Genomic DNA, 71,772 nt, shown 5'->3' with positions numbered 1-71,772 from the left:
TGTGGATGGTTGTGGTGGTGGTGGTGTGGATGGTTGTGGTGGTGGTATGGATGGTTGTGGTGGTGGCGTGTGTGGGTGGTTGTGGTGGTGGCGTGTGTGGATGGTTGTGGTGGTGGCGTGTGTGGGTGGTTGTGGTGGTGGCGTGTGTGGGTGGTTGTGGTGGTGGCGTGTGTAGGTGGTTGTGGTGGTGGCGTGTGTGGGTGGTTGTGGTGGTGGCGTGTGTGGGTGGTTGTGGTGGTGGCGTGTGTGGATGGTTGTGGTGGTGGCGTGTGTGGGTGGTTGTGGTGGTGGCGTGTGTGGGTGGTTGTGGTGGTGGCGTGTGTGGGTGGTTGTGGTGGTGGCGTGTGTGGGTGGTTGTGGTGGTGGCGTGTGTGGGTGGTTGTGGTGGTGGCGTGTGTGGATGGTTGTGGTGGTGGCGTGTGTGGGTGGTTGTGGTGGTGGCGTGTGTGGGTGGTTGTGGTGGTGGCGTGTGTAGGTGGTTGTGGTGGTGGCGTGTGTGGGTGGTTGTGGTGGTGGCGTGTGTGGGTGGTTGTGGTGGTGGCGTGTGTGGGTGGTTGTGGTGGTGGCGTGTGTGGGTGGTTGTGGTGGTGGCGTGTGTGGGTGGTTGTGGTGGTGGCGTGTGTGGGTGGTTGTGGTGGTGGCGTGTGTAGGTGGTTGTGGTGGTGGCGTGTGTGGGTGGTTGTGGTGGTGGCGTGTGTGGGTGGTTGTGGTGGTGGCGTGTGTGGGTGGTTGTGGTGGTGGCGTGTGTGGGTGGTTGTGGTGGTGGCGTGTGTGGGTGGTTGTGGTGGTGGCGTGTGTGGGTGGTTGTGGTGGTGGCGTGTGTGGGTGGTTGTGGTGGTGGCGTGTGTGGGTGGTTGTGGTGGTGGCGTGTGTGGATGGTGGTGGTGGTGTGGATGGTGGTGGTGGTGGTGTGGATGGTTGTGGTGGTGGTGGTGTGGATGGTTGTGGTGGTGGTGGTGTGGATGGTTGTGGTGGTGGTGGTGTGGATGGTTGTGGTGGTGGTGGTGGTGTGGATGGTTGTGGCGATGGAGGTGGTGGTGTGGATGGTTGTGGTGGTGGTGGTGTGGATGGTTGTGGTGGTGGTGGTGTGGATGGTTGTGGTGATGGAGGTGGTGGTGTGGATGGTTGTGGTGGTGGTGGTGTGGATGGTTGTGGTGGTGTGGATGGTGGTGGTGGTGTGGATGGTTGTGGTGATGGAGGTGGTGGTGTGGATGGTTGTGGTGGTGGTGGTGTGGATGGTTGTGGTGGTGGCGTGTGTGGGTGGTTGTGGTGGTGGTGTGGATGGTTGTGGTGGTAGTGGTGTGGATGGTTGTGGTGGTGGTGGTGTGGATGGTTGTGGTGGTGGTGTGGATGGTTGTGGTGGTGTGGATGGTTGTGGTGGTGGTGTGGATGGTGGTGGTGGTGTGGATGGTTGTGGTGGTGGTGGTGTGGATGGTTGTGGTGGTGGTGGTGTGGATGGTTGTGGTGATGGAGGTGGTGGTGTGGATGGTTGTGGTGGTGGTGGTGTGGATGGTTGTGGTGGTGGTGGTGTGGATGGTTGTGGTGGTGGTGGTGGTGTGGATGGTTGTGGTGATGGAGGTGGTGGTGTGGATGGTTGTGGTGGTGGTGGTGTGGATGGTTGTGGTGGTGGTGGTGTGGATGGTTGTGGTGGTGGTGGTGGTGGTGTGGATGGTGGTGGTGGTGTGGATGGTTGTGGTGGTGGTGGTGTGGATGGTTGTGGTGGTGGTGGTGTGGATGGTTGTGGTGGTGGTGGTGTGGATGGTTGTGGTGATGGAGGTGGTGGTGTGGATGGTTGTGGTGGTGGTGGTGTGGATGGTTGTGGTGGTGGTGGTGTGGATGGTTGTGGTGGTGGTGGTGGTGTGGATGGTTGTGGTGATGGAGGTGGTGGTGTGGATGGTTGTGGTGGTGGTGGTGGTGTGGATGGTTGTGGTGGTGGTGGTGTGGATGGTTGTGGTGGTGGTGGTGGTGGTGTGGATGGTGGTGGTGGTGTGGATGGTTGTGGTGGTGGTGGTGTGGATGGTTGTGGTGATGGAGGTGGTGGTGTGGATGGTTGTGGTGGTGGTGGTGTGGATGGTTGTGGTGGTGTGGATGGTTGTGGTGGTGGTGGTGTGGATGGTTGTGGTGATGGAGGTGGTGGTGTGGATGGTGCGGCGGTGAAGCAACAGCAGCAGTCTTTGTGTGAGAATATGGATGGACTGACTCAAGGACAACCCACTCTCCTCTCACTCACAATGACACCACCACACTCCCAACCTTGGAGGAACCTAGCCTATGGGCCATTGGCCGATGGCTAATTCGCAGATTAATGTCATCATGTCGGTCAGTCGGCTGTGTTGGGCCATGGCCGGCGTGAGGCAATATCACAGTGAACGGTGATGCCTACTACCACAAATTCTAAGCGATATTCTTTGCATTTCATCACGGCGAACATCATGACAGAGGTACACAATACTTCTGACTTATTGTATTAAAGAACATAAGGAGCACTGCAGCAGGCCTACTGGCCCTGCTAGGCAAGCCCAAGTCACACCTGAGAACAGCTAACCCAATGTAGGTTATTTAGCGCAAGCAGTCGTGAACAAACCTTTCCTAACTTAATCCGTTAAACGCAAGACTGTCACACTGGTCTTCAGGTATCACCCTAAATCCACCAGTAACTTAATTGCAATTAACGTAATAGGCCAGAGTAATTACCTTCACTAGTAGCAAAGAAGATGAGGCCAACTCTTCACTAGTAGCAAAGAAGATGAGGCCAACTCTTCACTAGTAGCAAAGAAGATGAGGCCAACTCTTCACTAGCAGCAAAGAAGATGAGGCCAACTCTTCACTAGCAGCAAAGAAGATGAGGCCAACTCTTCACTAGCAGCAAAGAAGATGAGGCCAACTCTTCACTAGCAGCAAAGAAGATGAGGCCAACTCTTCACTAGTAGCAAAGAAGATGAGGCCAACTCTTCACTAGTAGCAAAGAAGATAAGGCCAACTCTTCACTAGTAGCAAAGAAGATAAGGCCAACTCTTCACTAGTAGCAAAGAAGATAAGGCCAACTCTTCACTAGTAGCAAAGAAGATAAGGCCAACTCTTCACTAGTAGCAAAGAAGATAAGGCCAACTCTTCACTAGTAGCAAAGAAGATAAGGCCAACTCTTCACTAGTAGCAAAGAAGATGAGGCCAACTCTTCACTAGTAGCAAAGAAGATAAGGCCAACTCTTCACTAGTAGCAAAGAAGATAAGGCCAACTCTTCACTAGTAGGAAAGAAGATAAGGCCAACTCTTCACTAGTAGAAAAGATGAGGCCAACTGGAACCTCCTTCACTAGCCCAGTAACTGATGAGAGATAAGCATACTGAATTACTCAATATGCAAATGATAGAACCTGCAGCAGCACCACAAAAGATGCTCTAGCGTGCTCAACCTCAACGGCGATTTCGCCAATTACGAATTATTGCTGGTTGGCGAAACGTTTACAGAATAATGATACCCACCTGCTGCATAAGTGTCTCGTTTAATTAGCTAGTGTATTGCTACAGACACGGTATTGTGCCTTTTTGTCTTGATGCTCATGTTGCTATCATGTTTGATGATCGTCAACTGCCAAAGTATGCGCTGGCTTACCACATCTAAGTTTCATATACCCAATTAAAATATGTCTTCCTTGCAGTGTCTCAGGATACACGTATACACCGTTAATAAAACTGCAATTGCTATTATTTCGCTCTCAGTTTCTGCATGTATCATTACACTTACTGTTGTTACTGCTACTGCTGTCATCAACGCTACAACTGTCGCCACCCATCACTCGCAGAAAAAATAATATAAAACAATCTGGCTGACGAATACTCCCAAGGGTTTGCGTCTTAATGTGTTTGCTTATTGTAACGTCCGCCGCCTCTGTGTTGCGCAAGTCTATCTCCTCAACCTTGTCTGTTGTTAAAGTTAGTGTGCATGTTTAAGTGTGTATGTACGCAGAGCCGGATTAAGATTTTGTAGTCCCCTGGGCTACAGGTACTGTAAGGCCCCAGTGATATTTTCAAAAGAAGAAAAAACTTATCACAATAGTCAACAGTTCATCATATATGTGATGTAATTATAAACTTACAGCAGTAGCTGTGAACACTTTTCACTTAATCTCTGGAGGCCCTCCAGCCGGCGGAGGACCCCTGGGGTGAAGCCCTTAAACCCATACCTTAATCCGGTCCTGTAATGTACTTGTATATCTCCCACCTCACCCTCGTTGGTGTTGTTTAATGCTACCGCCACTCTCAAACACAAAGAACTGTTAAAAGTGCAGTCAGTAACCCCAAAAGCACTGAAATGAAACTTCGAGGCAAGAGGTGAAACACAAATGCAGGGAAATTCGCCAAAAGCCCAGTATTATTTTTATTCTTGGATGTAGGTGAAGTATTTTTTTGAGGTTATATATTATTAAAAGTAAAATAAAGAAATAGTTATTTCAGAACCAGCCAGACAAGTACTTTGCAAATACTAGATTCAATTATAGTTAAACTCCGTAATTACCGAGAGTCGGGCTCCAGGAGGTGTCATGAACGCTAAAACTGTGGATAATATGAATTTTTACATCGAGAAGTGTTTCATTTTTTTCGTCCGTATCTCTAAATATTGATCTAATCTGTTTAATCTGGACATTCATAATAAAGAATGAGCATATTTTGAATGAAGTCCCAGGGTTATTTTTCAATGCGGAAGCAAGGCGTCAAAAAAAAGAGACCATGGGTAATAAGAAATAACATAATAACGTGGATAATCTAAGCTGTGCAAAATGATCTTCAGAAAAAAAGGAGGATCATGATGAACGTGCACTGTGACGGGGCTGGCTGTGACGGGGCTGGCTGTGACGGGGCTGGCTGTGACGGGGTTGGCTGTGACGGGGCTGGCTGTGAAGGGGTTGGCTGTGAAGGGGCTGGCCGTGACGGGGCTGGCTGTAACGGGTCTGGCTGTGACGGGGTTAGCTGTGACGGGGTTAGCTGACGGGGCTGGCTGTGACGGGGCTAGCTGTGACGGGTCTGGCTGTGACGGGGTTAGCTGTGACGGGGCTGGCCGTGACGGGGCTAGCTGTGACGGGTCTGGCTGTGATGGGGTTAGCTGTGACGGGGCTGGCTGTGACGGGGCTAGCTGTGACGGGTCTGGCTGTGACGGGGCTGGCTGTGACGGGGCTAGCTGTGACGGGGCTGGCTGTGACGGGGCTGGCTGTGACGGGGCTGGCTGTGACGGGGCTGGCTGTGACGGGGCTGACTGGTTCAGGATGCATCATAGAACAATCAGTTAAGAGAGGCACTCAGGACACAGTAGTGGTGCAGCAAGTCCCACTTTGGTTATCCGAACAGATGACCTCATGTGCCAAGGGAGGGGTAACTACAGTAGTTGTTCTCACCACTCCTCAACACTGTAGGGGCAGTTATGTGTTGGAACTCACTAAAGAAAGGTTTGCATATGAAATATAAGAGTTAAGAGAGAGAATATAGAGGATAAGATACATAAAAATGCAAGACAAACAGTGCAGCTATCAGCTGTTCTACGTAAGTAATTATTGGGCCAGAACAGTAGGAGCACAAGTGAAGAAAGTACACAAGGAACAACAATAAAAAGAAATGAATTAGGGTTGAGGGAAAGGAAGGATTAGTATGTCTGGACCTTAGGATAACTATCCCACCAGTAACTAGCAGCAAGTACTGTCACTAGGCTCCTCTCCCTTGTTTATTTTCTAAGACGGGAATCGGAAATTGGTTGTATCAATTTATACCAGTGATACTTTGACATTTTCTATTTCTGGAGTACACCCAACCTCTCAGGAAGGAATGCTAACACTCGCTCACACAGGTTGTCCGGTTAACAGGGTTTAAAACCTATCGACTGCACGGGGATCATTTAAGGATGCCCGTGACCTCTTCATCTCCAGATACGAATAGTATTTAAATTCCTAAAGTAGGGATTAAATTAAGTTGTCAACATGTATATGCTGAATGTAATACACCTCTCGGTGTATAAATCCCGTGACGCATTAATCCTTATTATTTACAATACAAAGAGAAGCACTGAGATGAATACATATGGGTAATATATATTACTGGGCACAAGCGAGTATAATTGACATAAGTAAAACATGGCATAATATAAGAAGGACTGTAGAAATGAATACACACAATAGATATAAACACAAAAGGGGCAGACGACCTTACAGGTATGGAGAAATAATGAGGGTAATTTCAATGCAGAACATGGTGTATGTCTGCCATGGCAACTTTCAACACGCAATTGTGAGGTAATATCTTCATCATCATTTTCTTGAGCTTAGCAACAGATTTTAATGCAAATTCTCCGATATTAAGTGGGCTGTGTGATGCAGACAAATATATTGTGAGTCTAGAGGAAAAGTTTTTGCAGTAAGAAGAGTAACCAAAACCTAAATCAACCTAGCCAAATCTAGATTAAGAGTTAAATTCTAGGTTAGATTAGGGTGGGTTAATTTTTTTGCAGTAACCAAAAAAAAAAAAAACTGATCACCAAAAGGTCCAAAATGCAATTGGTTCTTCTGAAAAACGTACTTAATATTAGAAAATTTACATATTAAGAAATTCCATGCTATAAACATTACCCGAAACTTACCATAATATAAACCGTGTAATTAAAAACAGGAATAGGCTAGATAATCTACTGTGCTACAGTGGTAGCAGTGATAGTAATAGTAGTAGTAGCAATGGTGGTGGTGGAGATAGTAGCTCCAGCAGTCAATCTCTACTCTCACCTTTCACTTTCAATATAACAGCTCATTTTCTATACCTCATGGGATGAGGATAATTACTTTGCTTTTACTTTAACAACGTTTCGTTCTGTATAGAGCTTTATCAACTCATGATAAAGTACATGACTATAAAGCTCAACACAGGGCGAAACATTGTCCAAATAAAAGCTTGTTCTTCAACATGTCTATTTTTGTTGGCAACACGCCATGTAGCTGGAGAAATGGAGAAAGTCTCCTACTACACTATCCTAAACTCAACTACCTAGACAGAAATAGTGGTAATCTGACTACTCCTTAACAGACTGTTTCTGTCATTCCCAAGCACATGTTATACTGGCCTTGGCTAATATATGAAAGATCATGTTTGTCTGGGTTAGGATATAAGTTAAATTTCGCTGGGCAACTTCAATTATTAGATTTTTTCACCTAACAGTAAATATGTTCCTGGATGTTAGTCGTAAGACGCATCCTGGGCAGAGCGAGAAGTATGGGGAAGTCTCTCATAAAGCAGTAAATATTTCACGAAATCGTAATAATCGGGTTCAAGATAGCGACCCAGGGTTGGCCACATACTTTGCATTTGGTTTGATCATCATGTGTCTGCCAGAGGTACTTGTAACCCAAGCGCAAGCCTGGCTACTACAACAGCATCAGTCTGTTCACATTGCAAGATGCTCTATAAACGTACTTATCAATATTCATGTTATCATAGTGGGTGATAGATCTACTGAGGCTTCTAACTACGTTCTGTAACAGTTTCATTATTTACTTCTCTCCTAATATTATTTATTCCTAGTGCAGACACACCAGTTATATTCTACACTTTCTTTTAAGATACCTTATTTGGCTAACTTTATCATGAAGGAATAACCCAGTGTGTGACGGAATCCATGACAATTGCACAGTATTTTGTCCCGGATTTTTGAGTATCTACACGTATATCTGGCTTCTCTAATGAATATGTTGTTAGAATTATGCAAACAAATCATCTCACCCGTTCTGTGATTTGATTACCAGCAAATACATTAAATATCAGCCCCAATAGTCGACGAACATTTAAGTATTTCATACCTAAGAGTTAGTCGAGTGTTGCGGGTGGCATCCTGGGGGATGGTAGTGTACCATAGATAGGGAGTAAGTTTCAAATGTGTTGAGTAAGGATGACAGCTTTTAGACTGCAAATTCGTATGAAAAATACATCATAAAGCGAATGTAAATAAATTACAATGGCGTCACATTTAACAATGATTGTAATAAAAACACCAAGACTGCTGTGTCTGTTGTGAGGCACTTAAATAACATATGACACTCAGTGTTGACCACTGTGGAGTGGCTGGTACTGGCCAGCCCGCATGTATAACACCAGTGATGATAACAGCTGCCTTCACACCCTCATCCTGCGCACTTGTACTCTTCTCACTGCACTTGTACTCACCTATTGTGATTGCATTGGTTTTGTCTTAGTTCCTGGCCTCCGCCTCTTAATCTTCTACGACCGGTTTTAAAAGCTTCGGGCCTCGGATCTTGAGACTGAAGAAGTACTCCACTGTGACTTATGGATACTACTAGTATACTAGTATGTTAATATTTCATGAAATGTTGATTTACGTTAAAATGTAATATCACCATGATGTCAGACATGTATGTGTTTAACCTATTACAAAACGCACGCACATATTTGATTGGGTATTTGGTCCACTGAGCTCACAGTGGCTCGGTAGGCAACGTGTTCACCTCACACACACAGAGGGTCAGGGTCAATACCCGTCACGAATGGAAACGTTGGGCACGTTTCCTTACACCTGCTGTCTCTGGTATCCTAGCAGTAAGTAGGTACCTTGGTGTTAGTCACCTTATACCTACTGTCCCTGGTAACCTAGCAGTAAGTAGGTACCTGGGTGTTAGTCGGCTGGTGTAGGTCGCATCCTGGGGAACAAGACTGAAGGGCCCCAATGTAAATAACACAGACAGTCCTCGATGACGCACTGACTTTCGTGGGTTATCATGGGTGGTTAACACTCCCCCGGGTTAAAAATCAGGACAAATCTTAAGCACAGTAGGGTGTAGCAAATAACTGGAGGATTGTGTGGCAAATTTCGATAAGCCACAGTTCTTCTGTTCCTGACATTATGTACCATTAACTACGCAGCTCGAGCATCATGACCACCGCCACCACCCAACAAAAAGTGTACCATAATAGGATAAATGAGCTTTATATCCAAGCAAAAAACGAGGGAGGAGAGACAAGGGGTGTTACATAAGGGAATGAGGTTTGCGTGGGGTGTAAGGGAGTTAGGGGTGTGAGTGTTGCATAACCGAGTGAGGTTTGAGTGTTGCATAAGGAAGAGAGAGTTTCAGTGTTGCATAACCGAGTGAGGTTTGTGGTTAGTGAGGGATCTGTATTGCATAAGTTAGTTTGAGTTGCACGAGGAGGAGGTTTGGTCTCTTAGTAACACTACCCGCATGTAAGCCACCCACAGCCCTGCCTCGTCTCCTCCCTTGCAATTTAGTTGTTTGAGCCCCTTATCCTCCGTGATTGTTTGATTTGTGTCGTCCTATTCTATGTAGCCTGGCCTTGGTGGAGTCTTCATAAGTTAATTGTCTCTTGGTCTGCAGGATTTCAAAGTCTTACCATAAGTGCTGGTGATAGTGTAGGCTGTGAAATGATATGGTGATACCGACATGATGTAGAAAAAGGCATGTACAATTCAGGATATTTATTAAAGGAAACGTTTCGCCACGAGTGGCTTTAGCTCATTAGGACTGAAGAAGCCACTCGTGGCGAAATGTTTCCCTTTAATAAATGTCCTGAACTGTACATAAGTGTCGTTTTCCAGTGCAGGCTGTGTTCAGGCTACTGGTGTCAAGGGTCTACGAAAACTAGTGATGGCTGTTTGCTTGTGATATGCCTGTAACCGATTTCAAGGGCTTGCCCAGCCTACCAGCCCGGCCTTGTCATGTGCCTGTTCAATCAGGTTGTTGCTGTTGTTAGCAGTCCGCTGGCCCACATAGCCCTTACAGCCTAGTTGATTTGGTGCAGGTCATGATCCAGTTTCCTACATTTGTTCAAGCAATATTTCTGATATCTGCTAGTAACAGGTAGAAGAGTCCTGGACCACGAATGTTGATACAGCGTTTTCGTATTGCGCCTATGATGCCCTTGCTTTTCACTGAATCTATTTACGCTTCCTCCCATATAACTCACTCCTATAAGTTAGGGTAGATTTGGGTCCTAGCCTTTCAATATGTTGTATATATTATCAGCTATCCCTCCTGTAGTTTAAATGCGTCATTACCTATATGCCGGTAGTAAATTATCTCTGTTATAATTACATAAAAGCCTGATAACATATTTACACTATCATATATTTATTATAGGAAAGGAAAATGTTATGTAGATGTTTACATTAGATGGATTCCCAGTCCCCACCTATGTGTACTGGTGTATCCTTTTGTTTTTGATATGTCTGGGAATGTTTTTAAGAGACTGGTTAAAGATTGTTGCAATAGCGATATCAACAGGCTTAAAACTTTTTTACTTTAACTCACCGCAAGTTAATTCCTTGATGGCATGAGTTGATAACAGGATTTTTAAATAAGACGGGAAGTGTTGAAAAAATCGGAAATGCCCTACGGTGAGCTCCATTATTTCCAGAATTGTGTGTTTAGCGAACCACCTCAACGGAGATCATGCCAAATTTCTTGTATTGGAGTACGATACTGTGGTTATATATCCTAGTTATATATTTCTGAATTAACTAAGCCTCGTTCGGTTCAGACAACACCGGCGAGTAATGGCAAGAAAACTGCCTTGGAAACTGTTTATTGATAAGAAATTCAGATTAGATAAACGGTATGAAGTTTGAATTCACGTGTTGTCCTATCCAGTTTGTGATTCACATGTGGAGGGGAAGTACTCAGTACCTCCAGAACATCTTAGTTCCTACAATCAGTTGTACTCAAAATACTGTAGTCATTACACCAGTGTCCTAAGGAGGATTTGTATTTTTTTGTGTGTTCATATTTTCGCGTTGTCATAGAGGAACAATGATGTTCAAGGCGATTTCATCCATAAAAGTGAAGGTTGAGTTGAAACCAGTAGTGGACAATTTGGTCTTCCGCCTACACTACCGATATACTTACACAATATATATGGTCTCCATGCTGCTATGTACGATATATGATATTATAGGTAAGTGCTGTTATACATAGCTAATAAATGTATTCTGCTTTCATAATTTGGTGAAGCACAAAACCTGTGCGAGTCATTCGACACTTCACAAGGAGTGATGAAGGATCAGTTGTCCCCTATTCGCGGCCGGGGTCTCGGACCAGCTAGGCTGCTTTGTATACTATTATATGTATAAGTACTGCTATACATACATAATGCACACTTGAACATATAATGGTTATAATTATTATAATAAATTTTAAAGAGGTGGAGGGGTAAGCCAGTGGAAGGTCTCGGTTGACCAAAAGCTCCAGCTGTGGGTCATAAATATGACTGAGAACCACATCAGGAAACACTTGCCCAGTTTCCTGGCAAACTTTACCTAACCTATAATATACACTGCTCTAAACAATCAATAATGCTGTATGTTAAGTATAACTTTACCTATAATTCCTAGTATTTTTTACAATTATCTTACCAATAACGCTTCTGTTCTTCAGTGTTGAGTTCCAAATGCTCTTTTTTTTTACACAATATTATTCTTATTATTAGAATCTTTACTGAGAAATTCCCATTTTGGCATTATTTTAATCGAATTTTACTCATGATTATTTTGCCAGGTTTCAACCTATCGACTGCATGAGGGTAATTAAGGCTGCATTTCACCTGGACACCAATCATGAATATTTTAATCCCTAAAGTAATAATTAGAGTATAAACTTCTGACCTAGTATATACTGTACATCCAAATACGGCACATCCACGTGCTCCAAGTATGACCAGTATCTGTGGTTTGTGCCTCTGGCCATTCATATATTGTTTATCTGGTGTTTTAAATTTAGCTGAGGGAAATGCGTCAACTTTCTTCAAATACATACTTACAAAAGCCGGGTCCAGACTCCCTCCCCCCCCCTCCAAAAAATAAAGTTATATCAAATTTTATGAGAGTTAATGTAATGCATAAATATGAGCAAAATTAAGTTGGTGTTACTTTAAAAAAAAATTCTAATTAAACAAATTGCATAAGTTTAGATAACATGGAAAGAAGGAGAGAGAGAATCTTCAGGTGACACGAAAATCCTAACCCAGCAGTGTACTTACACTGAAATATTTGTAGTTCTTAGTTCGTACGTATACACAGTGGTGTGTGACGCTCACTGTATATTCTCCGAATTTAATTCATATTTTTGTGTTTAAAGTTTTTTTTAACTGATGGTAAACAGGCGAGATGAAGCCTTAGTAAGTACCGGGATATCTCCATTTTTTTATTCAGTACTACTGTATAATTTGTATTGAGTATTCTGATGATAATACTAGTGCCTTCAGCTCACAACTGGTGGTAGAAACGTTAGGTATATATTTCCTTGTTACCCCTGTTCACCTAGCAGTAAGCAGGTATCCGGGTGTTAGCTGACTTGTGGGTGGCATCCCAGGGTGGATGTCAGTATACCTTAAATAGGTCTGGGCTCTGAAATGAGCTGAGGTACGATAACAATTCATAGCCTGTAAACTTAACTACGTAAATAAAAAAGTGCTAAACTAGTAAGGGTCACAAAAACAACAAACACTGACCAGTGCACAAATGCACTTACGTAGAAATGCTAAAACAGATTAGATACTATATATTTCGGCCTCACACTAAGGCCCTCTTCAATAAACTGACTATTGAAGAAGGTTTTAATGTGAGACGAAATTATGCAGTACTAAAGTCAGTACCTGACCAGCCGGGCTGTGGCTCATACGTCGGTTTGCGTGTGGCCAACAGTAACGACCTGGTTGATCAGGCGCTGATCCACCGCGAGGGCGTTGATCTTCCGGAACACCCTCCAGGTATACTCCTTTCACTTTTTTATTTTATTGCCTCTGTAGATTTACACAAATAATCCGCATATAGGAGACAGGAGCTTACAACGACGTTTCGGTTATACTGGACCATTTACAAAGTCACACTAACAGAAAAGAGTGAGGCAGCCAGTATATATAAACAGGAGGGACAAGTACGGAGACAAGAGAAAGTTGTTTTTACTCTCCTAAAAAAATAACTGAGTAAAGACACAGTTAAGTCTCAGAGCTACTGTTTACACACAGGAGACAAAATCAGCTGTATGACTGGAATAGACTCTGATGCCTACAACGATGTGGTCAGTAACTTCTGCTTTATCATGGGCACATTCACGGTGGATCGCTTGCATGGAGTCAAGATTGGTGCCGAAGCTCCACACCCGGGCGTTGGGCCACAACAACCAGGTGACAACGTTACTTTTCACACGTACTACCAGTGGGTTCCCTTCGTTCTCTTTATTCAGGTAACTGGTCTTTTTTTCTTTTTTGCTCTTATTCAAATATACTATTAAGTGTATGATATGAAATATATGAACCCTTTGATATGTTGTACTACTGTATTTATGTTTGTGCCTTTTAAACAAATAATCCCTGACCTAATTATATATATATATATATATATATATATATATATATATATATATATATATATATAAATGAGAGTATTTATGAGCAGTTTGATCACAATTCACTTATATTCTGAGTATATCTTTCTAGATGTATATGCATTGACGGCAACAGTGTGTGTACACTTAGAGGGATGTAAGTCTCAAGATATATACACTCACGGTTTGCTTTAATCTCGATAGGCTCATATTTTGGATTATGGTATTCTTGGTTGGTGGTGAACAGGTGGCATGCAGCTTTAATGACCCTCGTGTGTCAATAGGCTATAGACTCAATTAACCAGCCATGATGAAAGAGAATATAATTCCAAGGGCTTGAAATATGACCAGACTGCATCTCAGTGTTGTATATTTATAAGATGGGATATAAAGTTTCTTTGTTTGAAGTGGATTTTCTGGGTATATTCAGGGAGTGATGTTCTACGCTCCTCACTGGCTGTGGAAGAGCAGGGAGGGCGGCCTTTTCAAGCAGGTTATACAAGATCTCTCCATTCGTGATTACCTGGGCTCAGACCTCAGGAATTACTTTGGTCGGGAAGAAAGGTAAGTACAGAGCTCCTAGTCATTCAAACTTCTGCCTCCAACGTTAGCCGCTGTCATCTTGAAGAAATGACTGTTCAGCCGGAGAGTGGCTTCCGTCCACAGTAAAAACTGTCAAGTTAAGCAAATTCTTTGATAGGTTAGATTAATTACATTATTTTATATTACGTAAATCTTTAGTTAATAGGCTGGTTTTCCTTGGAGGGAAGGGGGAGTGAATCTTTGGATGCTTTGAAACGATTGCTCATGTGTAATATATTCAAGAGGCGTTTTGCTCCCATACTATTTTCTCCAGTAATGGACAAATACTGATTTATGTTTAAGGTACGCTGCGCTTTCTAAATACATCTACCACCACATGGACAATCATAGGGACTGGGCCTATTCCTTCTTCTTCTGTGAGTTCCTCAACCTTGGCGTGGTGATAGGCACTTTATTCCTCACTGACTGGTTCCTGGGTGACGAGTTCCTAGCATATGGCGTCAAGGTAAGTAACCTGCATACCATCTGCAAGTGTCGCAAATAACACTTAAAATGAAAACTTGTCTGCAATACTCTTGAGAAATAATTGACTGTAATCCTTATGAAAGAGTATTACAGCAATATATCTAACCCCTCATGTGGTATTACAACTATATAACCTACATACATGATTATTACAGAACCACTCTTAACATTATTCAAGCTATGTAATCCCTCATATAAGAGAATTATTGCCATTTAACACCTCATGCAAGAGAATTACGGCTATGTAACACCTCATGCAAGAGAATTACGGCTATGTACTCCGTATTATCTGAGTAAATAGACACTTAATAAAGTGAAGTCTTTATTGGTACAACGTTTCATCCACGAGTGGATTTTATCAGGTACACGATAAAATGATAAAGCCCACTCATGGGTGAAACATTGTATCAATAAAACCCATTACTGCACTGTCTTTATCAATTACCTAATTGCAAAAGGGTTTTACAGTAATTAAACTCCCCTCAATTAAAGACATTACAGCTGTCTATCCCCCTCATGTGAAGGTTTTATGGCAAACTATTTAAGATTATTTTATTTCCTGGTCCAGGTGTTTGGGATGATTGGGATGGACCCAGAGAACAGGACAGACCCGATGTCATACGTCTTCCCCAGGATGGTTAAGTGTACCTTCAAGAGCTTCGGTGCCTCAGGAACCATACAAGTGAGAGATGTTATGTGCCTCATCGCTACTAACATCATCAACGAGAAGGTACAGTAACTGCATATTATGGTTGGTTGAAGGGGTTTAAAGCCTATCGAGTGCACGAGGGTTAAGGTTGCACGCAACCTTTCACCTCCTAAAATGGGGATTAAAGTAAATTCTCACAATATTTATTATATAAGCTTAAAGAAATACACCTCCCAGTGTATATATCCTGTGGTCGTTGCATTTGTGGAATTACCTGAACATTCGCTCTGGAAAACTTTAAGATAGTTTACATATAATTTTGATATTGTATATTTTTTTTTTCAACAAGTCGGCCGCCTCCCACCGAGGCAGGGTGACCCGAAAAGAAAATACTTTCATCATCATTCATCACTTTCACCTCACACATAGTCACTATTCATTAATAACATTCATTTCGTTGGTTCTATATACATTTCGTTTAATTTTCACCAAACGTAATCAAGCAGTGCAACCTTACTAAAATTAAAGCAATATTATGTAACAAAAAAATACTTAACCTACTTAGAATTTGAATAAATATATTTAACCTTTTTTTTGTCTACTAATCGGAATTATTATGCGACTTGGAGATTAAAGTTAGGAAACAGTTTGCACGCAATAGTTCAGTATAAGAATTCGTGAAATGGGGTAATTCGTTCCAGAAAATAACTACAGAATAAACAAAGAAAAAGAGAACCAAAATAGGCTACCTGTTTTTAAATTAGCAACAGAAACAGTAGCTGTAAGAAAATATTACTTCAAGTTACTAGTTTGTGATCAAATATGATGATGAGAAGCATTACTCGCAAGTTCCTGAGAGCAGTAACTGATAAAATAGCGGTAGGTTGAGGCCAGGTAGGTTCTCTGGGACGGGTCCAACCCGGGTCGTCTCCCTGCCCTGGCCCGGCATGTGGAAAGAAAGGTATTAAACACTAAACACTGTACGCGAATGCCATACTGTTGATTCCTTGATTGCAATGATGTTTTGTGTTTCATTATTATGGCTATATTAATTATATTACTGCCACGGATCTTAGCATTATCACCTTTTGCCGTTATCTTGATCACCTCTTATGCTGAAGAAATGCACCTGATGTTACTTGAAGTACAGATTGCATAATCATTACTGCACCTGTTGTTGCTGTCTTTAATGCTACATCATCAACATTAAGTTTCAAAGGGGGAAAAAAAGTCCCCCAAACTATTGCTCCCGTGAGGATGCATCTGGGTATGTGTTGATCTGATACACACCGAGACACTACAAAAAAAGGGGAGTACTGCTTATTTAGGCTATATACTGAGGCCCTCTTTAACAAACGTTTGCTGAAGATGGCCTTATTGTGAGGTTGAAATATACAGTACTCTTCTAGTTTATTGTCTCTTACGTGGATTTTTTATGCCATAAACCTTTGATAATTACGCTTGTATTTTGATTTTGTTTACCTCTCAGATCTTCGTCTTCCTGTGGGTGTGGCTGGTGTTACTGACGACTGTTACCTCTATATACCTGGCTTACCGTCTCCTCCTCATCTTCGTTCCCTACTTAAGACGCCTCCGCCTTCAGGTACAGTTACTCCTCATAGTCACCTTAAGATTCTCTTTCCCAGTGTAAAAACCTAACCAAAGTTATATAGTATATATTGACAGATTGGGAAAACTATGATGCCTTATATTACATGATTTCTTTAGCAAGGTTAGGTTAGTTATGATACAGAATTAAATTATTGTGTATCAGCTTCTCGTTTAATGTATTACCAACACAGCTTTGACCTGACCGAACCTTATGTAAGCTAACCTCACCTGTTAGGCTGGTCCTACTTACACCCACTCATGTCATAGACTTCTCTTGCCTAACCTTACTTAACATCATGTGACCTAATCTGTTCTAATCTAACATGAAAACCAAACCATTGCAGATGCTGGTGAAGACAGAGATGAAGCATGATGTTGCTACAGTGATGAAGCAAGCCTCTCTCAGTGACTGGTTCCTCATATACAACCTGGGCATGAATATGGAGATGAGTGTTTTCAGCGAGTTCATACATTACTTTGCTAGAGAACTCTCGAACTCTACCGACACTCTGCCTGTTGATGAGAAGGAGAGTATGAACTTGTGAGATGATCAAAGGCTTAGGAAATATAAGATGAAAATAAGATTTGCAGTAGGATTACTGTAGTGTAGGTTAAAAAGACAAAACTGCGGCAGGCCTAGTGTAGTAAAGGCTGAACAGGAAAAACACAATGATAAGCCTACTGAAATAGAAGTTGAAAAGAAATGTAAAACCTAGCTGGGGTCGGCCAGTGGATACTTAACCACTAAACGAGCTATCATATGGTTATGACCAATTAGGACTATTAATTCCTGACGATTCGTCAGGAATTAACTCAGTGGGTTATTCGTCAGTGACGAATAACCCACCATCATTAGAGCTTTAATCCTTATTTTAGGGTTAAAAGTATTATTATTGGTGGTGTAAATGTGCAATGTAGCCTTAGTGACCCTCGTATAGTCAATAAGCTTTCAACCTAACCATTAACCCAAAGTTTAATTAACCAATCTCAGCGCCTGGGAAATGAGTAGTAATCAGGTTTGATCCAGGTAAAAGGAGGTTAGTCCCAATTGCTTGGATCAAGGATCCTTTACCGACATTAAGGCTTTTTCTTTCTTTGAAGGACCAATGGAGTTGGAAAACTGAAATAACATGAACACTAACACTAATATGGTAACCTGAAAAGGATGACCACAAAAAAATTCAGTCGAGGTGAAACTAGATTAAAATGATACTGGATGAACTCCGGTTACGGCCAAATTTATATTAATAAGCAATGACTGTAACACCCCAGGTACCATTATTATTATAATCAGAAAGAGGCGCTAAACCACAAGGGTTATACAGCCACCCTGTCTATGTTCTAGACAATCTTCATGCCTAGTTTGAACAAATTCAAATCACGGTCTTGAAGAGACTAGTAGATTCGAAGCTCATCAAAGTACATATTATATTGTAGATGTCGCTAAATAATCATAATTTCTGAAAGGAAAATGGTAGCTTTTAGATATCAGTAACGTTCGAATAACACGGTTTACTGTTCGAGACCCCTCAAGGGAGGTTCCTTGACGCTGGTGAGGGGCTCTTGATCTAGGGAATTGGATTTGTGCTCCGGTTCCCTGAATTGAGCCTGAATACCTTCTATCCCCCCCCACATGCGCTGTATAATCCTACGGGTTTAGCGCTCCCCCATGATTATACTAATATTGTTAGAGAATGTATGTAGTGATGAAATGGGTTTTCTTTATACAAGTGTGTTCAGTTATGTTCACATAGTTATTATGGGAAGTTACTTATACTAAGGATGTGCTACGTTTATATACACTATCACACGTATATTTATTTGTAATCACTGAAAAGCTTCCATATTTTGAAATATTTATCATTTGTCAGTGCAGTTTATCAGTGTAATGGCTTTGAGTAAGGCATTTCGCAAATGTGGAAAAGTATATTGTACACTACACACGGGCCATCGACATGGATTGGTTGGGACGTGTCAGTTAGACTAAGTCCCAGAGGTACACATACGCTTCTAAGTTTGAAGCCGCTCAGATGTTGCATTCTTAAGGTATCGGCACCGCATATAGCTTCATAACTAGGCAAAGGTTGGTCAAGTGGATGGGTGGGAATGGTTGGTTTTGAGGAGGACCTGCCTTGTATGGGCCAGTACTCCTATGTTCTTATAATACAACATATTGTTACATAATACATTACATAAATATAATACACATTTCTGTATAATATATAAGTATAACTCCACGGCTCACCATGCGAGTGGTAATGTCGCCAGAAACAAATCTAATGGGTTCATATATTTATGGTTAATAAACTTTTTGTACAAATGATGGGGTTTATGAATACCTTCAAATAAATTATATAAATATTACAGTGAAGAAAATAAATAATTGGAGGAATAATGTCTTGTTTCCTGACAAATAAAATACCACTGCTACCAGGATATATCCACTGAAATGTGTATTTCTCTCAGCGTATGTATGTTGAGAGTCTGATTTAATTCTTATTTTAGGGATTAAATTATTCTTGTCTGAGGTGAAGAGATTACGTATAGACCTATGTATATACATTATGGATTAAGTTATTCTTGACTGATAATGGGTAAGTTATATACAGACTTAATGACCCTAGCGGAGTCGATAGGCTTTAAATTCAATTAACCAGTAGAATAAATGTGTAACAGCTTTGTAATAAAGTAAAAAATGCTGAAAATACTAACTCCTAATGAAATTGCATTAAAAAATTAATAATAACTGCAGTTTTTCCACGCTGTACCAAATCTTTTTTCTTAAAAGATATATACCCTTCAATTTTTTAAATACGTATACAGAGCTGTGAGGCCTATTTATTAGTAAATTCATGTTCGTCATCTTCAAGCAGCAGGTATAATATTATCAGTACATCGCCATTTCATCAGTCCATGATAAGATATGCATGAAAAGCTTGTGGTTGAGAATGAGAAATATAACCAACGAATATTGCAAGAAAATTATTAACATCTTTATAAAGTCAGTTATATTTTATTAAAATATGTATACAGAAACGGCACTACTAAATTCGAGGGTCCACTGTATATTTAAATGCCTATCGTTGAAGATTATTTTCAGACATATCATTCTTCTAGGATAAGGAACTAAACCTTGGGGTTAATGGTACGAGAGTCAACAATTTACAAATATATGGGGAAATCCTAGAAGTCTGGGCAACTCTGACCCCATCCACCTCTGTGGGGGCTGGATCGAGTGGTTGCGTCTCTGGAGATATGCAGAGGAAGTCCTCACCTGAGATTCTTGGCCCACTGATCCCCTCAAGGGAGGTTCCTTGATGCTGGTGAGGGGCTCTTGATCTAGGGAATTGGATCTATGCTCCGGTTCCCTGAATTGAACCTGAATACCTTCCATCCCCCCACATGCGCTTTATAATCCTACGGGTTTAGCGCTCCACATGATTATAATAATAATAATTGGCCCAATGATCTTTGATCAATGGACCAAACCCGTGGAAATGGATGTTTTGCCGAGAAAACTGATGAAGAAAATAAAACCGCCAGTGCTCAAATAGAGAAATATCGTGATGATTTCATCAGTGATATTAGTGACTTGTGAGAATTTCTTGTCACTTAAATCCCTCGATCAAGTTATTGATTATTTAAACGAGGCTATAGAATCAGCATTGGCAAATGTACAAAAAAGAAAACCAGAGTGAAAAACGATACGCAAAAGAAGGTAAGTGCATTGCGCAGAAGGAACCCTACCAACAGAAACAAAGCTACTAAAACTGGTATCGAATGCGGCCGGAGAAGCCGCCTGCAACTCCAGCCAGAAAGGTGGCATGGAAGACTCATGGCAGGTATACATAAGGAAGTCACTTCACATCAGGTATGAAAAGCGATCAAAATAACCTCTTGGAAGATCACCGCAGCAGCAATCCAGATTCCCGAAGAAGTGTAGAACTGATGGATGAGCTCACGAATCGTTACGGACCTTCCCCCCCCCCCAGATGACACGAGAAAATAACATCAGATGTGCAATACATATGCAAATTAATGACTGGGAATTATGGTTTGAAATTAAAGTTGTCTGTCAACAACTCTTGGGGATGAAGGTATCACCAACTGGATAATTAAAGCGTTATTAAAACCGAAGGGCAACCTCTGTCCTATATATTTAACTGATAATATTTGTCAGTGGACATTCATATCTGTCAAGGTAGAAAGACCCATCTCACCTACATCATGCACATGTAAACCATGGAAAAAGCAGTTTACTTGGTTTAATATCTATTATGCATCCAATACCCATCCTGTGGGCGGTAGTCAAAAGATTAGAGAGGCATATAATGGGTCCAGGGACTGGCCACCATGAAAAAAAAAAGCATCGGTGACGGTTCCCAGTTTTCTGTTACCTCATCAAACCATTTTCTCGCTTATAGCCTCAAGTTTTAAAGGAATGGACCGGTAAGCCAGCGGAAGGCCTCGGTCAGATGATCAAAAGCTCCAGCTGTGGGTCATTATATGACTAAGACCCGCGTCAGGAAACACTTGTCCTGTTTCCTGACAAATCATATGTAACCTAACCAATTCATTTTTATACAATGTTGCCTTCAAAGGGGGGACCAGGGAAGCGGTCTTGATCTAAGGCATTGGAGCCATTTTTATCTTGGAACAAACCTGATTACTTGTCATTAACAAGGCGTTTATGACCCCAACGGGTTTAGCGCTCCCCGTAAATAAAATAACAAAAATATGTATTACTACCAACTCACACTTGACAAACAAGATAATAAGCAATAAAGAAATTATAATTTCATGGTAATTAACATATCAGCAGGTAAACTGCTTATCAGTTAGGAAGATGAAGGAGGTAGCCTTGAGTTACGACAGATCTGAAACATGACTACACAGACGCCTACTAGAGGCTTCACGACCTCCAGGATACAGTTAAAACGAGTCATGGCTGACGTAAGCAAGTTTACCTTGATCATACGTGATAATGAAAGGCTCTTGATCTGAGGAATTGGGCATCTTCTCCAATTAAATAAACTTCATTGCCTCTTTATTCCCTCTGTACGACCTGTATGGGTTTAGAAATTATTTTAGTGATACTCACTTTGTAGCGTGTAAAATTATGTCGTGAAAAGTTAATTTACTTGTAACACAATGAGAAGAAATTACTCCGCGGTCGTTTTGTTGTTGCTGTTGTTGGTGTTGTTAAGGGACACCAAAGGTTATGCCTTATTGAACCCTATTTTCCGGACGTCCGGGAAAAAATGTTGCCCAATTTTGAGTGGAGATTATTAAGAAAATAAAGTTTCCTCGAGAAAGATAAATGGGAATAAGTTCGCAATTAGGTCTTATGGACACCCTTGCAGAGCCAAACCTTCCCCCCCCCCACACCATACACACACATTAGAAATGAAAACAATCTGGAGAATGAGGTAGAAGGCGGGATCCATACTCTCTCTCGGCGGATGCTGCAGACTAACATCTCAGTGGGACGAAAGAGGAACAATGATTGGCCAACATAGGTAACAGCTTAACCAAAAAAAGTCGATGAAACAAAACTGCTGCGAGTCCTGAAGCGAAGTCGATGGAGGCAAGTGTAAATAACAAAAAGGCACAATACCGTGACTGGAACGATACACAAATAACCCGCACATAAAAGAGAGAAGCTTACGACGACGTTTCGGTCCGACTTGGACCATTGACAGTCACCGAAACGTCGTCGTAAGCTTCTCTCTTTTATGTGCGGGTTATTTGTGTAGGCAAGTGTAGATTCACCTAACAGAGCCGGGAAAAATGACCCTTATATCCTCTACAATTCAAAGAGATAGATCGGAGGTTTTATCGGAAAAAAAAGATGATCTGGTAAAAACAATTAAATGTTAGATTAGGAATGATTAGATATAGTCACTTTAGATAGATCATGGGAGAGAGAGACCAGGGGGATCTTCGGTGTTCTTTCACACAGCTAGTCATACCTCACCACTGCTCTAATTAAGAAAGAAACTTGACGGTGTTACAATATTGAAATTACGAGTTACTGTGTATGTTTAAAGAATAAACAAGAAGAACAGTTTGATCACGGATAGTACTCGTGAAGAGTCTTCTGTTGGTAATATTATTAATGTAATATAAAGCATCTCGAACTCTATAGTTATTTGCTGGTTGACATAAATGTAGCATAATCTAACTACCACTTCTATATTAATTTGTTGATGATAAGACCGTGATACAAGGAACTACAAGGAGTGCCTTACATACCTGTTTACAAGAGTAACGTGATACAAGGAACTACAAGGAGTGCCTAACATACCTGTTTACAAGAGTAACGTGATACAAGGAACTACAAGGAGTGCCCAACATACCTGTTTACAAGAGTAACGTGATACAGGAAATAACTCTTCTGTATACCTGTTAGAGACACAGGCTTAATAACCACCACCATGGCATTCAGAGCACTGACTAAAATAAAAGTTAAGGTAGATGTGAAGCCTGTGATGGAAAATTTGGTATTTCGTCTACATTACCGCTACACCTACATTATTTACATGGTGTGTATGATCCTCTCTACCCTCTACGGTATTATAGGTAGGTGTAATAATGGGTCAAGAGGCTAATTGTGTCGGCTTGGTAGTTTTAAAGTTGCATTTCCTCGTGTGTGTGCTTTTAACTGTCTTCCTAACTGTCTTCTTAACCTCTTTTTAACAGTCCCTTTAATAGTCTCTTTAACAGTCCCTTTAACAGTCCCTTTAATAGTCTCTTTAACAGTCCCTTTAACAGTCTTTTTAACAGCCTCTGTATGTTAGAAGTGATCAAGGTCCGGAAGGTTTTTTGACATGTCTTAATGTTTGCTTGTGTGTGTGTGTGTGTGTGTGTGTGTGTGTGTGTGCTACGTCTTCTGGGTTCAGATTATCATTGGCTTTAAATCCCTCACATGAAGATAAACACCAAGATAAAAGCAAGCGCAATAAATCTCAGTCTTACACCACATCCGCCTTCATTTCAGAATTAATTAAAAACAGATAAGATATTTAAGCTTTATCGTTGGCATCCAAAACAACATTTCCTGCCATAGAAAACACAAGAAGCATAAAGTAGGGTCATGACGCGCTGGTAAGACTCGGCTGAAGACACCAGGAGCGTCTGGCAAGCGATAATATGGCCAACAGGTGTCTTAAGGAAACACGTCCCAATGTTTCCACCAGTGCCGGGGATCAAACCACGGACCTCAGTATGTGAGCTGAGCGTGTTACCATGATGCCTCTGGTAAGTTCGTGACGTCTGTATTTATACAGGAGTTGTCTTCCTGTGTAATTATCCTCTACCCAGGGCTATGACCCAGGGCTTTGAACCAGGGCTATGAACCAGGGCTATGAACCAGGGTTATGACCCAGGGCCATGACGTAGGGCTATGAACCAAGGCTATGGACCCAGGCCTATGACCCAGGGCTATGTCCCAGGGCTATGACTCAGGGCTATGAGCCCAGGGCTATGAACCAGGGCTATGAGCCCAGGGCTATGAACCAGGGCTATGAGCCCAGGGCTATGAACCAGGGTTATGAACCCAGGGCTATGATCCCAGGGCTATGAACCAGGACTATGACCCGGGGCTATGACCCCAGGGCTATGACCCCAGGGCTATGAACCAGGACTAAGACCCAGGATTGCAAACATGTCTCTCTGAAGCAACACCCATGGCCAGAAAATATAAACAACACTTTTAAAGGTTCATCGTGATATCCAAAAACGAAAATTCTCATTCAATGAGCCATGTTAAGATTTCTGTATTATATTACTGTAACTGTGATATCCGTGCTCTTCAGGAAAGACAGTATGAAAGTGAGCGATAGTGGATGTGTTTTCTTCTGTAGATCGTACTGTGTTGGTGGGGAAATAACTGTTGTGCCGTTTATGGTATACATATATACTCAATCCATGATAGCCAGGCAGAGCTTCGTAACTACTGGTAGCTTCATAACGCAGATTCTAAATGTATAATATGGTAAACAACACCCAAAATAATTTATATATATATATATATGAATGATATACACCTAACGGTATTATATACGACTTCATGACTACGTCACTGTTATTACCTCAGGAAAAAAGATTGATTGCATGGGTGGAGTGTCGTCGGCATCCTACATGAAGGTGGTCAACAATTATTGTTTTATTATGGGCACCTTCACGGTGGATAGGCTTCACGACGTCAAGATAGGTGCAGAAGCTCCCCACCCTGGGATAGGTCCTGTACTGCCAGGTGAAACTATCACCTACCACACCTACTACCAATGGGTTCCTTTTGTCCTTTTCATCCAGGTAAATATTTATACAACAGAAAACCAAAATTATTATCAAGGTCTTCTAGGTAGTATCACCATATCACATGCACCATCTAATGTTAGGTATGACTAAGACAATAATGGCTTCCTATCATATACTTTCACTATCTTAGGAAATTATCAGAAGGGCTTTAATTATTTACGAATTTTCTTGTCCACTAAATGGAACTACAACAGTAATGCTATTTTTTTTAGCCAAATTGGCCTAAAATTACAACCTTGTGAAAAAAAACATGCATTGATAAATTTTTTCTTACTAATTAAAATGAAATGCAGTTTTTTTTTTATCTCTGGGCGAGAACTGACATTTAGCCAACTAGGATTACATCAGTCTAAATTACATTAGTCTTGTTTAATAGCAATCAGATGAGCTTATTACACAACCCGCACATAGGAGAGAGAGAAGCTTACCACGACGTTTGGGTCCGGCTTGGACCATTTACAAAGTTACACTGACTGTAAATGGTCCAAGTCGGACCGAAACGTCGTGATAAGCTTGTCTCTATGTGCGGGTTATTTGTGATTGTTCCAGCCAGGGTATTGTGCCTTTTTGTTCTAAATAAATATATTAATTCAGCAAAATGAGATTGATTACTGTTGAGTTACTGCCGTTTTATTCAGCAGAAACAATTATTGCTTGATAATCTGTGGTAGTAAACTCTGCATAAAAAGCTTGACTGTTTATCTAGGGGGCGATGTTTTACGTGCCTCACTGGCTGTGGAAGATGTGGGAAGGTGGACTTTTTAAACAAGCCATACAAGACCTGGCCATCCGTGACTACCTGGGCTCAAATCTCAAAAATTACTTCAGTCGAGAAGACATGTAAGGTATCTTTATTTTGCAACAAATTGTGTTACAAACACTATTCAATGTTGCTTTGGTGTGTGCATATGTTAATATACATTATGAATTTACAGTTAACCTTCCAGTTGGAAACGGAAATTGGACAAGATTGCAGTCTGTCAGGTATAGAACATTAGATAGGAGGAACACTGCGGCAGGTAGGTGAGGCATGTGCAACAGCTAGGTATATTTATTCCGAAACGTTTCTCCTACACAGTAGGCTTCCTCAGTCGAGTACAGAAAAGTTGGTAGAAGCAGTAGAGCTGTGAAGACGATGTAATCAGTCCATCATCCTTGAAGACGTAGTTTTGAGGTGGTCAGTCCCTCAGCCTGGAGAAGAGTATTTGTTCAATAGTCTTCAAGTGTGACTATTGATCATCAGTCCATCACCCGAGTGATCATCACCCGGTGATGGACTGATTACATCGTCTTCACATCTCTACTGCTTCCACCAACTTTTTATGTACTCGACTGAAGAAGCCTACTGTGTAGGCGGAACATTTCGGAATAAAGATACCTAACTGTTGTACATGTATAGTACCAACCTGTCGGTATTTTACACCATTTTAATTTTCAACACTGCAGTAGGCCTAGTAGCCCATACTAGGCAAGTTGCAAGTTGAATGAATTGACTCACGAAATCCTAGTAACACGATTGCAAACAAATCAGGGCAAGGGTGGGGGTTGAACCCATGGCGAGTCTTACAGGTCACAGGTCAGCGAGTTGTTGGATTCACTCACCATGGGAGATCCTCACCAGTTCCCTGATTAGTTGTAAATCGTTGCTAACCACGACATCTTGGCTTCTCTTCTTTATTATGAACCATAATAATCACCAGTAATCTGTTGTACTTACATTCACCTTTATGTCTTAGAACGCTGGAGTTTCTTGTGTTGAAGGTACCGCACCTTATCGAGATACATCCTTCACTACATGGGAAGACACGAGTCATGGGCACACAAGTTCTTCTTCTGTGAGTTCCTCAACCTGTTAGTGGTGGTAGCTACCTTGTTCTTCACTAACTGGTTCCTAGGCGGCGAGTTCTTCACCTATGGAGTCAACGTAAGCTTCCAATTTATTGTTAGTCTTGGAACAAATGTGTGTGCGCGAAGATCCATTGGTTAGAACCGATAAAATGCTACCATCGAAGTGACCGTCTAAAATATAAATCCTTCAGGCAGCCGCTGTCTTAACACACGTTAGTTTCTAACCTATGATTTTAAGCAAATGTGTCGATAACGTTATTCAGTGTAAATCGAGTTAGATTTGATTAAATTTAATTGCCGTCCTTAAGCAGAATTTAACCAATTATAACGCCGTAACGCCAAAAAATGCTGCAATACGTTGTGACGATAAAAAAAAACTTGATACTCGAACAGAAAACAAAGATCCATCGAGTGGACAGTCATCGACACCATGCCCAGCCCTTCTAGGGTAGAGTAGGTGCCTGAGCCCGAGCTTGCAGCTCACAAGACTGTTATTCCCATTAGCCCCCTTGGGGTGGGGATGGCAGCCCAGAGAGGCCTAGCATGTGGCTAGGCCTGGGGACAGTTATTCCCAAAGATGAGGGGGTACTTGTGCCTTCTCCCATGGGAGACTTAGGTCTCAGACACTCCTAGAGAGGGAGCCAAGGCCGGGCCGGGAGAATACCGGCGAATCTTTAATAATAAAATAAGTGGACAGTCAAATTGTAACATTTTTATTTCACTTTCCAGTCAGACATCCGACGACGTTCGTAGCCAAAGTGATATATTGACGTTAAATAGGATGGTATGTACGTAGACACTGTCCTGTCGGTATGATGCACTCAGTGTTATGTTGCAGAGAAACTTTATGGTCATTGTCATACGTGTTAAGAAGACCTGTGCAAATGTAATCATTTATTAAACATTACCCAAAAAAAATCTTGACGGTCAGGACAAAACCTGGACGCCAGTTGTACGCGCTTCTTAGGTTAAGTTAGGTTAAGTTAGGCAAGATGTGTCAGGTAACAGGACAAGTGTTTCCTGACGGGGGTCTTATATGATGACCCGCAGATGGAGCTTTTGGTCATCTGACCGAGGCCTTCCACTAGCTTACCCTTCCACACCTTTAAAAGTTATGATCATGATTATAACCATTTTTAATATACGCGCTGCTGTGTGACTAGTTAATGGCCTAAGTCACGAGTTACATTCTGCTGTGTGTGGGTTATCTGAATGTAAGTAAATAATTATAACTTACAGATAAAGAAAGATACTTCTCACATTGCATGCATACTGAAATTTAAGTTTTAATTCTGTTAGGGCTTAAATTTTGTAAATGACTTAAAATCAGCAAAAAGGTTGATCGCAAGCTTAATAATCTCGCTGAGAGAGTAACTTGACTAACTTGGTTTTAATCTTTCCGTTGAGTATATAAACCCGGGTTAACTCTAAATTGCCTATTTCTTACTGAAGTAAACTATTGATTTATGACTGCCACAAAATATCGTACATCCTCGTAATAAACTATTATATTGATGGTCAGATGCTTGAAGTAGTCGGGTTGGACCCGGAGAACCGGACGGACCCTATGTCTTACATCTTCCCTAAGATGGCAAAGTGTGTTTTCAGGAGCTTCGGTGCCTCGGGAACTATCCAAGTACGGGACGTTATGTGCCTCATAGCTACTAACATCATCAACGAGAAGGTGAGTCATAGGTCTGCACGTTTAGTGTTTAATATTATCCTGATGTGTGCTGAAAGACATCCTTACGAGCCCCGCTCCTTGAAAGTTTAGCTAAGTTTTCCCTAAAAATATTCATATTTAATAATTCCAGAAGTTAGGTAAGATTTGTCAGGAAACAGGACAAGTGTTTCCTGATTCGGGTCTTATTCATATGATGACCCGCAGCTGGAGTTTTTGGTCATCTGACCGAGGCCTTCCACTGGCTTACCGTTCCACCTCCTTTAAAAACTAAGGTTATAATTATAACCATTTAATTTCATATTTTATTTATTTATAGTTAATAGTCATTCCTTTGTTCTCATATTTGGTTAGTAGTGTCCTGTAGAGAAACGTACTGACTAATAGTTATTGTACATGCATGGTTGTTACAAATGGAGAAGTTATGAGTCTTGCTGGGTAAGATTTATTCCAAACTCCGGGGAGTTTGGAATAAATCTCCTTACGTATGTAACCTGTCAAAGTCTTCTCTTTCGCAACAGTGTTGGATCACGGTCACGACTGGTTATCTTTAGTATAAAACACCATCTTAATAGGCTTTTTGTAAATTAGAACCAAGAGACAATAATCCGACAAAATAATAATTTAATATCATTAATATTAACGTGTCTTAAAAGAAATAACACAGAACGATACTTTTTTTTCCCCCACGGGTTTTTTTGAGTACAATAATACTAAAGGCCATAAGTTTATAATACAATTTATGAACATTTAGTTAGTGACATTTCCATTGTCACAAGTCATAATTAACCATATATACCCAAGGGTTTCAATCATTGACGGTAATGTCTCACTATAGGTCGACTATATACGTACAAGGCTAAATTGTGTATCCGTCCTCGAATAATCGCTGGCTTCGAGTACAATAATCCACCAAGAAGCTGACCTAGAGATAGAGACATTTATCAGAACTTAACAATCTTAACGAAACAGGAATACACACAGCCGAGATCTTCAATAGAATCTCTATGGGAGTCCTAATACTCCCTTCTTACCGAATATAAGTTCGGCTCAGTTCAAATCAAGACTACGGTAAGACGTAGAGGTCATAGTTAAATCCACTGATTGACTTCATAACGTCAAAAAGACTCGCAGCCTTAGTAGATATCAAAATCTCTAAGTCTAGAACTAGTTCTGCCCTTCACTGATTCTCAGTGTAGCGAGAAAGAGGTTCCATCTCACCAACGGAACCGTCTGTTACCAAAAACTTGAGTTTGATCAAACTAGGAGATGTTACCAAGGCTCGAGGTAGGCTGGTACTCGGGCAACAACGCCTCTAAGCCAGACTTCAACTCGGTTCATGAGACACCAACCCGAGAAACTGATTGACTAACTGTATTACGGTAGTTAGCACAGCAGTTCCCGATTTAATTCAATAAAACACATCCTACCTATATACATAGCTAAATAATATAAGGTCAGGTAGTATTATAAAGCAAGATATCTTCATTTTAGCTATTAGTGAAGATACAGACAATATAATATTAAGTGAAAATAAAAATATATACATATAATAACAAATACACCTTGGGTTACATACAAGGGACGCAACAATAGTATACAGTACCGACAAGATGAAAAATTAAACATGTGTGACATCTGGGTATCTTCATTAGACGTCTTGCTATCCAAATGGCGGAACGTCAACTAATAACCAGATGTTGCAAGTGTCTAATTCTTCAATACAGTTATTAAGTATAAGCAAGATCTTATTAAGAAAAGCGTCTGTTTTTTGTTGTTGTTGCAAACTTTGTGAATTAGTTGCAGTTTAATGTGCAATTATCTAACGTAAGGTAGATTATTGCACAATGGAAATAAGTCACTCTGTCTGACTTTTTTGGGTTATCCTAGGTTCTCTACACATATGCTGCTATGTATGATAATTCTATGTAACTGTATTTGTGTATACCTGAATAAACTTACTTACTTACACATTGTTATAGAAGCGATAGGCTGGAGTGTATACTAATGATAAAGTGTTAGGTTAGTGATTTATTTGAGTGTCCCCAACAGATTTATATCTTCCTGTGGGTATGGTTAGTGTTGCTGACCAGTGTCACTTCTCTGTGGCTCGTCTTCCGACTCCTCACCGTCTCCATACCCTTCTTCAGACACTTCCTCCTGAAGGTAGGGTGATTGTTATTCTTCATGATGCTTGAAACTGAAGTTATGGTCACATTACTCCTCACACTTCCTTCTGAAGGGTGTTAAAGTTCCTCACTCACTCCTGAAGGCCTTTGAACTTCCATCAAAGTTCCTCCTGAAGGCCTTTGGAACTTCCTTCACATTTCCTCCTGAAGGCTTGTCGAGTTCCTTCCCATTTTCTGAATGCCTTCAAAGTTCTTTACACACTTCCTCCCGAAAGCCTTTCACTTCCCTATAACACTTCCTTCTGGAGACCTAATGAACTTTCCAATATTTTAATGCATTTTTGTAATTTTTTAAGCTCCCCATTTTGTCCTATTTATGCCTGCTTGTCTTCCCTCTCATCCCTCTGCGACGGCAGTTACACACGAACGAGAAAGCAAGAATACACGTGAGTCGAGTGATGGAGCACTGTTCTTTGAGTGAGTGGTTCCTCTTGCTCAGCTTAGCACAGAACATGGAGACCAGTGTCTTCAGTGAGTTCCTCACCCGCTTCGCTACAGAACTGACAGCTTCCCCGGACACTAAACCCATCAACAACAGCAAGGAGGAGTTTTGAGAACAACCTAACAGGGGCTTGTTATACTTCAATGGGTTACGAGAAATGTATCATTTCATAACTAAATTTGAAGAAATTATTTCTCGCATTACCTCCAGCAAATTTGAATACGTTCATTGAGTTTTTGGTGGGTAAATTTCGATAAATTAATTTATTGGATATTACAAATAATTTTTGAAAATAAAGAAAAGTGACAATACTAAGGGTGGAACAAGTCACTAATAACCGGCGTTTGGGCACAGAAAGCAAAGGTGATATCAAGTAATTACGTAGTACCGAATGGAGAATTCTGTTTGATGTGTCAGGGTCGTTATGACCTTCATGTATTAAGTGTGAATGGTGTCAAGATTATAGTTTTAAGACCGTGAAGAGCTTTAGGGCTTATGTAGAGTGTGCGTTTATAGCCTTTATTGGGCATATTTCATGTGCGATAATTGTATCGCAATGAGAGGTTATTAAATTATGTTTGTGTTGAGTGTTGTGGGTTTTTAGCGAGTGTACTGTCTTTATTTTAACATTATATAATGTGCTCATCCAGTTGCTGCGAGATGGAACGCTAATGACTTCCATAAATTGTAATGCCTCGTTAATAAGTTTGTAATGGGACAGTATGGTTTAGTCTCAGATTTTATATAATGTGCTCAGGCGTTGGAAGAGGCTGTAGTAATATTTAGTAATATTTGTTAATATTTATTTAGTATAAGGGGTTAATTTTGGGAAGAGCATGTATTTGTTTAACTGAGATTGTGATGTAGGTTATTACTCTGATTATCTCCTGTGAAGGTTGTGAACCTTTGTCATATGTCAGTCATACTATGTTAACTATACAAATCTGAAAGTTGTATATAGTTTATATTTTATATAGTTTATATATAGTTTATATTGTTTATCATAGTATGTTATATAGAAAATTTTGTGAGTGTATATGGGTAACCTCTTTTATGTCAATTACAATGTGTTGTTAATAATTGGTTAGTGTATGTTGTGTAGGATTGAGGATCCTACTGTATCCATTTTATATCTTTATTTAATATCAAGCTGTAAAGTTTTTAAATAAAATATAAAAAAAAATAACCGGCGTTTCGGTCCTACAGACGACGTTTCGGGCCGACTATCAACAAGTCACACATTCAGACTTGTCAGTGGTCTTAGTAAGACTGAAACGTCATTACTTTAGGTCTCTTAAGTGTGAATTATTTGCATAACTCACTGAAAATATAATTTTTTCATGTTTGTCTATACTAATGATTTTTTGAATATTTTTTATAGACAAATATGAAAGTTTTAAAATGTAAATTTTAGTAGTAATAGCAACAAAAGTTATGAAAATTTACACATATGCAACATAACGAGACATTTATTAAGAGAGTTTTGACCACCGTTACACATATTACATGGATAAAATATATGTTGGGAAGGAGGGTGTAGCAGCAGCAGCAACACCAGCAACAGCAGCAGCAGCAGTAGTAGTAGTAGTAGTAGTAGTAGTAGTAGTGGTAGTAGTAGTAGTAGTAGCAGCAGCAGCAACACCAGCAACAGCAGCAGCAGCAGTTGCTGCTGCTGCCAACCTGCTGCTGCCAAGCAGCAGCAGCAGCAGCAGCAGCAGGCAGCAGTAGCAGCAGCAGCTGCTGCTGCAACCTCCGCAGCAGCAGCAGCAGCAGCAGCAGTGCAGCAGCAGCAGCAGCAGCATGCAGCTGCAACACCAAACTGCTGCTGCAGCAGCAGCAGCAGCAGCAGCAGCAGCAGCGCAGCAAGCGTTGGCCAAACGCCGTGCCGCGTGCGCAGCGTTAGCAGCAGCAAGCAGCAGCAGCAGCAGCAGCAGCAGCAGTAGCAGCAGCGCTGCTAGCAACAACCACGTGCCTGCTGCTGCTGCTGGCGCGCAGCAGCAGCAGCGGCAGCAGCAGCAGGTTGCGTTGCAAACAACCGCAAACCGTTGCTGCGCAGCAGCAGCAGGCAGCAGCAGCCGCGGCGCGCGCGCTGCTGTCGCAGCAGCAGCAGCAGCAGCAGCAGCAGCAGCTTGCAGCAGCAGCAGCAGCAGCAACAAACCGTGCGCCGCAGCAGCAGTAGCAGCAGCAGCAGCGCAGCAGCGCGCTGCTGCGCGCAGCAGCAGCAGCGAGCAGCAGCGTGCTGCTGCCAAACAACCGCCGAACCGCCGCTGCCGCTGCCAGCCAGCAGCAGCGCAGTAGCAGCAGCGTTGCGGTTGCCACAACTGTGCCACAACTGCTGCTGCTTGCCTGCTGCTAAGCTGCAGCCAGCAGCTGCTGCTGCGTTAAGCCAAACACCGTTGTTGCTGCTGCTGCTGCCTGCTGCCGCTTGCTAGGGCAGCAGTGGGCAGCAGCAGCAGGTAGCCAAGTTGCCAAACAACCTGTTGCTGCTGTTGCTGCCGTTGCTTGGCTGTTGCCGCTGCTGCTGCTGCTGCCTCGCGGCAGCAGCAGCTGCAGCAGCAGCAGCCAGTTGCCGTTGCCACCAAGTCACCGAAACCGCTGCCGTGCTTGCTGCTTGCCAAGCAGCAGCAGCAGTGTTGCCAGCAGCGCCGGCAGCTGCGCAATCGACCAGTTAAACAACCCTGCCGCCTGCTGCTTAAGCTGTTGCAGCTAAGCGTTGCAGTTAGGCAGCAGCAGCAGCTGGCGTTGCCTAAACACCAGAAAACAATCTCGTGCTGCTAAGCTGCTTGCTGCTGGCAGCAGCAGCAGTGGCAGTAGTAGCAGCAGTTAGCTGCTGTTAAACAACCAGCCAAACAACCGTTGCTGCTGTTGCTGCGCCACAGCAAGCGCTGCTGCTGCTGCCAGTTGCCGCAGCAGTGGCAGCAGCGGCAGCAGCAGCAGTTAGCTGCTGCCAAACAACCAGCAAACAACCGGTTAAGCTGCCAACCTTGCTGCCGCTGGCAGCATGCGTGCCTGCTGCTGCTGCTGCTGCCTGCTAAGCAGGCAGCAGCAGTGGCAGTAGCAGCAGCAGCTGTTGTTGGCCAAACAATCCAGCCAAACAACTGTTACGCGGCGGTTGCTGCCGCTTGCTGCTAAGCCTGCCAGCAAGGCAGCAGTGCAGCAGCAGCAGTAGCAGCGCTGGCGTTAGCAACTGCCAAAGCCAACAACCTGTTGCTGCCGCTGCTGCTGCTGCTGCTACAGGGCAGCAGTAGCAGCGGCAGCAGCAGTAGCTGTTGCCGCTGCCTGCTGCTGGCTAGCAGCAGCAGCAGCAAGCGCCTGCTGCCGAACAACCGTTGCTGCCTGCTAAGCTGGCAGCAGCAGTAGCAGCAGCTGTTGCTGGTTGCCAAACCGTTGCTGCTGCATGCCCTGCTGCTGGCAGCAGTAGCAGTGGCAGTAGCGAGCAGCTGCTGTTGCTGTTAGCGCCAACCAATGCTGCTGCCTGCTGCTGCGTTGGCAGCAGCAGCAGCGGTAGCAGCAGCGTTGCCGCTTGCTGCTTGCTGTTAAACAACCTGCTGCTGCCGCTGCCTGGGCAGCAGCAGCGGCAGTAGCAGTGCCGCCGCTGCTGCCGTTGCCAAACAACCTGTTAAGCGTTGCTGCCTGCCGTTGCTTAGCAGCAGCAGCAGCGGCAGCAGCAGCAGCCGTTGCCTGCTTGCTGGCTTACAAACACCGTTGCTCCGCCTGCTGCTGCTGCCGTTACAGTAGCAGCAGTAGCAGCGGCAGTAGCAGCAGCTGCTGGCTTGCCTGTTGTTGCAACCGCCGGCTGCCTGCCGCCTGCTGCTGCAGCAGCAGCAGCAGCAAGTGGCAGCAGCAGCAAGGCTGCTTGCTGCCGTTGGCGCCAACAACCGTTGGCCTCCGCTGGCTGCTGCTGGGCTTGGCAGCAGCAGCAGCAGCAGCGGCAGTAGCAGCTGCGTTGCCTGCTGTTGCCAAACAATCCTGCTGCCGTTGCTGCGCCAAACAACCTGTTGCCGCTGCTGCTGCTTGCCTGGCAGCAGCAGCAGCAGCAGCGGCAGCAGCAGCAGCGCTTGCTGCCGTTGCTCCACGAACCGGCTGCTGCTGCTGCCAGCTGGCTGGCAGCAGCAGCAGCAGCGGCAGCAGTAGTGCAGGCTGCTGCTTGCTGCCTACGAACCAACCGTTGCCTGCTTGTTGCCGCAAGCACCGTTGCTGCTGCCTGCTGCTGCCGGCAAGGCAGCAGCAGTAGCAGCAGGCAGCAGCAGCAGCCGCCCGCTGCCTGCCAAGCCAAACCGCCGTTGCTGCTGCTGCTGCCAAGGCAGCAGCAGCAGCGGCAGCAGCGCGCTGCCGCTGCCTGTTGCCTGTTAAACCGCCGCCTGCCGCCGCTGCCTGGCTGGCAGCAGCAGCGGCAGCAGCAGTGGTAGCAGCAGCGTTGGCCGCTGCAGCAGCAGCAGGTGGCAGCAGCAGCGGCAGCAGCAAGTTGCCTGCCTGCTGGGCAGTAGCAGCAGTGGCAGCAGTAGCGGCAGCAGCAGCAAGCTGCTGCTGCTGGCAGCAGCAGTAGCAGGCAGTAGCAGGCGGCAGCAGCAGCGCTGCTTGCTGGCCAGCAGCAGCAGCCGTTAACAGTAGTGGTAGTAATGCTCAATAACACCTTGGTGCTTGCCTGAGGATAACGAAGCCTGTCTTCTTATTCCAGGTGGTGCAACAGCGATGAACAACAGACTTTAAAGGGTGACCCATGCCTACCGCCTGCCGCTGCCGCTGCCGCTGCCGCTGCCGCCTGCCGCTGCCTGCCACCGCTGCCGCCGCTGCCGCCGCTGCCGCCGCCTGCCGCCGCCTGCCGCTGGTGCTGGTGCCGCTGCTTGCCTGCCTGCCGCTGCTGCCGTTGCTGGTGCCGCTTGCTGGCCTGCCGCCTGCTGCCGCTGCCTGCCTGCCGTGCCTGCTGCCGCTGGCTGGTGCTGGTGCTGCTGCCTGCTGCCTCCGCTGCCTGCCGTTGCCGGGTCCGCCGCCGCTGGCGCCGCTGGTGCCGCCGCTGCCGCCGCTGCCGCTGCCGCCGCTCGCTGCCGCTGCTGCCGCCGCTGCCTGCCTGCCGCCGGCCGCTGGTGCCGCTGGCTGGCCGTCTGCCTGCCGCCGCCGCCTGGCTGCCAGCCGCCGGTGCCGCCTGGCGGTGCCGCTGCCGGTGCCGCCTCCGCCGGCCGGCCGCTGCCTGCCGGTGCCGCTGCCTGCTGCTGCTGCCGCCGCCGGCTGCCGCCGCCGCTGGTGCCGCCTGCCTGGTGCTGCCTGGCTGGCCGCCTCTGCCGCCGCCGCCTGGCCTGCCGCCGCTGGCTGCCTGGCTGCTGCCGCTGCCGCCTGCCTGCCGCTGCCGCCGCCGCCGCTTGCCGCTTGCCGCCGGCTGCCGCCGCCGGTGCCTGCCGCTGGTGCCGCTGCTGCTGGCCGCCGCCGCTGCCGCTGGCCAAGGCCGCCTGCCGTGCCTGCCGCCGCCGCCTGCCGGGTGGCCTGCTGGCCGCTGGCTGGCCGCCGGTGCCTGGCTGCCGGTGCCTGGTTGCCGCCTGCCGCCGCCTGGCCGCTGGCCGCCGCCGCCTGCCGCCGCCTGGCCGCTGGTGCCGCTGGTGCCGGCCGCAGCCGCTTGGGCTGCCGCCGGCTGGTGCCGGCCGCCGCTGCCGCCTGGCCGCTGGCCGCCGCGGCTGCCGCCGCTGCCGCCGGTGCCGCTGGCGCCGCTGCCTGCCGTTGCCTGCCGCCGCCGCCGCTGGTGCCGGTGCCGCTGGTGCCGCTGGTGCCGCTGGTGCCGCTGGTGCCGCCTGCTGCTACCTCCGCCGCCGCTGGCTGCTGCCGGTGCCTCCGGCTGCTGCCGCCTCCGCCTGCCGCTGGTGCCAGCCTGCCGGTGCCGCCTGCCGCTGGCGCTGCTGGCGCTGGTAGCCGCCTGGCTGGCGCCTGGTGCCGCTGCCGCCTCCGCCGCCGCCGGTGCCGCTGGCGCCGCTGGTGCCGCCGGTGGCTGCTGGCTGGCCGCTGGCTGCCTGCCGGGCCTGCCGCCGCTGCCGCCTGGCCTGCCTGCTGCCGCTGCCGGTGCCGCCTGCCGCCTGCCGGCTGGTGCCGCTGGTGCCGCTGCCGCCGCCTGGCGCCGCCGCCGGTGCCGCCGGTGCCGGCCGCCGGTGCTGCCGCCGGTGCCTGCCTGGCCTGGCGCCGCTGCCGCAGGCGCTGCCTGCCTGCCGGTGCCTGCCGGTGCCTCCGCTGGCTGGTGCTGCTGGCTGGCTGCCTGGTGCCGCTGCCGCCTCCGCCGCCTGCCGCCTGCCGCTGCCTGCCGCTGGCCGGCTGGCCGGTGCCGCTGCCGGTGCCGCTGCCGCCTGGTGCCTGCTGCCGGTGCCTGCCGCCTGGTGCTGCCTGGCTGGTGCCTGCTTGCCGGCCGCCGCTGCCGCTGCCGCCGGCTGCTGCCGCCGGCTGCCGGCCGGCTGCCGCTGGCCGGCCTACGGCCGCCTGCCTGGCGCTGCCGGCTGGCCGCTGCCGGTTGCCGCCGCTGGCGCCGCCGCTGGCCGGTGCCGCCTGCCTCGGCTGCCTCCGCTGGTGCCGCTCGGTGCCTGCTGCCTGCCGGCCGCTGCCGGCCGCTTGCGCCTGCCGCCGGCTGGCCGCTGGTGCCGCTGGTGCCTGGCTGGTTGCTTGCGTGTTCCTTCAGACATGTTCTGAGGGTCTGGAATATCCAAAAATATTTAATTTAATATAAAGATGATATTCTCCTTCAATGTGTTCCATAACATGTACTTAATTAAATAAAAATATTTAAAGTGGTAATTTAATTCGGTACGACCTTAATATCAGACATTGACAGATAAATGTTTTTAATGCGGATAACATAAAGGAAAATTTTTTAATCATTATTCAGTTAGACGCATTTTCTAAATGGGCATTTTGAAATTAATGCCCATCGACTGCCCGTCCATTAACGACTCATTCTACCTCCTTATTGACTACCAAAAATCCTATAATTACTCGGATTAAGTATTAGAGTACATTTAGGTCTGGTACGACCTTGACGACCAATTTGAATGTTGTCTTAAAGAACAGTTTTTGTCTGGTGTTTAATAGGTTAGGTTAGGTAAGATTTGTTAGGAAAAAGGCAAGTGTTTCCTGACGCGGCTCTTAGTCATATGATGACCCGCAGATGGAGCTTTTGGTCATCTGACCGAGGCCTTCCACTGGCTTACCCCTCCACACCTTTAAAAATTATAGTTACATAACCTTTTTATAATAGGGACTAAGTCTGGTGTGGTCGTGACGACCACGTCAAATGTGGTCTTGACTAAATCTGGTGTAAACTTGACTGGTATAGTCTTAACTAAGTTAGTCTGGCATGATTTTGTCCAGATAAGGTGTGATATTGACCAAGTTTAGTGTTCTTAATTACCAAAGCCCTGGTATATCTCAAAGATACGCTGATTTCTCACCCTCCACGCCAAGGGTAGCCTGATATCATAGATTACCTTTGTCTTGGTAAGTACCTTTGATAAACAGATCAGACATGTTACCAAGCCTTCAAGGGGGAGCTGGACAGATACTGCAAGTCGGTGGCGGATCAGCCGGGCTGTGGTTCGTACGGTGGACTACATGCGGCCAGCGGTAACAGCCTGGTTGAGATCTACCAGGAGGCCTGGTCATGGACCGGGCCGCAGGGGCGTTGACCCCCGGAATACCCTCCAGGTAGACTCCAGGTAAGCCGAGTTCCATATTTATGCTTATGCGCCATTGTAAAATATAAACTGATTTACTGTCCTAATATACTCCCATCAGTTTCTCTAAATTATTTATAAGCTAAAAGTCCTGAAATGTCGCTTTAATTGCTATGGTTGCCAGTACTTTGTTTTTTTAATTACTTAAGAACGTCTCTTTTAATCCGCTTTGAATTTTCAACTATAATTAAGGGTAAACTAATGGAATTATTGTGATGGGTAGATGCTATTTTATTCATTTTATAAAGACACTCGATTTTTAGTTTCAGGGTTTGAAATCGATCGGAAAAGATATTATTCAGTTACTGCACGAAAATCTGCCTGTTAAATAAAACTGAATATATATATATATATATATATATATATATATATATATATATATATATATATATATATATATATATATATATATATATAAAATTACCCTACCCATAATAAAAACGAACTTTTCTCTCACACAACTTTCTCTAGCTACAGAAAAACCAGCACTGTAAATTTGAAACCGATCTGAGCAGTCGTTCTTAAGTTATAAAAAGGATAACCTTTGAGATAGGAACAAAATCAGTCAGGCACATGAAGGCATCCCTTCAGGGATACCTCAGGACGACACTATATATACCAACACTTCTCGGTATACAAACACACTTCTGGGTATATATATCCAATGAAACCCAATAGTACAGATGCATAAAATATACACTGAAAATAATCAATACAAACGTTGTCCTTGTGTACATAAATCACTATCGTCTAGACAAACTTTTATACTCTGCTACAAGTATGTCTCAAGACTGTTATCATGTTATTACAGTTCCTGCACTCACTGCCACAGTTAACCACGTACACAAGTGTACGTGGTTAATTGTGGACGTACATTGCGATGCAGTGAACGTCCACAGTTAACATTTCACTGTTAACATTTCAGCTGTTTATTTGAAACAGTTTAAATTATTATTTACACAACATAAACAGAGTTTAAAGGTTAAAAAGAGGAAAATAGTTTATATAATCCGTGATTGGATTTAATGATTTCTTTAATGAGGCTTCACGAATCTCCCTGGGGTTTACTGCAACCTCTGATGTGACATCATGAACCCCCTTGATGAGAATTTAAGAGACCTTGGAAGTTCATGAACCACGTCATATGGCTTCAGATGTCCTCCAGTGTTCCTATACTGTCTGATAGCTTCATGTAGCCACCAGGCAGTCTATGTAGCCTCTGACGAAGTCCTTGACCACTGTCAAGTCGCAGCTGTGACTTGACAAGGTCGAAGATGAACCGAACTTAAAGAGAGTTTCCTCTCTTAAGTACGGGTTGTACGTGAATCATGTCAGTCTCTGTGTTATGATTTATTCTTCATGGGTCCCTCAGATTTCCAGTATGTTTCGACCTCCATCTGAAAAAGACCTCAGTTGGAGGTCAAGATATACAGCTATTCTCTTCTATATTTTATTCCCAGCATGTGGGTTACCTGTCTAAGCCTCCGTAAGCCATGCATATAGTAAGAGGCTACTAAAATGCCTGGAGCAAGAGGCTAGTAACCCCCTTCTGTATAAATTACTAAACGTAGAAGAAACTTTATGAAAGTATTTCTTCTTTTTCAGGTCACTCTGCCTCGGTGGGAGGCTGCCGGTGTGATAAAAACAGTGATTCGTTTTTCTCAAATATCTTATTCTCTGAGAGATGGAATATTTGCTGTGAACGTTGTTGGTCACCAAGACAAATAAAACAACAAAAGCAACATTAATTATTATAAATCATCATCTCGACGGCCTTGAATTATAATAATACTGATGCTTTAAAAGTCTTAATCTTTTTAAACAAATACCAGACTTTTTTTTTTCAAAAATACGCAGGTGAAGTTTGAATGATTAAGTTGATATCAAACAGTTTTATTAAATATTGCATGTGAGATACTCACATCAAGGAATCACAGCAAGGTGAATCAAGGAATCACAGCAAGGTGAATCAAGGAATCACAGTAAGGTGAATCAAGGAATCACAGCAAGGTGAATCAAGGAATCACAGCAAGGTGAATCAAGGAATCACAGCAAGGTGAATCAAGGAATCACAGTAAGGTGAATCAAGGAATCACAGCAAGGTGAATCAAGGAATCACAGTAAGGTGAATCAAGGAATCACAGCAAGGTGAATCAAAGAATCACAGCAAGGTGAATCAAGGAATCACAGCAAGGTGAATCAAGGAATCACAACAAGGTACAAGTCATAGCCTCGCGATGATATTATCTATCTCGTGGCCTCGCACATTAATTACATAAAATATTTTAAGTAAATATATACAGAAATTTGACCTTTAGGACGAATCCCGCCAGTCAAAACTATTCCATTAATGTGTAATGAGATCCCATCAGCTCCAGATAATTATAAGCTGGAGGAACTGGTTACCTTCTGCACACTGTAACAACACTACCGGAAACTGGTGACATGACAGACTGTGAAAAATATCCTTAACGAACAACCTGACTGACTAGGCCATCAACCTGGAGGCCTGGTGTATAACCGGGCCGCGGGGGCCAATGAACTTCGAAACCTTGTACAGACTACAGGTACCATGTTTCACGCCTTCTCTTGCATTATTCCTTCTCTGAATAGTATCAAGAACAAAAATGCTGGTAACGTATTTCTACTGGATTGTTTCCATTATCATTTGACGCTTGCGTGGGATCATATCAGGGTCCCCAAGTGCATGAATGGGACGATATGTTCCATAGGGCGGGGCGCTGGGACTGTGGTCGTTATCTTCTGCAGCTTCTGTGATGCCTTGCAAGATGTCCCTGAAGTTAAGAACATCTAGATTCCTTCCTATGCTGTGGAGGAGGCAGTAGTCACCTAGATGCATGTGACGTATGGCTTGTTCTAGTCTTGGGGAAAACGTAGTTTTAGCCATGAGCTGCAGTAGTCGAAGTCGCAATGCATCGCTGACGAATGTTGCCACCAGCCACAAGACCTTTTTGGAAGAAAGAATGTGCTGAGATTCTTATAACTGAGTAGGTAGGAAGTTTAATACGAACATATTATCTTACATTCGTCGGGAAACAGGACAAATGATGATCCGTTGCAGGAACCTTTGGTCATCTGATCGAGGTTTTCCGATGTCTTACCTGTCAGGCATTTTAAAAATTAAGTTTATGTTTTTTATCTTCACCTCGTATACTGCCAAAGTTAAAAGGTTAGACAGATAAAGTATAAAGCCTGTTTGGGGCATACAAGACATTAAAGCTACAGTTCACCTGTATACCACCAGTCAAGAATATACGGTATATACTCGAAACCTGTCGAGTATATACCCAGGTTATATTTTAAAGCTTAAAACTTGTCTACTGCTATAACTTTAATTTACCTTGGTCTTACCTTACAAGTATACTTTAACAGTATCATCTCAATACACACATGGGGAAGCGCTCAACCTGCAGAGGTTATGCAGCCCCTGTCTATCACTCGTAAAATACCAAGAGTCTCTCACCTGTAAGATAGTAAGAATAGTGAGAATGATGAACCAGAACCACATCACCAGATAGATCTTCTCGTTGATAATGTTCTGGGGAAGGACACAGAGCACATCCTTCTTCTCTATTTCTCCTGAGGATCCAAACATGTGGAAGAAGCACTTGGTCATCCTCGGGAAGGTCTCCATCAGGGCGTCGTTCCTCTTCAGGTCGTCAGCCGCAAAGAATGCGATCACCTGAGAATCAGAAACGCATTTTGAAATGCAATTTTTTTGCTTGGGATACCCGTGAAGGATATCATCTCGGGATACCTCTGCTATAATAACATTATATAATAATTATCTTTATTTCTACAAGTACATGTACAAGGTATACAGACCATAGCTGACATCAATGACATACCACTATATAGAAAGCCGCTTGTTATGCTGAACATTTCGGGCAAATTAGGTCAATTTTGTCGTCAGGAGGCCACCTACACCCAGCTACCTATTTTACTGCTAGGTGAACATAGACAGCAGGTGTCTTAAGGAAACGTCCTTATGTTTTCACCCGTAACAGGGATCGAACCACGGACCTCAGTGTGTGAGATGAGTGCGCTACCAGCCCAGCTTTGGGACACCTAGGTAATAATCTCAGTCAACTGGCAGAGTGGTTTACGCACTGGCCTGGAGTTTTACGACTCATTTCGCCATGGGTTCAAACCCCACCCGCTCCGTGGTTTGTTTATAAAGTGAACTAAAACCTAGGTGGGGCTATGCCAGTGCCTGCTTAACCACTGAGAGCCATGTAAAGGCAAACTCATCTTTCCTGACGAACAAAACACCACCAAAACTCATCTTCGTATGGCTGAAGATATTCGTGACGAATATGGCACTTCAGGAGTGTTGTTATGTGACCATGGCACTTCAGGAGTGTTGTTATGTAACCATGACACTTCAGGAGTGTTGTTATGTAACCATGACACTTCAGGAGTGTTGCTATGTGACCATAACGAGGAAAGGAGAATAAACTCATCAGATGTTTAGAAAGTTAGAAACAATTACGAGACTAAAAAAATAATAGGGAATTAAATTCAAGGTTAGAGTAGACTAGTTAAAACATTTTAGATTTTGTCGCCAAAACCATTTTTCCACCTTGCCACAGAATATTAATATAGCTCACCTGTACACCACAATAATGAAAACTACTTAATAAATTAATACCTGGGCTTCAAGTAAATATTATCCTAGTATTTCTTCTAGTTAATTATTATTAGTAGTAGTAGTATTTATGTGAAGATCTCAATGAGTGAGAATCATTCAGAGCAAGACCTGGTGAAGGCTCTATCCTCTGTCACCAATAATGAAATACGTAAGTGTGTCCATTAGAGGTCCAACATTGAAAATGATCACTGTAGTATTGATACTAGGCTGGAGTCCGCCCGACGAGCCTACTTGTATCTGCAGGCATGACAATTATTATTTTATAGATACAGTAATCTTCGAAGAGGTGGAGGGGTAAGCCAATGGAAGGCTTCTGTCAGACGACCATAAGCTCCAGTGGCGGGTCATCACATGAATAAGACCCGCGTCAGGAAACACTTGTCCTGTTTCCTGGCTAATCTAACGTAGTCATGAAAAACTATGCAAAAAACGTTATGAAATAGGAAGCGTGTATATGAGCTGTGAAGAGAGACACAATAAAGCCCAAGGAAGCACAATTATCTGCTGTTATTAAAGTGAAGAGAAGCTGTTAGAGACAGGTACCAGAAACGTGGAAAGAAGGTTTTGAAATACACACATAACAAAGATAGCATTTAATGTACCTATGAGATAAAGTGGTCAATGAAACTCGGATAAAGTCTTCCTCGTAAATAAGTTCAGCCTAGATTAACGTCTGACCTGAATATAATTTAAAATTATAGCCTGTTGCCTAATTTTTTTGAGTTTGCGTTTTAACTTGGACGTCTGAGATTAAGAACCTTAAATAAATGCACTAAATAAGCTCACCTTAATACCGTATTTCATGAAGAACCCCCCGAGGAAGAGGTTCATGAGAAACATCTGACCCACAACATTCACGAGGTTGAGCACCTCACACATGAAGTACACGGCGAAGTAGTTCATATTGAGACCCTGAGACTCCTTCAGGTACCTGGTGGTGCAGGAGCAGAGAGATACATTAAGTTATGTCATATATCAGACACTACAAAGGGTTCCTGAAGGACCTGAAAGTGCAGGGAAAGAGGAGCGCACTTAGTAACTTCAGGGATGAGGCTTTAAAATTGTCCTTCAGGTATCTGGAGGTACAATCATAAACTCTGGTCGATGGCACAAACGAACCAACATGGAAGCACTAAAAAATACGTAAGGTAGTGTATACTATTTCGGGGTGACACCAGGCCGTCTTCAGCAAAAGGTTTCGTTAATGATCTTGGACTAGTTTATTTCGTAATTCTTAGTCACTTTATTCTCAGCGGAATAAAGTAATTGCATTTTTAAATTTTCTTCAAACTTGAACTCAAAAGTTGAAAAAAAAAAAATTACCAGAACTTACTTGATAATATTTTCTTTCTTCTTGTCAGCATCGTCATCAAAGAGACTCTTGTTGAGGTCCTGAAGTAAGAAGTCCACTTGCTTACCCTCACAACTCTTCCATATCAAGTGTGGAAGATAGAAGAAACAACCCTGATGCGTTCCAACCAAAATGAAGTCAAAATTAATAAAGAATTCTTCATGGAGATAAATAAACGAAATTTTATAATGATATATGTATTTTTCACTGTGGTATATATATATATATATATATATATATATATATATATATATATATATATATATATATATATATATATATATATATATATATATATATATATATATATATATATATATATATATATATATATATATATATATATATATATATATATATATATATATATATATATATATATATATATATGTATGTATATATGTACATATGTATATATGTATATATGCAAAACAACCACTCTGAAAGAATAGAGAAATTCCAAGCGCTTTCGTGACAACTCACATTATCAAGGAACTATGAAAGTAAAGCATCCAAGGAAGCTATATAAGGGGTCTGGCCAACACCTCACTATCAGATCCCACAACGGTTAAACACCTGACGCGCGCCGACCCAACTGGACAGGTCCTTTGCACAACTCACCAACAAACTATTCTACCCAAGAAAATTTAAAAATTATTATTTGTCCAGTGTATTATTAAATTCTTCCCAAATTCTATTAATTATAAATGGATCTAATTTATATAAACCAAAGGAAATATTCATATTATTGTCAAAACTGCTTTTTATGAAACAAGATTCAATTTTATTCCTGTCGACCATGGACTTGCTTGATACTACTTTCTCAACTTTTTGAAAATCAATTGGATGGTTAAAATCTCTTACATGAATAAATAGAGCATTGGAATCTTGTCCAGTTCTAATGCTATATTTATGTTGTTTTAATCTTAGTTCGAGATTTTTACCAGTTTGGCCGTAATAAACTTTATCGCAAATTTTACAAGGAATCTTATAGACACATCCATCAGCATTTTGGGGGGAATTCTTTATCAAAAGTTTTTTTTACTGTATCAAGATTTTTGAATACAACTTTAATATTAAAAGTCTTAAGAAGAGAAGGCATATCAACCAAGTTTTCATGGTAAGGGAGAACCAACATATTTTTAGTTGAATAAGGCTGGTTGTCCCTTTTTGGATTGTAAAAAGTATTTCTAGCAACTTTAAAAGATTTATCAATTACATTTCTTGGGTATTTTAAATCATTACCTATTTCATAAATTTTGGATATTTCCTCATCTATGAACTCAGGACTACAAATTCGTAAAGCTCTCAAAAACATTGATGAGAAAACAGACAGTTTGACTCTATCTTGATACGAGGAATAATAGTGGACAATAAGTTTATTTAAACTTATTAAACTTTGCATTGTTGATGCAAAATTTGTATTTAATGATAAGTTTTACACTCAGAAGTTTGGTATGGCAATGGGAAATCCTCTTTCACCTGTTCTTAGTAACCTATACATGGAATTTTTTGAAACAAGGTTGCTTAACACAATCCTCCCTAATAGAGCTAAATGGTTCAGATATGTTGATATTTTGTGTCTTATGCCCAAGAATGTAGATATACACCATTTCCTTGGAAAATTAAATAACTTAGCCCATTCTATAAACTTTACTGTTGAGTTTGAAGAAAATAACTCATTGCCTTTTCTAGATGTTTTAATTATTAAGGGTAATAATGAATTCCAATTTAAAATTTACAGAAAACCTACAAATAACTGTTCCTATGTCCACTATTATTCCTCGTATCAAGATAGAGTCAAACTGTCTGTTTTCTCATCAATGTTTTTGAGAGCTTTACGAATTTGTAGTCCTGAGTTCATAGATGAGGAAATATCCAAAATTTATGAAATAGGTAATGATTTAAAATACCCAAGAAATGTAATTGATAAATCTTTTAAAGTTGCTAGAAATACTTTTTACAATCCAAAAAGGGACAACCAGCCTTATTCAACTAAAAATATGTTGGTTCTCCCTTACCATGAAAACTTGGTTGATATGCCTTCTCTTCTTAAGACTTTTAATATTAAAGTTGTATTCAAAAATCTTGATACAGTAAAAAAAAACTTTTGATAAAGAATTCCCCCCAAAATGCTGATGGATGTGTCTATAAGATTCCTTGTAAAATTTGCGATAAAGTTTATTACGGCCAAACTGGTAAAAATCTCGAACTAAGATTAAAACAACATAAATATAGCATTAGAACTGGACAAGATTCCAATGCTCTATTTATTCATGTAAGAGATTTTAACCATCCAATTGATTTTCAAAAAGTTGAGAAAGTAGTATCAAGCAAGTCCATGGTCGACAGGAATAAAATTGAATCTTGTTTCATAAAAAGCAGTTTTGACAATAATATGAATATTTCCTTTGGTTTATATAAATTAGATCCATTTATAATTAATAGAATTTGGGAAGAATTTAATAATACACTGGACAAACAATAATTTTTAAATTTTCTTGGGTAGAATAGTTTGTTGGTGAGTTGTGCAAAGGACCTGTCCAGTTGGGCCGGCGCGTGTCAGGTGTTTAACCGTTGTGGGATCTGATAGTGAGGTGCTGGCCAGACCCCATATATAGCTTCCTTGGATGCTTTACTTTCATAGTTCCTTGATAATGTGAGTAGTCACGAAAGCGCTTGAAATTTCTCTATTCTTTCAGAGTGGTTGTTTTGCATATTCTGAAATCACCTGTTTACTGTGATCTTATTGCATATATATATATATATATATATATATATATATATATATATATATATATATATATATATATATATATATATATATATATATAGTTGGACTGACCTGGATGAAGAGCACTACTGGGACCCACTGGTAGTATGTATGGAAGCGTTGCTGATGGTACTTGGGGTTGTATGGTCCTACACCAACTATTGCTGTGCAGGATAACACTCACTTATTAACACCTTCCTTGTATTAATTACTTTATAATTTTAATCATTACATAATTTTTTCGTGTTATTTCTCCATGTCATTGGTGTGTGTGTGTGTGTGTGTGTGTGTACTCACCTAGTTGTACTCACCTAGTTGAGGTTGCAGGGGTCGAGTCCGAGCTCCTGGCCCCGCCTCTTCACTGATCGCTACTAGGTCACTCTCCCTGAGCCGTGAGCTTTATCATACCTCTGCTTAAAGCTATGTATGGATCCTGCCTCCACTACATCGCTTCCCAAACTATTCCACTTACTGACTACTCTGTGGCTGAAGAAATACTTCCTAACATCCCTGTGATTCATCTGTGTCTTTAGCTTCCAACTGTGTCCCCTTGTTACTGTGTCCAATCTCTGGAACATCCTGTCTTTGTCCACCTTGTCAATTCCTCTCAGTATTTTGTATGTTGTTATCATGTCCCCCCTATCTCTCCTGTCCTCCAGTGTCGTCAGGTTGATTTCCCTTAACCTCTCCTCGTAGGACATACCTCTTAGCTCTGGGACTAGTCTTGTTGCAAACCTTTGCACTTTCTCTAGTTTCTTTACGTGCTTGGCTAGGTGTGGGTTCCAAACTGGTGCCGCATACTCCAATATGGGCCTAACGTATACGGTGTACAGGGTCCTGAACGATTCCTTATTAAGATGTCGGAATGCTGTTCTGAGGTTTGCTAGGCGCCCATATGCTGCAGCAGTTATTTGGTTGATGTGCGCTTCAGGAGATGTGCCTGGTGTTATACTCACCCCAAGATCTTTTTCCTTGAGTGAGGTTTGTAGTCTCTGACCCCCTAGACTGTACTCCGTCTGCGGCCTTCTTTGCCCTTCCCCAATCTTCATGACTTTGCACTTGGTGGGATTGAACTCCAGGAGCCAATTGCTGGACCAGTTCTGCAGCCTGTCCAGATCCCTTTGTAGTTCTGCCTGGTCTTCGATCGAGTGTATTCTTCTCATCAACTTCACGTCATCTGCAAACAGGGACACCTCAGAGTCTATTCCTTCCGTCATGTCGTTCACAAATACCAGAAACAGCACTGGTCCTAGGACTGACCCCTGCGGGACCCCGCTGGTCACAGGTGCCCACTCTGACACCTCGCCACGTACCATGACTCGCTGCTGTCTTCCTGACAAGTATTCCCTGATCCATTGTAGTGCCTTCCCTGTTATCCCTGCTTGGTCCTCCAGTTTTTGCACCAATCTCTTGTGTGGAACTGTGTCAAACGCCTTCTTGCAGTCCAAGAAAATGCAATCCACCCACCCCTCTCTCTCTTGTCTTACTGCTGTCACCATGTCATAGAACTCCAGTAGGTTTGTGACACAGGATTTCCCGTCCCTGAAACCATGCTGGCTGCTGTTGATGAGATCATTCCTTTCTAGGTGTTCCACCACTCTTCTCCTGATAATCTTCTCCATGATTTTGCATACTATACATGTCAGTGACACTGGTCTGTAGTTTAATGCTTCATGTCTGTCTCCTTTTTTAAAGATTGGGACTACATTTGCTGTCTTCCATGCCTCAGGCAATCTCCCTGTTTCGATAGATGTATTGAATATTGTTGTTAGGGGTACACATAGCGCCTCTGCTCCCTCTCTCAATACCCATGGGGAGATGTTATCTGGCCCCATTGCCTTTGAGGTATCTAGCTCACTCAGAAGCCTCTTCACTTCTTCCTCGGTTGTGTGTGTGTGTGTGTGTGTGTGTGTGTGTGTGTGTGTGTGTGTGTGTACAAACACTCTCTTACCACCAGTAGAGTTGATAGTGAAGGTAGATGATATCCAGCAGTAGGTGGTGATGGGTTTAGGAACGTCAGTCTGGCCAGACAAACACTCTATAGTACTACCAATGTATTCGGAGGCGGTGACGAGGGCGCAGCAAATGAAGCAGAAGGCTGCCGTCCAGTGGTAATGCAACCGGAAGATCTGACTATCAACAAGAGTGCGAGAGTAACGCACCTTGACCAACCCTGCCAGGGCACCAAGCACAGGCAGCACCATTCTCACCCTCAGATACCTGCCATTACACAAGGAAACAATGAAGCGAACTACTGCAAAGAGGCCTGCGATTTGTTATGATTGTAATAATAATAAGACTATTAGATTCAGAGCCAAAAGTGCCCGGGATCGATCCCAGGGCAGGGAGGAGATGTGTGAGCAAGTCTTTTGACACTTGTGACGTAGTAGTAATTAGGTACCTGGGTGTTGGCTGACTGTTATGGATGGCATCCTGTCACTGGTAGTATATTACCTTAGGGTCCGGGATAACTAACGTGCTACTAACAGCAATTATGTTTTTCTTTATATCAAGCTACTCTGGGGGTATTTGTTAAAAAATATATGAATTTCCTGAATAAAACTCATCTTTGACATGAGCTGCGGTAGAGACGCAGCTCTTATCACGTAAGTTGAACTGTGTACAACAAACCTAAGGTAATTATTTTCTCACCTTGATTCCTCGCTCAGCGATGATATTGGAAGACACTGGTGTAATTTATTTTGCTGGAGCGTCTTTGTTCGATGTCAGTAGAAGAGGCACTGGTTACTGGCACTCAAGGCTCTCACAAAACTCCATACTACGTCAGATTATTCCACGAAAACGGGAAATTTTGGATCTCACAGCTGCGTTGTTTTGTACAGATTGTGAATCCATTTTTGAGTTGACTGCATTGGAAGCTATATTTTGATTTATTTTCTCATCTCAGTGAAATTTCCTCACCACTGAGAGGAACAAACGTTTCTTACCCTGAGAAATAAATTACTTATGAACATCTAGCAATAAGCAAGTATTCACGTCACATCCTGGGCGTTAGTGGTCTTCCCGTACCTAACACCGCCTTTGCTATCCAGTAGAACACAATGGTGCATAAATTCGGTTATGGTCAATGTAGATATTAACCTGGCACATGCATTTCCCCAGCGTGAGGTTATTTTTTTCTTTCTTATTGGTTGTGTGGCTCTCTGGAAGAGGGTTTGATTCCCAATCCAATGGACCGCAGTTCGAGTCCCGTGTTGGCCGAGGTGTAAGTCACCTTAAGCCTGCTGGTCATGTTCAATATACCGTTAAGTGGATACCTGAGTGTTAGTTGTTCATTATAGCATTGTCAGGGAGGACCCCCAGGGAAAATAAATCATAATAGTTGACTTGATCAATGTATCATAGGTTAACAATCCTCGCGGGATAAATAATCCTAAGGCTGCATGAAACGATGACTTGATCCGTGGAAGATATTCAAAAGTAAAAAAAGACAGACATTTCATATCATGAAAAGCCTAATAATATGCAATAATATTATTAATTATAATTAATAATACTATTATTAAAGGGGATGTGCTCCAGACCCATCATTCACTTGGGTTGGAATTTGTAGAGAGTGTAGGTCAATATTTTTTATGTGCGGTCATATGTTGGGCTAATCAATGAGATGTTGGGTAAAAGGACACAAGTGCAACTAATATGACATTTTATTGTGGCAACGTTTCGCTCTCCAGGAGCTTTGTCAAGCTGTTACGGCTTGGCAAAGCTTTTGGAGCTTTGCCTTCTTACCTAACATATTATTATCATTATTATTATCATTATTATTATCATCAAGGAGAGTTGTACCGCTTTTTAACTGTTAGTTCTATCTTCTCCACTATTAAGAATTAATTAATAACCCGGGCTTCCATAGACTCTCCCCAAAGGCAAATACAATCTGTCTAAAACTGTGATGTAAGTACCAGGGCATGTATGGTGGGTTACTCTGAGTGTTGATAGCAGGGATGGCAAGACTCAGGGTAAACTGCTCTGCAAGTCGAAATCCCCTCAAAGAAGGGTCCTCGATGCTGGTGAGGGGCTCTTGATTTAGGGAATTGGATCTGTGCTCCAGTTCCCTGAATTAAGCCTGAATACCTTCCACATCCCCCCCCTTGATAATAATAATAATAATAATAATAATAATAATGCAAGTCTAAATAATGTCCTCGTGGACTACAACCTTGACAAGGAACTGTAACAGTATGATAAGAGTACCCGTGAGTACGACCATTTAGTTTTGGTCTCTCCTTCCCCACCATTAATATATTACCCCATTTCTGTATAGGGATCTTTGCGAATTATATTCATTGTAGTAATAAAATTTTTTAAACAAGAGTAAACTCTTGAAATTGTTGAAGTTAGTTTAATATGTTTATTATGCACCCCATACCCATCCTGTGGGCGGTAGTCAAAAGATTACAGAGGTACATAATTGGTCCAGGGACTGGACTCCAAAGTTTTGATAGCTGAGCAAGTTACAGAGGTAATGAATTCACAATTTACAAAGGTAATGAACTCACAATTTACAAAGGTAATGAACTCACAATTTACAAAGGTAATGAACTCCAGGTAGGTCTGGTCACAATCATGTCAAGTTACAAAGGTATTTACAGATTACAGAGGTACGTAATGGGTCCAGGGACTGGGCCCCCAAAGTTTTGATAGCTGAACTAGGTACAAAGGTAATGAGCTCACAAGTTACAAAGGGAATGAATACTGTAAGAATGGTTACTTACGTTTATACATGGCTGCAATCATGAACAAATTATAGTGTAATGAGCAATTCACACTTCCACACCCGGTCACAACTGTAATGAGTTATTGGTGCAAATATTGATTGTTGAGTCACACACACACACCACACACACACACACACACACACACACACACACACACACACACACACACACACACACACACACACACACACACACACACACACACACGCACGCAACCACAAATAGGTGAGTACACACACAGACACACACAGACAGACAGACAGACAGACAGACACACACACACACACACACACACACACACACACACACACACACACACACACACACACACACACACACACACACACACACACACACACACACACACACACACACACACACTTTAGTTTAATATCTTTATTATGCACCTCATACCCATCCTGTGGGCGGTAGTCAAAAGATTACAAAGGTACATAATGGGTCCAGTGACTGGACCCCAAAGTTATGATAGCTGAACTAGTTACAAAGGTAATGAACTCCAGGTAGATCTGGTCACAATCATGGCAAGTTACAGAGGTAATGAATCAGCCTCACTCCTATACATGGTTACAGTCATGAACAAATTACAAAGTAATGAACCACTGATACGTCCACACCTGGTCACAATTGTAATGAGTTATAAATACAAATATTAAGTGGTTCATACACCCACACTAGCGCGCGCGCGCACACACATACACACACCAGGGCGCACGCATGGACATGTGCACACGAGCTTACAAATATATGCATACACACAAGGACACTTTCGTAATACTTTCGTCTTCAAGTCTCTTCTACTTCTATCAACTTTTCTGTACTCGACTGAAGAAGCCTACTGTGTAGGCGAAACGTTTCGAAATAAAGACACCTAACTGTTGCATATGGGTATTTTATACTTTCGTAATGCTTTTCTAAACCTCTTAAGAGTAGTGTCAGGAGACACTTCTTCTGTCTCCTGACGAATATTATAACAACAAATCTTTTTAATCTATGTAACAAATATGTTTTTCAAGGGGTGGATGGGTAAGACAGAGGAAGGTCTTGGTCAGATGCCCAAAAGTTCCATGGCGGTCATGTAACTATGGCCCCAAGACAGGAGACAATTGTCCTATTTACTGACGAGTGCTACTTAACCTAAACTTATTGATTCCGGTTCCCTACTTTATTATATTATGCGTGTTTATTATAATAAAAGTATATTGATAAGGATAAGTGATTGGTCGAGCAAAGATAACAACTAACTATATTAATAATAATTAAGTTATGGGTGCATTTAAGGTGACACCTAAGTATCGGATTTACACCGGAGAATATAAAGATAATCCGCATTGATCCGAGGAAGGGGAAGGAATCCCCCAGCTTCATGGATCAAGAGCCCTTCACCAGCATCCAGACACCTTCAAGAAATATCATAGTTACCCCAAGAACATGTAACATTGCCATTCCAAAAGTACACAACTTCTCCGAAAAAATTTCTCGTTATAAAAAAATAAAATAACTACCCTAAAATAAATTATTAAATTAAACATTTTTATTGAGCACAAAAAAATCGTGTCTAGAAAGAGAATGACGTAAAGATTACTGAGAATCACTACATGTTTACAACATTTCCTCAAGAATACAACGAGCTGCGTAAACGACAGAAATAAATCGTGTATCATCGTATATACCTCCTATTAAAGGCCTGAGCTTGCTACCATCTGCAGCTCATAAGACTGCCATCCCCACGAGCCCCTTTGAGGCGGGGTAGATGGCAGACCAGAGGCCTAGCTTCTCCCTACGAGCCCCGTGAGGGCGGGGACTGTGGCTAGGCCTGGGGACACTTGGTCCCAAAGATGAGGAGGTACTTATACCTCCTCCCATGGGGGACTTAAGTCTCGAGACACTCCCCAGATAGGGAGCCAAGGCCGGGTCACCACTACTTGGAAAAGACCCGGGCCGGGAGAATACCGACGAAAAAAAAAAAATATACATCCTATACTTTTAAATCTAACAAACTGAGTGTATGAATGTCAGATATCTAAGTTCCCATTGTTATCTTTCTATTTAAGTTAACTTTATTATCTTTCTAAAAACCATCTGATCACTATCTTAATCAATATTCTGTAACAATCTTTAGTCTAGTTTGATTTAATCTATTAAAAGCCTCCAGCCTCTTGCAAAACTATGTAGTGCAGTTTTTCGTATATAAGAATGGATAAAAATTATAACACATATTTTAAAGGACTTATCATGCGCTAATAAATTTTGGATAAACAGATTTCAAAATCGCATTTGCGAAAAATTGGATTATGTCGACAAGTTTTATAACAGAGGTGACTGTCAGTGACCTTTCAGATTAAATATTATGTTTATAACATAATTTTCTAAGGGGTGGAAGGGTAAGCCAGTGGAAGGCCTCGGTCAGATGACCAAAAGCTCCAGCTGTGGGTCTTCATATGACTAAGACCCGCGTCCGTCAGGAAACACTTGTCCTGTTTCCTGACCAAGCTTAGTTACCCTAATGCCCTTTCAGAGTAATCCTCTCTTATGTGCATACAAGCGATCATCCACAGCCTGACTGGTCACAGACCAAGGTGAGATTACTGGGCGTAGGATCGCATCACCACATATTGCCTTGAAGAACTCACAAGGGTTTAGCGCCTCGTGTAAGAGAAATCAAATATTTTCTTTACATAGATCCAGCGCTGTGTCCTAAACTGAGGATTCGAACCCACGTTGTTTGTAGCCAGCCTCATGGTGAGCGAAAATTCCGACGCTCTAACCCACAGGACCATACAATCCTACAAGAATCACGCACCCAGCAGAGCTAGGTGTTGTACCGTGATCCAAGGACATTCGATGGTGTGTGTGCTTCAGAGCTAATTTCATCCTCCTCCCCGTTTGGTGTACTAGCCTCCACGAACAGTATTTTATATTATTGTAACCACGAACAAGTTGTATTTAATAACAACAGTGCGACTAGCCGAGGAGTCGGGTTAAAACAACATGGGTTCGAATCCTCGGCTAGTCGCAGTGTTGTTATTGATTAAATACCACGTGTTCGTGGATACAATATATATATATATATATATATATATATATATATATATATATATATATATATATATATATATATATATATATATATATATATATATATATAATTGTACCCACGAAACGAGTGGTATTGATGAATAACAACACTGCACTAGCAAAAGAATCGAACCCATGCTGCTTTGGCCCCTCTCATCGAGAGCGAGAACGCATGACGCCTTAGACCACTAAACCACACAGTTCTTAACAATGGTGCAGTATGGTACAATATGGTACAATAAGGTACAATCTGGTACAATAATATAATATACTGCTTGTTGAGCTGGTACACAAACAGGGAGTAGAAAGAAATTAACTCAGAGGCGTCCACACCACCGTATGTCCTTCGATGGTGGGTACAACATCTAGCTTGGCTGGATGCACCATTGTTAAGCATTGTGTGGTCTAGTGGTCTAAGGCGTCATGCGTTTTCGCTCATCATGAATTTCTTCATTTATTTTACTTTAAATGCCCGTTATGTATTGTATAAATGTTTGTCCTATATGCTTTGAATCTTGGAGTTATCAGTCAACTCCCTCTATGGTTATTTTGCATCTTTTATAGCTTTTTCGAGATTACTACACACACATGAGGATGGAAATCTTTAGCTTTAGATCTTTCGCACTCTCGTGCGTCGTCAGGAGCTATGCAATGTTGCAAAATATCAACATATAGAAGAAATTCTCTGAGGCAAGACAGAGGTATCAGTGGTCGCCCGTGTCACAGTGTATTGATGTAATGGGAGGTGGTCATATATGATCCAGGACTGGAAAGCCTAGCTCAAGTTTTCTTGGATGGAGATTTTTTCCCAGCAGTTATTTGCCTAGAATGATCACAGAGCAGAGCCACTCAAGCCCGTTCTTACAAGTATAAAAGTGGCAGGTGCTGTTGTCGAATAATTTATGTACGCCTGCAGGCACTTAGAAAGGGGAAAATATGTAATATATATATATATATATATATATATATATATATATATATATATATATATATATATATATATATATATATATATATATATATATATATATATATATATATATATATATATATGTCGTGCCGAATAGGCAGAACTTGCGATCTTGGCTTAAATAGCAACGCTCATCTTGCCATATAGGACAAGTGAAAATTTGTGTATGGAATAATGTCGCCAAAATCATTCTGAACCTAACGAAAAAAAATATATTTCACTGTGTTTGTTTATTATTAAATTATTGTAAACAAATCTAAAATATATTTAGTTGGGTTAGGCTAAAATAAATTGCTCTTGTTATAATAAGGTTAGGTAAGTTTTCTAAGATTCTTTTGGTGCAAAATTATAAATTGTTACATTAATTAACATTAATGAAAAAAATATATCTTTAAACGTATAAGAGAAAATTTTAGAAAAGACTTATGAGTTCTTGCTAATTGACCAGTTTTACATATTCGGCACGACATATATATATATATATATATATATATATATATATATATATATATATATATATATATATATATATATATATATATATATATATATATATATATATATATATATATATATATATATATGAATACTTCACTAGATATACGTAAATGAAACAAAAACATTCTCGGAATCTTTATTAACAAGATATACAAAATGTAATTTGGAATGTCAACACATCCGTATATACAGAACAAAAATCACATTACAATACTTACCAGCACAAACATGCAGTACACAAGTGATGATATCACCCGATAACCTCACCCATCATCCCCCTGGGGGACACTGTATTTTATATCTTGTAATAAGATAAGACAAAAGTAAATACTTATACCAGGCCTCAACCTCTGCCTGGTGATTTATTCGTCATGTTTATGTCAAAATAAGAAGTCTCCCTCTGAGGTTATGATATGGTGGTGTATAGTTTAAAGTTAGTATTATAGCCTATCCACTGTACATGAATCTTTAAATTTGGCTGTAATTCACCTGAAAAATTATTAATCACCAGGACTCCTATTCAAAATATATAAGATACATACCCACTGTGTGTGTCAGTGTATGTATGCACATCACGATTTACATATCATTTTTCTCCATATTATAGTTTAGTTACCTGAAAGACGTTTTGGGGGTCAACGCCCCCCGCCCCAGACCAGGCATCCTGGTGGATCAGGGCCTGATCGACCAGGCTGTTACTGCTGACCGCTCGCAGTCCGACGTACAAACCACAGCTCGGCTGGTCAGGAACTGATCGAGTTCTCTCTTGAAGACAGCCAGGGTCTGTTTTTCAATTCTATTTTAAAACCTGAATAGGATGAATTTAAGTAGACTCTCAGCATATATATATATATATATATATATATATATATATATATATATATATATATATATATATATATATATATATATATATATATATATATATATATATACGGTGAGCCACACACATCTTAGTGTATAAACAAGTAAGTGTAAACCATTCTCCTGATGACATGATGATTCCACTGTTGAGTGTTGAATCTGAAATTTTTGAGTATTCTTATTGAATTCTAGAACCCCTGTCCTATTACTGAAAATAAAAATGAAGATGGGTAACACACTCAAGCTTCATAGCAAGAGCCTAGCACCAGGTTACCGCTGCCTAAATCAGAAAGCCAGAAACCGGAGGCCTGACTTTCTCATACACCTACCCCTGAACTGGCCTCATACCAGAACAAGACGAGGCTGTAAGCATTATCACAGTATAGCACGTGAATACATTAATGACATATGTTTAAATTTGTGAATTTATCGCATGTGGAAGTAACTGAATGTTGTACTTCGCTACATAAAGCTTATGTAGTTTATGGCGTACTATAGATGTGTTTGTCTTATACAGGAGTGTCTTCGTGCTCCATCTGACGTTTGCGAGCTAGAGGATCATCCTCTTCAGGTTGGCAGTAGGAGTGATAGGTGTTGTCGTTGTCATCACTGTCCTTGCACCCCAGCGCCGTCAGGAGCACTTCCTGGAAGTTACATGCGTCGAGATTGCGACCCAAGATATCCAGAAGAAAGTAGTCGCCCAGATGGAGGAGTCGAACCTCCCGTTCCACTTCTGGTGTGGCTGAGATCTTTCCTCGACGCTCCAGGACTCTGACACGCAGGACGGGGCTGCAAGCGATAGCCAGGCGCCACACAATCTATAACAAGTTAGCCTATATAAATATATGAATGGAAATGGCTAAGTGTGAGTAGACCCCTCCTTAGACATGGGCCAATAGATAGACCTACTGCAGTGCTCCTCTATTACGCTGACATTTGTTTTTTTACGGAATGGACTAGTCAGGAGATGACCTGAGCCAAATGATGTAAATCTCTACTGAACGGATATCCATATGACTAAAAACTGTGTCTGGAAAAATTTTCATCTTTCTCGTGACAAAGAAAATGCCACTATTTCTCACCTGTATGGCGGTGAAGGTGGCAAGGATGACGAACCAAAACCACATTGTGATGAAGACCTTCTCGTTTAACATATTCTGCGGGAGGATGCAGGCCGCATCACGACGCTCCACAGATCCCGAGGGACCGTACTTGTAGAAGTCACACTTTGTAACTCTGGGGAAGGTCGTAATCAAGGGGTCGTGCATCCCATCATCTTCATCCTCTACCATGTACTTCAATACCTATGGAAATAAGGAGTACCGACGCTATAAATATTTAGAAGATGGCTAATATTGACTTTAACTCCTTGTCAGTATATAAACACTTAGGGAGTATATTTCAGTGTATATACACTAAGATATGCACCGGAAGATAAATAACACTGACAAATTATTTCCTTTATGTTATGGACATGTGAAATGCAGCCTTAATAAGCCTATTGCAGTCTATGGACTTTAAATTTAACACATCAACAATGAAAATAATAAGATTTTTGTATATACATAGCGTCATGTAGCCTGGTTAAACTCTTTACATTAATAAATATAATACTATTTTTTTTACCTGAGTCCCGTAGGTCATGAAGACGCCACCGAAGAAAGTGTCCAGGAGAAACATTTGACCAATAACGTTGATAAAGTTGAGAGTCTCACATATAATGTACACTGAAAAGTACCTTCCATTACGACCCCAGGATGACTGTAAGTACCTGTGGAAGACACAGGGTGGGATCTGTAACATAAGCCACATACTTCAAGAGTAGATATGATAGGTTTTGGAGGGCCAGGGATCAGTAAAACCAGTCCATGAGAGTACACCAGGAGGGCAAGGAGTTGATGGATCGACCCTTGCAAACCGACAGTTGATCAACGAGACATTTTAGCAACAGTTAGGTATCTTCATTTTGCCCACTGGCTGGCGAAACGTTTCTAGAATAAAGATACCTAAGTATTGCTCAAGTGTCTCATATCAACTAGAAGAATACAACTAGGTTAGTACACAAACTGGTTACATAACCTCCGACAATACTACCATTATAATACATTGCGTACAGCATACATAATATACCTAAGTCCTTGTAAATTGATTCACAACTAATGTACTGCAGGAATTTGAAATAAAAAGATATTTCGGACATTTTTGTGCAATTATTAAATAAATCAAAGCTTAATAATGGTCCAGTACTGAAAAATGGGTACGCCGCCTGGTTTCCGTTTTCCAATTCGCACATTAGTTGTCAATTGTTCCAGCTACGGTAAAATAATCTCTTATATCCTCTGAATCATCACAAGGTAAGTGATAATCTTAATTTTTAAAGTGGTGGATGGGTAAGCTAGCGGAAGGCCTCGGTCAGGCGACTAAAAGTTCCTGGAAATACGTCCTGTTTACTGGCGAATTTTGCCTAACCTAACAAGGTAAACAAATGTCAGGAGGAAATTACTTACTTGACAATGTTATTTCTCTTCACTTCGCGATCGTCGTCCATGGAGTTGAACTGGAGTCCCTGAAGGAGGGTGTCTGCTGTCTTGCCCTCACTGGCCTTCCACATGAGATGAGGCAGATAGAAGAGGCATCCCTGAAAGTGATGCCAAGTGCCACTCGTCAGGCAAGCAATTATTATACATGATAATAAACTACAAGACCGAGCCGGGGAAAAGTGAAAAGGCGAGGAGGTGATACAATAACTCTTATGTCGTACATTCCTAGGAACCATCATCCTGTATTATTATTATTATTATTATTATTATTATTATTATTATTATTATTATTATTATTATTATTATTATTATTATTATTATTGGTACTTGGGTACTATCTACCAGGAGAAAGACTAGAGAAGAGACGTTGCTTTACCTGGAAGAAGAGAACGAATGGGACCCACTGGTAGTAGGCATGATAGGTCTTAGTATGTCTGATCGGGTCGTAAGTCCCCGTACCTTCAAAATTACTTCCACGATGGCTGTAGTGAGATCCATCAGCTGAGAAACAGACTTCAGTTAACTTCCAGCCCCAAAAAGATCACAGTCATTATAACACAAATAACCTGCATACAGGAGAGCGAAAAGCTTTTCTCTTTCCTACGTGCTGGTTATTTGTGTATTGTTCCAGTCACGATATTGTGCTTTTTTGTTCTTCAGTCATTATAATAATTAAACAAAAAGAGGTAATTCCATGCCATGTAACTTCGAAGCTTAAAAAACTCACTGTTGGTGGTGTTTATGGTAAAAGTGGACATAATCCAGCAGTAGGTGTTGATGGGTTTAGGTGCTGGGGCGCCTGAGCCTTCATAGCACTGGATAGCTTTGCCGATGTAGTCTGAAGCAGCCACCAGGGCACAGGCTAAGTAGCAGAAAGTGGTAGTCCAGCGATAGTGCAGTCTGAACACGTAGTTATCAATGTTAGTGTGTAGGAGACGGACTTTAACTAGACCCACCAGAGAAGCAACGATACCTAACACCATGCTGGAGAAATAAAAATTATTATTATTATTATTATTAATATTATTAATGGTGTTGTTGTTGCTGGTTAATTGCATTTAAAGCCTATCGACTATACGAGGGTCATTATAGTTGCGCACAACCTGTACACTACTTGTTAAAAATATTTTTAACCATAAAGTTGAAAGCAAACTTGTATATACGGTGAGGTATATTTATGTAATGTTGATGTATTAATATTATTAATATAATTAGTGATACTTGATAAACCAGTGGACATAATACGATGCTATAAAATAAGGAAATGAAATTAGTACAAATAACAACTACAAAAAAAAAAATTCAATTTCTTCACTGATCTTATAAATCTTTTCAAAAATTTTAGTATTTTTAATTCTTTTGGGAACTTATATAAATTTATATTTACACAATATTACATCAATATCTATATTTTTTCCTAGACTGCTGTAAAGACGTTTTTAATCACTGCGTTTATCATATATGTATCTTTTGTTATGAATTAAATAACGTTTAATTCATAACAAATTGGAATTCTATTACTGAGTCTCGTAGAGTCAGTTATAAGTTACTTAAATTTTATCTAACAGAGGATATCCGGCGGGTATCTCTGGGCGACGCTGTTCACCTAACAAGCTTCAACTGCCTCATAAATTAAGGTCAGGTTACGTTTCGGTCCCTCCTGGACCGAAACGTCTCCATAGTTTTATCTCCGAGTTCTGGATTAGTTGTGAAATTGTTCTAGGCACAACGCTGTGACTCGATCCTCCCCGTCAGTCTTCACTATTCTTTATATTAAAACGTAAGATATAGAATAATTCCATTCTTAGCTAAAGCAAATCAGTTGAGACTGTGTTGTAACTTTTCATTCCTGCGGTTGGGAGTATTTTAGTCCCGGAGGTGGGAAATACAGCGGCTGTACTCTGAAGGATGGGAGGGTATGTTGTGGCACTGAAGGTAGATGGTACAGCGGCTGTACTCTGAAGGATGGGAGGGTATGTTGTGGCACTGAAGGTAGATAGTACAATGGCTGTACTCTGAAGGATGGGAGGGTATGTTGTGGCACTGAAGGTAGATAGTACAGTGCCTGTACTCTGAAAAATGGGAGGGTATGTTGTGATTCTAGCCTGTAATCTGATGGATCTGTAATCTGAAGTTCTTAGAAGGTCATTTGAACTGCGTCTGACATCTAGTTACCGTACCCCAGGGTATTTACTTACATATTACCAAGGTGCAACAGTCAACACGATCACTGGTATACATTCTGAGGCATATATCTGTCTTGTTGTGCCTGCATTACAATCGACAGTTCATATGCACTTAGGTGCATTTCTCAGTATGTATCCACGTACTTAAATTCCTGTAATAAGGAATAAGATATTGTTGACCAGTTGTGTTACAGGTGACGAGCTTTAATGATCCTCGTATATGGGTTTAAAGCCTAATTAACCAGTCATCAACATAACCATGATTCACTTCACTGCATATTGAAACATAATGGCAGATATAGTGCAATGAAAGCTTTAAATATCAACAGAAGGACACTAATTAGACCTCCTGGTCTACTCAATATGTAAAGTGACGTCATTTGAGATATATTTGCACAAATTTTCACAAATCTCGCTGTAAACAAACCTTTTGTTAGTTGGGAGGGAACTTGATTCGAGATTAGTAGACAGTTACTCAGGATGCTGAGTGTATGCGCCAGTTTTCCCTCTTTAAGAGTGGATTGGTGTCGACGACAGCACAACTGCTCTCCTCTGTGTCTTCCACACTTCTAATTGTCTTTTCAAGTGCCTCTCTACTCTTTGAGCTCTACCATGACGTTACTCCTTTCCAAGAGCTCAGTCACAAGTTGCAAGATTATGTTAAAGAAATGTGAGCTGTGTGTCCAGCCTAGAGCAAAAGCCTTGCCATAAGTAGGCTGAAGTGTATCTGACACGGCCTCTAAGTGAGTTTAAAATATAGAAAGTTGGTATCTAGTGTAGGTGTTTTCATTTAGAAATATGTATCTAGCAGTCAGTGCCTACATGAGAGACTTTATGTCATGTCCGGTGTAGCTGGGCTTTCCACTGGTCCCTGAAATACAAAGATAATGAACTTTATTGAAATTTGACATTATATGCAAATTTGCATTAATGTCAAAAGCATAAATAAATAATTGATCAGTTTGATTTCAAGATTTTCTTCGTGATAAATTCTTACTGGGTAACATTATTAAATTAAATCCGTTCTTATTATTTAATTAAATCTGTTGTTATTATTTAATTAAATCTATAATCATTGTGTTTTAAATTACCATAATTTATATTCATTGAAAAAATAATGTTCTTAAAATGCATTATAAAAGTTGCATTGTCAGTTTTTCAGTATATCTCTGCAACACTTGCAGTGTCATGCATTATCTTATTACTTTATAATGCTATTATTACTTTACAATGCTATTATTACTTTACGATGCTATTATTACTTTACAATGCTATTATTACTTTACAATGCTATTATTACTTTACAATGCTATTATTACTTTACAATGCTATTATTACTTTACAATGCTATTATTACTTTACAATGCTATTATTACTTTACAATGCTATTATTACTTTACAATGCTATTATTACTTTACAATGCTATTATTACTTTACAATGCTATTATTACTTTACAATGCTATTATTACTTCGCAATGCTATTATTACTTTACAATGCTATTATTACTTTACAATGCTATTATTACTTTGCCTTGTCCTGTTGCACTTGTAGTGTTTCCTGACAAACTTTAACTAACCTAAACCATCATATAATACACAGATAACCTGCACATAGGAGACTGAAACTTATGACGACGTTTCGGTCCGACTTGGACCATTAACTAGTTACACATGTTGATAAATTAGACATGTGCAACACCCGAGTGTTGCACATGTGTCTAATTCATTAACTTTCTGGTTCTTTGAACCATTTATCTATAGTAACATTAGTTAATGGTCCAAGTCGGACCGAAACGTCGTCACAAGTTTCGGTCTCCTATGAGACCTATGAGGGCATAAAGAGCGACATCGGCAAGTTTGCCGATGACACCAAAATAGGCCGTCGAATTCATTCTGATGAGGACATTCGAGCACTCCAGGAAGATTTGAATAGACTGATGCAGTGGTCGGAGAAGTGGCAGATGCAGTTTAATATAGACAAATGCAAAGTTCTAAATGTTGGACAGGACAATAACCATGCCACATATAAACTAAATAATGTAGATCTTAATAATACGGATTGCGAAAAAGATTTAGGAGTTCTGGTTAGCAGTAATCTGAAACCAAGACAACAGTGCATAAGTGTTCGCAATAAAGCTAATAGAATCCTTGGCTTCATATCAAGAAGCATAAATAATAGGAGTCCTCAGGTTGTTCTTCAACTCTATACATCCTTGGTTAGGCCTCATTTAGATTATGCTGCACAGTTTTGGTCACCGTATTACAGAATGGATATAAATTCTCTGGAAAATGTACAAAGGAGGATGACAAAGTTGATCCCATGTATCAGAAACCTTCCCTATGAGGATAGACTAAGGGCCCTGAAACTGCACTCTCTAGAAAGACGTAGAATTAGGGGGGATATGATTGAGGTGTATAAATGGAAGACAGGAATAAATAAAGGGGATGTAAATAGTGTGCTGAAAATATCTAGCCTAGACAGGACTCGCAGCAATGGTTTTAAGTTGGAAAAATTCAGATTCAGGAAGGATATAGGAAAGTACTGGTTTGGTAATAGAGTTGTGGATGAGTGGAACAAACTCCCAAATACCGTTATAGAGGCCAGAACGTTGTGTAGCTTTAAAAATAGGTTGGATAAATACATGAGTAGATGTGGGTGGGTGTGAGTTAGACCTGATAGCTTGTGCTACCAGGTCGGTTGCCGTGTTCCTCCCTTAAGTCAATGTGACCTGACCTGACTAGGTTGGGTGCATTGGCTTAAGCCGGTAGGAGACTTGGACCTGCCTTGCATGGGCCAGTAGGCCTTCTGCAGTGTTCCTTCGTTCTTATGTTCTTATGTTCTTATGTGCGGGTTATTTGTGTACTGTTGCAGTCACGGTGTTGTGACTTTGTGCCATCTATCACAGTTTACACACAAGATAAAGAAAGATCTCTCCGCCTGAGCTGTGAGCCTTCAGTGATAATGATATCATCAAGCATCCCTTATGAATAACCAGGAGTCATTGTGTTGCTTCCTGACCAACGTACCGCCTCCATTACCAAGTCTGTTAGTGGGATGGATTGTGAAGGATCTGCCTACTATGGGCCAATAGGCCTGCTGCAGTGTTCCTCCTTTCTTATGTTCTTATGTTAGTTGTATAGTGACAGCCACCCTGCAGAATTAAACAGCGTGGGTTGGGCATGTCAACGCTTTTAAGGGACTACGATGGGGCTCTTAGGAATTGTGGTCGAATTATTCGAATATACAACTTGCACGTGAGTTATTAAGGTTATTAAGGCTTATTCCTTGGGTAGCATTGAGAATGGGTTGGATAAATATTTTGTTAGTGGGTTTGAGAAGAACCTGCCTGGTATGGGCCAGTAAGCCTGCTGCAGTGTTCCTCCTTTCCTATGTTCTTATACCTGACAGGTAATATTTGTCTTGGTCTTATACTTCAAAAAAATTTTGCTAAAGCCCTGAGAACCGCTTACTAAGGTAATGGGTTTGTTTGGTAGAAAACAGGACAACGTCTCCTGACACAAGTCTTTGTCAGTTATCGAACCTTGAAGTAATCAGCCAACTGCTGGCCCACAGGACTTCAGTTTTCATCAAATTTAGTAAACATGGGATCACTTCTCAATAGTCCGAAGATGGTTCTAAATACAGGCTCGAAAGATTTCTTCTGAATATACTTTTAGTTTTCCTGCTTTGTTTACAGGAGCATTATTATCCTGCAACATAAAAATACATGCTTTATTTTTTTTTTCTTCGAGGCGAGGATGTAGTGTATGACAGCTGACAGTGCTGACGGGAGCAAACCCTGTGTCTGTAATGAGTGACGAAGCAGCTCTCATAAACGTTGAGTTTCCTGTCTGCCACTCCTTCGTGTATTTTTGTGGTAGTCCTTCCTCTTGTTTCATAACCGGTAGCGCTGACGTAGTGCAGTTGAACGTCTCGGGAAGTTTAGTGTATCGTAGTTTTCTTTCCCCGTTCATGGCCTTCGAATTTCCAGCAGAGATATGACAGTTACGCTGCACTGGTTCAGGATAAGATAGAGAACAGTGATGATGAATTAGACACATGTACAACATCTGGGTATCTTTATTTGTAGACGTTTCGCCAACCAGTGGTTTTATCAATACAAGGACATAATGAGAAGAATTATATACAAAAGACGGGGTAATCAGTTCCTCAGCCTTACCTTTACTAAACATATAAGTTCTGTCAAACAACTTAACTGCTGGGAACGCTTGAAAACACTTGGCTTGTACTCAATGGAGTGCAGGTGAGAGAGATACATTATAATCTACACTTAGAAATTCCTAGAAGGAATGGTCCCTAATCTGCACACAGAAATCACTCGCTACGAAAGCAAAAGACTGGGCAGGCGGTGCAAAATACCCTCAGTGAAAAGTAGGGGCGCCATTGGTACACTAAGAGAAAACAATAACTGTCCGGGTCCCAAGACTGTTCAACAGCATCACACCTTGCATAAGGGGAATTACCAATAGACCCCTGGCTGCCTTCAAGAGGGAGCCGGATCAGCCGGGCTGTGGTTCGTATGTTGGACTACGTGCGATCAGCAGTAAAAGCCTAGTTGATCAGGCCTTGATCCACCAGGCCCCTGCGGCCCGGTCCATGAAGCCTGGTCGTGGACCGGGCCGCGGGGGCGTTGGCCCCAGAATACCCTCCAGGTAGGTAGACGTAGAAGACTCTAGTGGAGAGGTACTTTGTTTCTGTATTAGCTTTTACTGGCATGGTGGTAAGAACCATGTGTAACTCAACGATTTGGATCTGATGTCATTTTTAAAACTGATCTGGACAATGTGACTCATTGCTGCGATGAAGAATGTAAAATCGACCATTTCTTTCTGCGGTGCTCGTTCTTTATCGACTGACCACTGACCCTGACGTTCTGACCCCCAACCCAGTCTGTAGGGTCGCAGAGGTGGTTGTCAGGATGCTGTCACAGTCTAGCACCGAGGGTGACCCTTGACCCCCTCGAGGCTCACAAACTGCAGTGTCTCCTCAAGCACAGCCGAGTCAGCATTCAGTGTGACGGCGATCACAAGATGCTTCGGTTTCATCAACATCATGACTGGTCAGCACTAGGATGTGATCAGCAGATTGTGGTTGCAGTATCCTCAACTCAGCGCACTCAGTGAACTACAAGGCTTTGTTTGGCGTTCCAGGAGATGTTAACAAAAAAACTCCTGCTTCAGGAGCACCATATGTAAGTTATTATTCGTGTATAGACCACAAGAGAAATATAATCAAAGGACTCCTTGTTCAAATAATTTACCAAGCAGTGTCTTGATAAATCAGTGTGTTGTAACGGGCAGCACGGAGCGGGTGCAGCAACATTCTCACTCTTCCAGGGAGGCGCCTAGAGGACGGCGAGGTGCACTCGTTCCAGGTAATTGGACGGGTTCTCCCCTTCCACGGATCGAACCACATTGCCTCCCATTTCCCAGGCGTTGTATGGTCCTTACGGGTTTATTGTTTCCAAGTAATAATAATTGCAAAAACAACAGCCACTCGCAGTTTAAGCAAAGGCTTCAGACTGCGATATTACCCATATAATTGCAATGCTAGCTTTTGTAAGTATGTTTATTTTTTAAGTTGATTTTAGTAGTCTTACTTAAGCAATACACATCACTGATATTCGTCTTTCTCATGTTTATTTGTCTAGTAAATTTATTTAGGTACAGATACACGAATTATCATACATAGTAAAGTGTAAATTACCCAGGATAATTAAAAAGCAAAGTCAAAAGTGACTTATTTCCACTGGGGTTCTTGTAATATGTTATCATTTAAACCTTAAAAAGAGTTAAACAGTTAAGTAACTCATGTAAAACATTTACAATAAAAGGAGATGTACTAGGAATAAGGTAAACTGAGTTATTTAAATTAACATTCAAAAGAGGATCAGCTTACAATAATAGGTACATAAATGTTACCTATACAAGAAATCACTCTCCTCTCTTTTTGTAGCTTCATCCTTTAGTATTATTCTGGTTATTGTTTTGACGCAGGTCAACACAGGTCAGACACGTCATACTAATGCATATTTGTCTAGGCTAGGTTAGGAAAGACTCGTCAGGAAACAGGACAAGTATTTCCTGACACGGGTCTTAAGTTATGTGATGACCTGCCACTCAAGGTTTTGGTCACCTGACCGAGGCCTTCCGCTGGCCTACCCATCCACACCTATAATATTTTTATTATTATTATTATTATTATTATTATTATTATTATTATTAGCATTAGCACTATTATTATTATTGTGTGTGTCTGCGTGAGGGATTGAGACATGCACCCTAACAGCCGTGACCTGCCTCCTTGCTCACTCTCGTCAGACTGACTAACCCCAGTACCCATATGTGAGGGGGCTGTTTGAATACTGCTGTGGTCAGCACAATATGAATACAGACAGTGATTCACGCAGAGACGGTTGGTAGTGAGTCATCTACTGGTACACTGGTTACTGGTAACTGGTACTACTACTGAGATGAATACGTGCATGAATGCATGAATGAGTGTGAGATAATCATGTAAAACTGTCGAAGTAGAAAAGTACAGTATAATGTCAGAATTTCCCGCCTTTACTGATAAGAAAACTTACCAAATTCGTCCTGGACTCGTGGAAACAACTGAAGCATTCATCTTTATTCCTCTAACTGCATATGGAATCCCTGACTCGTGATTACCTTAGTGCAGTATATATATATATAAAGTCTGAGCGCCCTTATCAAGGTATCTAGCTACCGTAAACATCTTTGGCAATGAGCAGACAGACATGTAAAGTCGGCCTCGGAGCTCGTGGGATTTTCTTGGGTCCCGCGGGAGCCGGGGTCCAAGGTCCCTGGTCCCTGGTCTCTTTGGGGGAAGAAATCACTCGACTTTCTGTGGCACCAGCCAGGCTATACCAAACAAGTTTAAACTCCCCTTGACTGCAAGCTGGACTACTTTCTATACAACCAACCTCCATAACGTCGTCCTCTCCCGTCTCCGCCTCAGTTGCACTTACGTCAAGCTACGTCCGGAAGGACATTTCCCCCCCCCCCCCCACCAGTGTTGCTAGTAGCAGTTTCCTTAGTTTTCCCCACATCCTGTCCTCTCCTTCATGTTTGTGAACGGGTACACCTTCCGTTCACAGCTGACTTCATCCTCCATAACGACTATCTGTCTCCCATACTGTCTTTTTTAACGTGAGCTGTATTTTTGAGTAACTTCTTTTGACTAAGGAAAGCCTATACATAACATTATTTTAATCATCTTACACTGACGATCCGCCTTTCCACATTATATATGCAGTTATGTTCTTAACAGTTAGGTAGACACTGGTTTGTTATTCCTTGTCTTTCTATATTGATAGGTGACCTTGTATCAATTATTAAATAGGGCGCACCCGGTCTAATGACCTTATAGGTCGATGGGTGTTAAGCCCAACAAGGAAGATGCTATGAGAGTAAGTTGTCCTGTTTCCTAGAGAATCTTACCTAACCTAGCACTGAGAGCGACAATGAACACATCGGTGAGTGTATAACTCACTTTGGGTATACCTTGAGTTTAATCTCAACAGGCCCATACTCGGCATTAAAGTATTTTCGACTGGTGATCAGGTGACGTGCAACCTTAATGTGTGTTGATAAGCTGTAAACTCCATTAACCAACCAGCTTTCACTTGGTGGGTAAACAATTAGGTAATCCAATGTGTTTATTTTGTCTCATAATGCAGTTAACAAGACGTTATGTCTTACTCTCAACTTACCCGCAATGTAGATGTTTCAATACATTCTGGGTCATCGTCAGGTCGCGAGTGTTAATGGACCAGGACGGGAGGAAACGTTGCTTAAAGTTTTCTTCAGAATTGTGGATTGGTGGTGCATTGTTCTAGCCACGGTACTGAGACTGTGAGTTAGTTGTGAATCGTTCCAGTCACGGTACTGAGACTGTGAGTTAGTTGTGAATCGTTCCAGTCACGGTACTGAGACTGTGAGTTAGTTGTGAATCGTTCCAGTCACGGTACTGAGACTGTGAGTTAGTTGTGAATCGTTCCAGTCACGGTACTGAGACTGAGTTAGTTGTGAATCGTTCCAGTCACGGTACTGAGACTATGAGTTAGTTGTGAATCGTTCCAGTCACGGTACTGAGACTATGAGTTAGTTGTGAATCGTTCCAGTCACGGTACTGAGACTATGAGTTAGTTGTGAATCGTTCCAGTCACGGTACTGAGACTGAGTTAGTTGTGAATCGTTCCAGTCACGGTACTGAGACTGTGAGTTAGTTGTGAATCGTTCCAGTCACGGTACTGAGACTGTGAGTTAGTTGTGAATCGTTCCAGTCACGGTACTGAGACTGTGAGTTAGTTGTGAATCGTTCCAGTCACGGTACTGAGACTGTGAGTTAGTTGTGAATCGTTCCAGTCACGGTACTGAGACTGTGAGTTAGTTGTGAATCGTTCCAGTCACGGTACTGAGACTATGAGTTAGTTGTGAATCGTTCCAGTCACGGTACTGAGACTATGAGTTAGTTGTGAATCGTTCCAGTCACGGTACTGAGACTATGAGTTAGTTGTGAATCGTTCCAGTCACGGTACTGAGACTGAGTTAGTTGTGAATCGTTCCAGTCACGGTACTGAGACTGTGAGTTAGTTGTGAATCGTTCCAGTCACGGTACTGAGACTATGAGTTAGTTGTGAATCGTTCCAGTCACGGTACTGAGACTATGAGTTAGTTGTGAATCGTTCCAGTCACGGTACTGAGACTATGAGTTAGTTGTGAATCGTTCCAGTCACGGTACTGAGACTATGAGTTAGTTGTGAATCGTTCCAGTCACGGTACTGAGACTGAGTTAGTTGTGAATCGTTCCAGTCACGGTACTGAGACTATGAGTTAGTTGTGAATCGTTCCAGTCACGGTACTGAGACTATGAGTTAGTTGTGAATCGTTCCAGTCACGGTACTGAGACTGAGTTAGTTGTGAATCGTTCCAGTCACGGTACTGAGACTGAGTTAGTTGTGAATCGTTCCAGTCACGGTACTGAGACTATGAGTTAGTTGTGAATCGTTCCAGTCACGGTACTGAGACTATGAGTTAGTTGTGAATCGTTCCAGTCACGGTACTGAGACTGAGTTAGTTGTGAATCGTTCCAGTCACGGTACTGAGACTATGAGTTAGTTGTGAATCGTTCCAGTCACGGTACTGAGAC

The 71,772-nt window shown here is 42.1% G+C and overlaps 4 protein-coding genes across 4 annotated transcripts; 2 read left to right on the top strand and 2 right to left on the bottom strand.

Annotated features, from left to right (window-relative positions):
- Window positions 1-10,636: 10,636 nt before the first annotated feature.
- LOC128690209 (innexin inx2) lies at window positions 10,637-19,024 on the top strand. The gene is made up of 7 exons (XM_053778774.2): window positions 10,637-10,949; window positions 13,017-13,234; window positions 13,806-13,939; window positions 14,261-14,423; window positions 15,012-15,173; window positions 16,582-16,695; window positions 17,048-19,024. The coding sequence occupies exons 1-7, from the start codon at window positions 10,805-10,807 to the stop codon at window positions 17,246-17,248; spliced, it is 1,137 nt and encodes a 378-aa protein (XP_053634749.1). The 5' UTR covers window positions 10,637-10,804; the 3' UTR covers window positions 17,249-19,024.
- Window positions 19,025-22,624: 3,600 nt separating this feature from the next.
- On the top strand, window positions 22,625-31,910 carry LOC128690210 (innexin inx2-like). The gene is made up of 7 exons (XM_053778775.2): window positions 22,625-23,285; window positions 24,802-25,019; window positions 25,732-25,865; window positions 26,787-26,949; window positions 28,396-28,557; window positions 30,607-30,720; window positions 31,100-31,910. Exons 1-7 carry the CDS (start codon window positions 23,141-23,143, stop codon window positions 31,295-31,297), a joined length of 1,134 nt encoding a protein of 377 aa, XP_053634750.2. The 5' UTR covers window positions 22,625-23,140; the 3' UTR covers window positions 31,298-31,910.
- Window positions 31,911-40,762: 8,852 nt separating this feature from the next.
- On the bottom strand, window positions 40,763-50,579 carry LOC128690211 (innexin shaking-B). The gene is made up of 7 exons (XM_070090691.1): window positions 50,334-50,579; window positions 49,633-49,901; window positions 47,754-47,845; window positions 44,891-45,021; window positions 44,344-44,488; window positions 42,370-42,588; window positions 40,763-41,853 (listed from the first exon to the last, which is right to left on the bottom strand). Exons 2-7 carry the CDS (start codon window positions 49,883-49,885, stop codon window positions 41,530-41,532), a joined length of 1,164 nt encoding a protein of 387 aa, XP_069946792.1. The 5' UTR covers window positions 49,886-49,901; window positions 50,334-50,579; the 3' UTR covers window positions 40,763-41,529.
- Window positions 50,580-57,827: 7,248 nt separating this feature from the next.
- On the bottom strand, window positions 57,828-63,141 carry LOC128690212 (innexin inx3). Its single transcript, XM_053778777.2, has 7 exons — window positions 63,002-63,141; window positions 61,116-61,372; window positions 60,765-60,889; window positions 60,356-60,486; window positions 59,475-59,619; window positions 58,931-59,152; window positions 57,828-58,666 (listed from the first exon to the last, which is right to left on the bottom strand). Exons 2-7 carry the CDS (start codon window positions 61,369-61,371, stop codon window positions 58,358-58,360), a joined length of 1,188 nt encoding a protein of 395 aa, XP_053634752.1. The 5' UTR covers window position 61,372; window positions 63,002-63,141; the 3' UTR covers window positions 57,828-58,357.
- Window positions 63,142-71,772: the final 8,631 nt, after the last annotated feature.

The sequence above is a fragment of the Cherax quadricarinatus genome, chromosome 32 (assembly GCF_038502225.1).
Source record: "Cherax quadricarinatus isolate ZL_2023a chromosome 32, ASM3850222v1, whole genome shotgun sequence".
Lineage (NCBI taxonomy): Eukaryota > Metazoa > Arthropoda > Malacostraca > Decapoda > Parastacidae > Cherax > Cherax quadricarinatus.
Note: the sequence above shows the minus strand (reverse complement) of the source record. Positions and strands in the feature narration are given on the sequence as shown.

What these genes read in the sequence shown, in the direction of transcription:
- LOC128690212 (XM_053778777.2), bottom strand. Translation starts at nt 61,371, where the DNA reads ATGGTGTTAGGTATCGTTGCTTCTCTGGTGGGTCTAGTTAAAGTCCGT. An exon ending in TCATGACCTACGGGACTCAG is followed by an intron (nt 59,153 to 59,474) that starts GTAAAAAAAATA and finishes TTATTTCCATAG; the next exon opens with GTATTGAAGTACATGGTAGA. An exon ending in CCACCTTCACCGCCATACAG is followed by an intron (nt 58,667 to 58,930) that starts GTGAGAAATAGT and finishes AACTTGTTATAG; the next exon opens with ATTGTGTGGCGCCTGGCTAT.
- LOC128690209 (XM_053778774.2), top strand. Translation starts at nt 10,805, where the DNA reads ATGATGTTCAAGGCGATTTCATCCATAAAAGTGAAGGTTGAGTTGAAA. An exon ending in TACGATATATGATATTATAG is followed by an intron (nt 10,950 to 13,016) that starts GTAAGTGCTGTT and finishes GTTTACACACAG; the next exon opens with GAGACAAAATCAGCTGTATG. An exon ending in CTAACATCATCAACGAGAAG is followed by an intron (nt 15,174 to 16,581) that starts GTACAGTAACTG and finishes TTTACCTCTCAG; the next exon opens with ATCTTCGTCTTCCTGTGGGT.
- LOC128690211 (XM_070090691.1), bottom strand. Translation starts at nt 49,885, where the DNA reads ATGGTGCTGCCTGTGCTTGGTGCCCTGGCAGGGTTGGTCAAGGTGCGT. An exon ending in CAGTAGTGCTCTTCATCCAG is followed by an intron (nt 45,022 to 47,753) that starts GTCAGTCCAACT and finishes GGAACGCATCAG; the next exon opens with GGTTGTTTCTTCTATCTTCC. An exon ending in CTATTCTTACTATCTTACAG is followed by an intron (nt 41,854 to 42,369) that starts GTGAGAGACTCT and finishes TCTTCCAAAAAG; the next exon opens with GTCTTGTGGCTGGTGGCAAC.
- LOC128690210 (XM_053778775.2), top strand. Translation starts at nt 23,141, where the DNA reads ATGGCATTCAGAGCACTGACTAAAATAAAAGTTAAGGTAGATGTGAAG. An exon ending in TACCCTCTACGGTATTATAG is followed by an intron (nt 23,286 to 24,801) that starts GTAGGTGTAATA and finishes TTATTACCTCAG; the next exon opens with GAAAAAAGATTGATTGCATG. An exon ending in TCAGACACTTCCTCCTGAAG is followed by an intron (nt 30,721 to 31,099) that starts GTAGGGTGATTG and finishes CTGCGACGGCAG; the next exon opens with TTACACACGAACGAGAAAGC.